Consider the following 70,492-nt stretch of genomic DNA (forward strand, 5'->3'; position numbering starts at 1 on the left):
CTGAGCCCTTGCTCAAATATAAGCAGCTTTGCTGCTTTCTAAACACAACTAATCCAATTAGGGCTTTGGGGTTGGAGGTGGGCAGCTCCAGCCTGTGGATGACCCTCGGAGTATCCATGGCTGGGGTTGTGAGGGTGGGTTCTGGGCCAGGGTCATGATCCCCTCCCTGTGACACCATGTGCCTGGCCTGGCCTCAGAGGAGGGCTGTTATGAGGATGCTGACCAAGCTCCCCACCCTGTGCCTCTGGTCCCTGCTGGGTCCCCACTATTCCTTGTATGCCCAGCCTAGATGATAACCGGCATAGTACACAGCACAGCCCTGCAGACTGACCACTGGGGCACCAGGCCTGATGCACCACATTTCCTGAGGGACTGATGAGAGTCAGCAGTGGGGCGGGACCTGCATCATGAGACCCCAGCCTCACTGGGGGGCCAGGGCAGACTGCCCTCAGCCTGAGACCCCAGCTGATCCACGCCCTGTGCTGGCACTCCCAGGATCCTTTTGTCCCTAACTGTCCATTCCAGCCTTAGCTCCCTGCCCATCCGGTCCAGCCTTCTATGCCCGGAAGACACAGGGCTCCCATGGGCCTCGCGCCCCTGGATTGGGCTTCAACTGGGGCCTTGGAGAGGCCCTTGCACTGGGTTTTGCCTGCCGTGGCAGAAACCACAAAACTAACCAGAACACGCACAGCTCCCAGATGACAGATTCAATTCAATTCCACAAATATTGACCACCGTCTAATCCACTCGTCCTTCAGCACTGGCTTGTTCCTCTGAGGTTCCCAGCACGGCAGCTGCATCAAGCCGTTTAATCCTGGCCCCAACAATGTCACTGGGTCACAGTGAGGGAGCTGAGGCTCTGCCAGGCCCCCAGCAGGTGGGACCAGGGCTGGGGTCTGACCTCTGCACGCAGGAAGACCACCAAAAGCCACAGACTGTGACTGGGGGGATAAAGAGGGGGCTTAGGCCAGAGGAGGGTCTACCAAGACTGGTGGGCCAGGGGTCAAGCTGGTGAGAGGCCAGAGACTCTGCCTGGACCTCTAGGGTGGGAGGCTGGGTGAGCCCAGCATACCCTGAGTCTGGGCCTGTGTGGGGCACCTTAGCGGGGCCTGGTGGCTGGATGGAAAGTAGGATAAAGCCACTCCTTATGAAGGTCCTTTCTCTGGCAGCAAGACGGGCTCGGATGCCCTGGGCACACAGTGTGTGCTCTAAGCTCTTCCTGCCGCTCCTTGGGCCAGCTCCTGTCTGCTTAAGAGCTTCCCCTTGCCTTATCCACTAACTTGACTCTGCCCCTCACACTCTTTGCCCGAGACCCCTGTACCTTCAGTGTGGTTTCAAGCCTGAGGAGGCTGGGAAGGGGTCAGGGAGGGGTCAACAAAGGGAGTGTTGAGGGGCACTGTGCCTCTGTCATGACTCGTTGCTTGTGGGCCACTGCATGGTGGAACCTTGAATTGGGTCTGCAGAGGACCTGGAGTCTGGTTCCTGGTCATCTAGACTCAGGAGGGACAGCCATGTCCTGTCTCAATGGCCCTCTGATGCAGTACACTACAGGCTTCCCTGAGTGGTACCCCTGAAACCCTAAGCAGAAGAAAGCACATCCACTCATTTTTCAGGCTCTTGTCCTCTAGGCCCACCTGTGCAATGCCTCCAACCATCTCAACTGAGACTGAGGCTAGTCACTCACACCTTACAGAGAGTGAGCTGCTGGAGTGGCCCCTGACAGGCATGGTGTGGGCTTTGGGGTGGTCTTGCAGTGAGCCTCAGCTGTCCATATGTGGGGAGGAGCTGAGGCTCCAGGATAGCCCCTGCCACCTCAGCAGTCCTGACCTGGCAGCTAATCTCTGCCAGGCACTGCAGCTCCATGGTGACCCTGGGCACCAGGAAATTTATCAGAAATGGAACTGATAGATTAAAGTAGAATCAGGAGAATTGATTTTTCTCCCTGGGCACTTAAATGCTGCTCTCAATCAGGTGATCCACTCCTGGGTAGGGCTGGCCCTGGGGACAGAGGCAGAGGTGAGAGGGAGGCCCTGGGGACAGAGGTGGGTTCAAGCTCCAGCCTAGTCTCTTGGAGAAATCTTATGTGAAGTCCCTTCTCCTCTGTCTGGGCAGGAACCAGAGGCTGAACCCCTGTCCCACGGGCTGTGTGAACTGGCCAATCCTGTCCCCTCTGAGCCTTGGTGGCTTTGGCATAAGCCCAGGGGAGCCAGTGACTCAACTCATTCACTCATTCATTCATGCATTTGACAAGCCCTGTGGCGAAGGGATAGTGATGAGCCTCCACAGGACGCACATTGGCGACTGAGACAGTCCAGACCCATGTGGGGAGCCTCAGCAGGCAAGGGACCCCTCCCCTCCACACTCAGGTGCACCTGCTGGAGTTCACCTGTGTTTTCTGCTCTGCAGTCCCCACCCCGTCCTCCCATCCGTCTTCTGCTGTGGAGCCAGGCATGGGTTGAGTTGGAATGAGCAGGATAGTCACCCTCTTGTTCTGGCTCCTGCGGCTTGAGACTATGGCTAGGGACACTGTGGGCACTTCAGGTGGCCTTGGGCCATGGTGAGGCTCCTGAGCAGCTGGAGTGTGGTCTCCGCTGTGCCCTCCCTTGGACCGTGACAGGTGTTGTTGGCAGGCACTGGTTGAGGAAGGGGAGGTAAGCCAGTGCCAGGACTGGCCCCAGTGCCACAGGCCCACCCCAGTCTGACCTTGGGAGACTGTGATGGGCCCAGGAGGCCCAAGGCAGTGGGTCAGCGCATTTTGGAGGCCTAGAAGGCCTCTTGGAGCCTGGAAGAGAGGCACTCCAAGCCCTGTGTTTGGGAATTGTGGGGTAGTGTCAGCATGATCAGCCTTGTTACATTCATCCCTGGACACCCTGTAACACACTGCCCCTCTCTAAAAAGAAAGCACAAATAAAACCCTGGTAGTAGTGACCAAGCCAGTCCAGATAATGGCTGGGATTTCTAGGCCCAGACTGGTCCCTCTCTAGGAAGTTCTGTATTGTCCCCATCTCTGAGAATCTGGCTGGGGATCCCGGGGTTTGTCAAGTGTGTGTCTGAGCCTCAGTCTCCCCCTGCATTTGGCAACCTGACCTACAGGGTTGGTGTAAGGGTGCGATGAAGCAGCCAATCACCAGTATTAACCCCTGCAGGCTGCAGACCCTAGCCCGGGGTGAGTCAGGACCCCTGTGTACCACCTGTCCAGTTATCTCTGGTAGCCCCTCCCAATCGGACGGTGGCCTCTGACCTTTTCTGGTGGCCCTATGGACCACAGGTGAAACGCTGAGCCGTGAGACCAAAGGGCATGCTGAGGGCCAGCCTCCCTGGGTGACCTCAGGAGCTACAAGGGAACTAGAGCAAAGCAGGCCACTGCCTACTTTGGCCAGTAGCAGGACACATGGGATACTGGGTGCCCATGATGCTAACCATGCTTGAGCTGACGCCCTGCCATGCTGGCCACGTCTTCACTCCCCCACCCCTGGAAGCTCTGGTCTCTGATCTCTGGGTGTCTGAGCCACAGCAGGCAATTGGGAGAGGAGGAGGTTAGACCAGGCCCAGATATGACTGTACCCCCCACCGGTGGGTTGGCCTCTGCCCAGGCCCCCTCCACAGGCCAATTCCTCCTCACAGCCAGAGAGGCCAGGGAGCCACGTGACAATCAGAAAGTGAGAATAAGCGGAGACCCCCAGGCTGTCCCCCACCACTGCAGGGATGACAGCTGGCTGAGTCACACCGTCCAGACTTGCTTCCTTCTGTTCCTGAAGCACCACACATCTCTGTTCACCATGACAAGCACTGCAGGCAACTCACCACCGCAGTCTACTCTCAGAGGGTCTGGGCTCCCCCAGGTGATGAGGACAGCTTGGCACATCAGTCAGAAACTCCACCTGCCCCAGCCAACCCTCAAGAGCTGGGTGGGCTTCTCCTCACCTTTTCCTCTGAGTACAGGCATGGCTGGTCGTGGGGTGCTGTCCTAGAAGCCCAAATCCTCTTTATTGGAAACTGGAACTTCTTGGTGGTGGATGGTCCTGCCCCAAGCCCAGTGGGTGAATGAGCTTGGCGTTCTGCCTGAGGGTGGGGGCAGCTCCCATGGACAACCACTTTGGAACTGGACCCCCAAAGCTGGGAGTATGGAATCTGGGCCATGCTGGGTGGGCCCAGGGCACTGGGAAGGGCCTGAAGTTGTAGGTGGTCCTTGGCGGGAGGCTGAGAACACTGAGCAAACCCAGTGCAAACTTGGTCAACGAGCCTGTTTGCTCTGCATCAAAAGCTCGGGTATGGAAAGGGGCTGGGCAGGCAGGAGGGTGGTCAGTGGGCTCAGGCCTGGGCACAGGGTGCCGTTAGGGCAGCTTGCAGTCAGTGTCTGGCTGGCGTGGGGTACAAGAGCTGGCCAGACAACACTGGATGCTGTTCACTCTCTATGCTGCCATGAAATCAAACCAACCGGTCTTGGCCTCACTGAGTGCTCATCTCTGCTCGGCTTCCGTCCCTTGTGCAGCTTCCCTCACTCTCCCCACAGAGCCTCCTGAGAGTCCCCGTCCATGCATGGATGCACTAAGACAGGCAACTACCAGCAAGTCCCCTAGTCTCCCTTCCCACTTGGTCCGGCCCCACCCTCACCTGCCCTGCCAGTGCGGCTGCCATGAAGCTCCTGCTTGGCACCTGGAGTGGCGGGCTGCCTCTGGCTGAGGAGGAGACCTTCCTGGCTGGGCCTTGACCTGTGGTCAGGATCATGACCCTTGCCTCCAGGGAGCTGGCCTCTATGACAGCATCTGGCCCTGAGGGCCTCACAGCGGCTGTCACTTTCGAAGTCATATCAGGCTGGCAGCCAGAGGCACAGAAGTCCATATGGACGGTGGCTGTAGCTCTCACATTGCCACCACCAGGGTACAGCCTGCAGCCCACTCTTATTCATCCTCCAGCCAGCCTTTCCCCAGACTCAGACCCCAACTCCCCAGAGAAGGAGTTCCTGGTTCCCCCAGAATGGCCAGTGAGGGTAGGAAGGCAGACCATTGCCTCTCTCTGGCTGGGTAGTCCTGGTGCCACAGTGAGACCTGCGGTGCCTCCCCAGGCAGGGGGTCTGCATGCAGCTTTGACCCCCTGCTGTCCACCTGAAGATGCCCCTCTGTCTGACTCCCAGTGCCTGGGCTCCAGGGTTCCCCTTGACCTCTGCCCTGTCTTGGCCCAGTACCCAGACCCAGTGTCGCTGGCCTGTGCTGCCAAAAGCCAGCAAAGCCACTCATCAGGAGGTCACCTCTAGATGATATGTCTTTCAGGCCTTTGGTAACCTCAGGGATGAGTTTTATGTGGAGAGAGAGAGACCTTTGTTCTCATCTTTGCTGCCTTATTTCCGTCTTCCCAGCTCTATGGGACAGAACCCAAGTCCTTGCCTGTCCTGTACCCCATTGTATGCCCACCTGGGGGCCCCATCCAAGGTGGTCCCCAGAGCGCTGCACCCCTTGGTACCCCATCTCCACAGCCACTGAGCATGTGGGTAACTGAGCAGACACACCAACCGCCTGCCAGCCCCCTGAAGTCACCCCCCACCCACCTCCTCACTGCTCAGCCCAAGGCATCTCTGGATGATGAGGGTAGACCTAGAGTTGCTGGGGTGCAGAGGAAGGTCTGGAACCGCTAGTGGGCCCTCGGCTGCTTGCCTGACACATGGGAAAGGGACTTGGCAATAACTGCAGGTGGGACACCCACCTCTGGATGTCACCGATGGGTCTGCACAGAGTCTGAGTGAGAATGAAGAGCCAGAATGTGCTCATGCGTGTGCATGTGAATTGTGAGCCTGAATATGTGTGTGTGCAAAGCTGCATGTTCGAGAGCATGTCAGCACACATGTGTGTATGTGTACGTGTATATGTGTATGTATGTGTATATGAGAACGTGAGTGAGCAGGCATAAAAATGTGCCTGTGTGATGTGTGTGCGGGTGCATGTGAGCATGCAAGTACGTGGCGTGTATGCAGGTTCGTGCAAGTGTGCACCAAATGTGCATCAGTGTGAGTGTGTATGTTTGTGATGAGTGTGTCCGTGTGCACATGTGAGTTGGTATATATTGACAAATGTCTGTGAGTGTGCAGATATGTGTGAGTGTACAGGTAGGTGGTCCAGGTTTTACACTGATTTTGGTTTCCAGGGAATTAATTTTGACAGCTGGGGGGCCCAAAAGGGTGGCTAAGCCCTGGGGCAGTCCTAAGGCGGAAGTGCCTGGTTCCTGGAATTGGGTGCCGCGCCCAGGATACTAGGGGCCCTCAGAGTGGAGCCCTTGGCCAGATGGTATTAACCGGTGGAAGTCATTACTGGCCTGGGAGCTGGGCCTGGGCCCTAGGGCTAGAGGACCGGCCCTGACCCTCTTTTCCTCATAACCAGCAACTCACAAGGAAAGTGCTCACAGGGCAGACCTGCCATGGGCCACCCTGACCACATCCCGCAGAAGTGGCTGCTGTATTTCCTTCTCCCCAGTGGTGAGGCTCCGCCCCACCCCGGGTCACCTGGGGTTCACAGCCCACGGTCTGCACTGGCCAATGTCCACCGTCAGCAGAACACATGGGCACTGTGCAGTATTCTCTGTGAATCTGGGGGCGCGAACAGCCCTGCTGGGTGGGGGTGTGTTACATGCACAACACAGGCTCCTGGCACTAGTGGGTGTTTGCAGGCTCTAGTTTAGTTAGCACGAAGAACATTTCAGACCTGAGCTGCCAAGCCTGCCGCTGAGCAGTGCCCAGGGGTGCTGGGAAGAAGGAGGGTCCTGGCCAGGAAAGTGCTGCCAGAGGGGATCATCAGGGTCCCCAGCCTGATTGAGCCTGGGGAACACGGGTTGAGGTCCTGTGTGTGCTTGGCTTGCATGTTTAGTTCTGAAGCCCCGGCTGGGACAGCTGGGTGCACCTCAGGGACCCTCCCTGTGGCACAGATACACCATCGCTGACCCCATACCCCTACAGGCAGCAGAACTGTAGACTCTGGGCCAGCCTTGCCCCTCCGGACCCCAGGGGGGGCCACTCTACCTTCCATTTGGATGTCCCCTCCGCCACCACACCCACTTGCCCCCTCCTTCACAGCTATTCCAGGAGCACAGGGAGGGTGCTGAAAGCCGGGTGCAACTGGCTTCGTTGGCGTTTCCGGAAAATGGTCTCTCCAGGCAGGGAGGGCCTAGCCCATGTTCCCAGCAGGGTTGTCTGGCTGGGGGGTCTGCGCCTCGCCCCTGTGCCCCCAAGTTCTTGGCTCCCCCCACCACCACAGCCTTTCTTGCCTGGGGGGGCCTCTGGCCGCCGCCCGCCCGCCTCAGGGTGCGAGATTTCACAGTGGCGTTCTCCTTGCCAGCTTGTGTCTCACGTAGGGGATGTTTCCATTTTTACAGCAGCAAGCAGAGATTCCAAGCGCCTCAGCCACAGCCGGAGCACGGCAGCCCCCGGGGAGCTGCTGCCACGTCAGGTGCTTTGTGGGGAGCGGGCTGCTCTGCCAGCCACGGCCCTAATTGCTGTCACTCAGGGAGCCGGCTCTAGCCTGGGGCGGTGTAGCGTGATGGGGACCTCACGGGTGGGCAAGAGCCAGAGGAAGGGTCTCCAGGGCAGTCACAGCTGCTGGGGGACTCGGGTCCTGCGTCCATGCCTGCTGGCAGCACCACGCATAGAGACTCCGTGGTGGTCCTGGGGCAGGAGCTTTGCCTGTGGGACACACATCATGTGGGGTGGGTTGGAATCAGCCCAGGTGGGTTGGAATCCTGGTATTGCTTCCACCGGCCTCGTGGCCCTGGCTCAGATCCCGACCCTGCTAGCCTGTCCTGGGGCTGCTGTGAAGAGTGACCGAGGTGGCTGGCTGTGGGTTGAGGTGTCTCTGCTGTCATTGCCATTACTTGACTCTGTTCTGTTGCTGAATATTACCTGCAGACTCTGGCAGCATCCCCAGGGGTGGGAGGGACACACCGTCCTCCGTCACCTCTCGTCCTTGCTTGGGGTTGTCTCCCAGGAACCGCTGGAGTACAACAAGGACTGTTAGGAAGATTTTCTCAGAAATATTTGCTGCCCAAGTCACAGCAGGTCTGTGAGCTTGACGTCCAAAGATCTTCATGAGCCACTGTGAACTCCACTCTGCCCCTGAGGCTTAGAAGGGAAAAGGACAGAAAAGGGGCAAATGGCATGCTCTGTAGTTTACAAACAGAATGATAAGGATTCTTAGGGAACAGGAGGAGGATTTGGCTTTACTGTTATCTAAGCTGTGCGCTTTGAAAGAATAGGGTGTTGTTTGGCCCATCACATAGGTGGCTGGGGCAGGGGATATCACAATCATGAAGGGGCATTACTGACTCTGAATCCCTGGGAGCATCATCAGCACTGCAGTCCTGCAGGGAATGGGGCAGGAGCTGAGGGCAAGGGCTGAAGTCAGTCCTGGCCCAGGGGGAGGCAGGGAGCTTTGCTGGGCTGTACCTCCACCTGCCCCATGCCTGACCACTGGGATGCCTCCACAGGCTCCAGGCAAGGAGGAAAGGGTAAACTGAGTCACAGAGGGGCCAAGGTGGGCACTGGCTGTGGTTGGCATGAAGAGGAGTGTCCAGCTGGGCCCTGCACCATCTGTATGTAGGGAATGGGGGCGCCTGGGTGGCTCAGTCGGTTGAGCCACCGACTTCGACTCAGGTCATGATTTCACAGCTCGTGAGTTCAAGCCCCGCGTTGGACTCTGTGCTGACAGCTCAGAGCCTGGAGCCTGCTGTGGATTCTGTGTCTCCCTCTCTCTCTGCCCCTAACCCACTCGCATTCTGTCTCTGTCTCTCTCAAAAATAAATGAACGTTAAAAACATTTTTTTATATGCAGGGAATGATGGAGATCAGGATTTCCTGGCTTTGGCAGGTTCTGGGGGCTCAGATCCTTGGTGCCAGGGGCCCTGATGGGACATTACTTGTGCCGTCCATTTGTAAGGCAAGAGGAGTGTCTTGGTGCTCACAGCAGCATCTGTGAGTTTTTATACACGATAAGGTAGGTGCAGAGGGGTCCACACACATGGGACTGGGGCCTGAGGGGATGGTGCCTGCCCCAGGTTGCCCAACAGCCCACAATGGCTATGGAACTGAGTCTGGGGGCAACTGGGTACAAATCCAGCCTCTCGAGTGGAGCAGCCCTGCTGTCTGGGGCCACACTGCCCTCCCAGTCTTGGTACCCTGCCAGGGTCATGTGTGTGCAATTTCTGGATTTCCTGTCCTTAAACCCAGCTCCAGCCACCGTTGTCTTCATGGGGAAGGGATCCTGCCATAGATATTGAACCTCACCACGGTTTCTGGCCCTTGTTGGGGGCTCAAAGAGTTGGGAGTTCCTCTGAGGCCCCATAGAAAATTCTGACTCCTTGGTCAAGGCCTGCAACACCCAAGTCTGTTTCCACTAATAAAATGGCACCTAATCTCCACGTGGGGGAGAAGACGGTGCTTCTCCAGGCTTCTAGCCTCTTCCTGTCTTGTGTCTCTGTCCTTAGCAGGCAAGCGGTTCATCTGGGGATCTGGGACCTGCTTCACTGGTGGGCGGGGCTTCTGTCATCCAAGGTGAGTGCCCTATCTTGCCCTCTTTCAGACACAGGAAGTGCCTGTCTTTTCCTAAGTAATACAATCCATACTTGAGTACTTCCCAGGGCCCACCTACCTCTGCCTGCTCCTGACACCCTGAGCTTGGACTTCAGTGTGGGGTTGAGGGGTGTCCTGCAGCCTGGCCCTGGGCATGAGTGCCTTGCCAGTGTGGTGCTGTTTTGGCCTCAGTCCATTTAGGAATCAGTTCCCACGATGTTCTGAATATATAATGACATGAGGACTTGGGGGCAGAGCTTCTCCAGAGACTAGTCCTTGGGGACAGCCACTGTACTTTGATTGTCTACATACACGTGCACACAGGCTCACATTCATGCACATACATGTATACATATAAGTGTATACAAGCACACACTGGTGCGCAGGAGTGCATGCACAAACACACACACACACAAGTGGGGTTCATGGCAGGGAGGCCAGATGAGAAACAATGGCTAACAAGGGCCCAGGAAAGCAAGGCCTGGTGGCAGGCTGGGGCTAAGGCTTAGACCTTCCCTTGTATCCGATGGGGGGGTCTCTTTGGAGGAAGTGAGCCGGTGGCACCAGGATTTGGCATCTGAGCCGGGGATTTGAATCCCAGCTCAGGGCCACAGGTGTTAGACAAGTCCTTCCAACTGGCACATGGGATCCTACTACCCAGGGTGCAGGAGACACAGAGGAGGTACATCAGGCCTGTGGGATGTTGTGTCCAGTGTAGTGGGCCACCCCCTTGCACCACGGTCATGGGCTGACCAAGGACCCATGAGCCCTGGAGGGACAGTGTATGTAGATGAAACTTGACTGGGCATGGGAGTACACTCATGACCAGCAGTGCCACGGGTCGAGTGCTGCTGACCACAGCAAGCCCTGGGCTGCAGACTCAAGAGCTCCTCCAAGAGTCAGTCCCCAAAGCCCTTAAGATGCTGCACTGTGACTCCGGGCTCCTCTGCTTGTCTACCCAGCAACCCTATGGGTGGCCAGTCACTGGGGCCTCTCCTGTGCCCACCAGGCCCATGGACACCGTCCAGCTCCCAGAGGGCTACCCGACAGCAGGAGGAGCCTGGGCCCCGCTCTCCTGGTTGAAAGAGCCCCAGGCTCCTCCTGCTTGGCCTTCTCCTGCTTGGCCTCCCTGCACTGTGCTGGCTGTGCTGCAGGAGCGTCTTCTGATGTCCCTGAGGCCCCTCACAGGGACTGACCACCGAGAGAAGAGCTCTGAGAGGTTCCCAGGGGGCAGGTGGGGTGTCACGTGCAGGGAATAGCAGCTTGATTCTCACTGTCCCCTGGCCTATACTGCCCGCTCACACCCCAAACCTGTGGCTCACACCAGCTCTAGCCCACATGCTACCATGTCCCTGACCCTGGGCCATTGGAGTCCCCCACATCCTCGATCTCAGCCCATTGGGGTTTTGGGCCCCCCAGCCTAGTCCAGTATCCTTTGCTGTCACACTCAAGCTCCCACCCAACCACCTGGGGTAAGGGCAGAGGTGGGTGGGGGCAGGGAAACACACTATGTCTTCTCCTGCGCTCTCTGCATGAATTCATGGGGTGCACCCCCCCCCAACCCTGCTCTGCATCCACCCTGCACCCTAACCCTCAGCCCCTCCTGGCCCTAGCTCTCCTGAAAACCATGAAACATGGTTTTCATTGATACCTGTCAGCTCTGCCTCAGCCGCTCCAGCGCCATCCTGCCTGTCACCATCGCTGAGACGGATTCTCCTTCCTGTCAGCCCAGGATGAGGAGGCCCCCAGGGAAATGGAGGCTGTGTAGCTTCCCTGGTAACCACTTTACTCAGCCTTCCATGTCCTTGGCCTCAGAGGTGCCCTCCGTGCTAGACAGATGTGCCAGGGTTCAGGGCTGAAGGACTGAACCTGGCAGAGTGGCTGGGTCCCCCCCAGTATGATGGGCAGTCCTGCTCAGGGTGAGGCCACAGTCATGGTGGCTCTGGTCTCAGGGTCCCACCACAGACTGCACCCCCACTGCACAGATGCCTCTGCCCAGCAGAGCTCTCGGCACCCTCCCGGCACCCCTGCACGCCCACTGTGCTCTGTGCCATTCTGGGACACTGGTGGTCCTCAGGAGGCCCTAGAAGCCCAAGAGGGAGGGCTGCTATCCCACCCTCTACACTCAAGCCCCAACCAGGTGAGGGAGGAGCTGGCCCAGAGGGATGGGGCCCACCGTGCCCCTGTGCACCCCCAAGACTTGCCACCCGCCCCTGATGACCCCCCCCTCCACTGTCCCTGTTGTCATGAACTGCCTGTTTGAAATCTAGGTTTTATTATTATTCAGCTATGCCGAAGCCACCAGAGCAGGAGACAACTGTCATTGAGAAGATAGTTGGTTACTCACAGATCCTAAAAGGAGGGGGCATACCGTGCTCCAGGGGGCCACCGGGAAGGGTAGGTCAGCGGCAGAGTGGGAGAGGGATACTGGGGGCAGGAGCCTTTATTGTGGTTTCTGAGGGAAAGCTACAGGGAAGCAGTCTTAGGACTGGTTAGTTTGAATGATTTCAGCACTGGGGGCATAGGGGCTATCCCTGGTTGTCTGGCACACGGGCCTGGGTAATCTGGACAGGTAGGCAGTGGCTCAGAGTGTGGGAGCCATGCAAGAGGTGGTTGGGAGTGGACTCTGAATTGATTAGTTTGTCTATGAAATGTGTGCTCGAGGATGAGTTGTTTGCGCTCTAGGGATTGGCTAACCTTGGGAGGGACAGTCCCTTCAGGGGCGGCCAGAACCTGAGATGTCAAAGCATCAGTATACAGAAAATAAAAGGCCTGGTTAACGCTGTACCTGCTGGGAAGGCCCAGGGCAATGGGGATGGTTCCTCACGGGAGCTGACGCCTGGAGCCCCCTGTCTGATGAGGAATCCAGTCTGCTGAGGGCCCACTCTCCATGCCTGTCCCACTGAGCCATTCAGGACTGTCACCCTCTAGAGTCACTGGGGCCCAGAGACCTGCCTGAGTGGGGGTGGGCAGAGCCCCCTTCCTAGGTCGTGTCTCTCCTGGCTGCCCATCTTCCCATGGTTGTTGTGACCGTTCGTTACAATTTTTATTTGGGAAAAATTTGGGAGTAAGAGAAGAAGGAGCCATCCCCTCTGGAGGGGACATCTCAGACATGGGACATTTTCTGTTTCCTGCTCTGTCTGTGTCCCCCGAGAATGTCCCTCTACCACTGTGACCTGGAACCCAGCTCCTCCGAATGTAGGTCCTCGCTTGTCTTCCTGCTTCCCTCTCGACACGACCTGCATGAACTCCTTCGATGACTCTGCTGAGGCTGCGCAGATGGTGCTCCATTGCTTTGTCCCCATCCGAGGACATCTGCCTTCTAGAAGGACAATGTGAGACACTGACATCATTCATGACTGGTGCCGTGTCTTGCTTCAGTCATCCAGTTTTATGGGCCCTGTTTTATGCTCTTTTCCTCCCCTTCCTTTTTTTTTTTTTAAACTAAAATGATCCATTTATTGAGTTAAAGATTGCATATTCAGGACATTCACTCGGTAGGTGATTCTGCATAGTAAATCTAGAATGAATCAGAGACCTATTTTTATGTATTTAAAAAAATCCAGTGGCATATAGACCTATAATGTTGGGGAGAGGGGGGTTGGAGGGGAAACATTCTTTTTTTTTCTTTAATGTGGTAAAATACATGTAGCATAAAATTTACCGTCTTAATCATTTTTAAGCGTACAGTTCAGTGGCATTAAGCATACTCACATTGTTGTGCATCCGCCCCCACCATCCACCTCCAGTACTTTTCATCTTCTTAAACTGAAGCTCTGTCCCCATTAAACACAACTCCTACCCCCTCCGCCAGCCCCTGGCACCCCCATCTGCTTTCTGTCTCTATGAATCTGATGGCTGCAGGGACCTCACATAAGTGGACTCCTACAGTACTTGTCCTTTTGTGACTGGCCTATTTCACCCCTCTGCTTTATACCTTTTTGCTGCCTGGCATTTTGGCTTTCTGTGTTCTGCAGCAATGGGTGGTCAGGTGGATAGATGTCCTGCTCTTAATTCTCAGGGCTTGAGTCCTGGTTTTCACAAATACACTTTACCCTCTGGTTCTCCAATTATCAAATACCTCTGATGAAACAATTCTTGTCGCTTCCTAACGTGCAGAGCCTGGAAGAGGCATCTCAGACAGCTCTGTACCCCTCCAACCCATTCCCTGAGTTATTAGAACATCAGTATTGGCTCCATGAGTGTGTGCTCCCATGGCCCCAAGAGCACCCAGGCTCTGATGTGACCCCCCCCCACCCCACCGCCCCAGGGCCCAGGGAACTGTTTCAGGACAGTGTGAGTGGAGACTTCGTGGCTCCTAGGATGGCCTCAGGACCACAGGGATGAGCTGGCCCTGGGACACAGGAACTCAGGACCCAGAGTGCCTAGGAGACCCTTCCAAGCCCCTGTTGCCACTTCCCTACATGGTCAACCTTTCTGAGTGGCTGATCCCTAAGCTGGACCTGTGGCCCTCGTAGTGCCAGGCTTGTACCTCCTGACTTCACTCCAGGGAGAAAGGGGGTCCACCTCCTGCTTCCACCTGAAAAATTCCAAGAAGGCATCTTGAATAGCCTGGCTTGAGTCATGCAACTTTCCCTGCACCCAATCACTGTGATGTGGCTAGGAGGGGGAGGTACTGGGACTGGCCTGGCCTGGGCCTAGAGCCAACCCTGATGCCTGGGGTATCAACATCCCAACAACATTGTATCCTGCAGAGCCGCCAGCCTCACTGGGAGTTGGGCTCCGAGATGAGAGTGGACAGCCTGACCTGCAGCCTTGTGGTGGCTTGAACCTGGGCTCTGTGTTTCCAGTTGGAGGAACCAAGGTCCGGGTCGGGGACAGACTCACTGGGGTCACACAGCGAGCTGTGTCAAGTCAGAGTGTGATTGGGTGCCACTCACTATACTGCAACACCTCTTCGGGGAAACATTCCTGGCTTGGCCTAGCTGGGACTGGGGTGGTCAGCACCGGATGTCACACTATGAAGGGGAGACGCTCCCCCTATGCATCTGTCTCCAGTGTCCAGAATAGGACAAGTGCTTGGTGCAGTTACTGGGTTCAGTGGGCGTATCTCGTGACCCGGATGTTTGTGGAGTTAATGATTATAGGTTAATGTTTGTGGCTGGGCTCTCTCCCCTGTCTCTCTTTGGCCTTCACCCAGCCACATGCCAGTTCTCCTGGGTCCCTGCTGATTTCTTCACACATTGGGCCCTTTCTGCCTCCCTCCCCAAGTCTCTGCGCCACACAAACAGGGCCCGGACATGCTTTTTTCAGCTGGGACCCGCTCATGGGATGGGCCTGACCTCCACTTTGCCATCAGCGACCAGACCGGGGACCCTCAACCACATGGACACCCCAGCCCACAGGATGGGGCCAGGCCCCATGCATCTTACTGTTGATGGGCCTGGAGTCTCCTCATTACAGGCAACACAACATCTATTTTGTAAATTATGAACCTTTGTAAGTGTTTGCAGTGGCCTGGCGAGATTTTGGCATGTACAGTTGACTATTTGAGGGTGGAGGGGGCCATGTGGAAACGACAAGTTTTATAAATGGGAACCCGCTGAAAACACCCCATTAGGGAGATTTACTCCGATCCTTAAATATTGGAGATTAATTTTTTTTTCAACGTTTATTTTATTTTTGGGACAGAGAGAGACAGAGCATGAACGGGGGAGGGACAGAGAGAGAGGGAGACACAGAATCGGAAACAGGCTCCAGGCTCCGAGCCATCAGCCCAGAGCCCGACTCGGGGCTCGAACTCACGGACCGTGAGATCGTGACCTGGCTGAAGTCGGACGCTTAACCGACTGCGCCACCCAGGTGCCCCGAGATTAATTTTTTGAAAACATCTATAAAATAAGAGATTTATACCTAAAACAATACCGTACACTGTGACAGGATGGGATTAGAGTCAATTTATTTGTGTATTAGTCAAAAACTCAATTTCATATATTGTGCAGAAAAATTAAAACCCTTTCTGCATTTTATTACAAATTATGCATTCTCCATATATGGAGATAAATAATTGATAGCATTACAAATACTTAATATAGAAAATATTTATTAGGAACAGACAACTCATTTTTCACATGTTTCATGGAGGACAATATTGCACACTTTAAAAAATTAATGATGACTTCTTGCAAGAAAAAAATGTCTACGTCCTAATTCCTTTGTTTAGCATCATGGTTTAGCTAAGGAAACGCGGCTGGGGAGCAAGACAGGGGCATGGGGTCGAGATGTCCACTCCATGATATTGGCCACGGATGGACTGAGGGACTCTGGCATCCTGGCACTCAGAGCCTCAAGCCTGGGAAGTGTTAACATATTGTTTTTCTGCTGCTGCCCACACTGCTTGGTTTGTAATTTAAAAATAAGTGTTTCTGACTTACTCTCTGAGAAAGCAGCAAGCATTTGAGGATGGACTTGCAGAGCCAAGGAATCAACGCTTCGCCGATCTCGGCCCAGAGAATCACAGAGTTTAATTATCCAGGCCCCCAGCTTGGGTCCCAGGCTCAGCAAGAGAAGGAAGAAGGCCTCATGGATGGTGGGAAGCAGGTGCTTCCCTGGGGCCAGTGACCTCACATCCTCGCCTCCCAGAACAGATGACTTGCCTCTCATCACGTGCTGCCCCTGCAATGGGAGCTCCCAGCCTCCACCTGAACTCCACCTGGGGCCCATCTTACCCTGGGCTCCATCCTGCCCCATGTCAGACCTGGTACCACCCACCCATCACCCCATCCCAGGCCTGTGACAGGGGATGAGAGGCAGCAGGAGAGCTGTGTCCCCTTACCCATGACCTCTGTCCTCTGTCACCACTGTGCACTTTGGAGGTTGCACTGGCACAAGGTGGGAGTTGATGGTGGTGCCGGGCAGGTCCTTGATGCCCCTGGGCCAGTCCACCCCAGGGAGCACTAGGGATTGAATAAATATCTGCCGTGTTTATTAAAAAATAAATTTGGTAAGTAACGGAAGTGTTGTTTCTATACATAGAAAAAATGTTTAAAATAAAAACCCAAACAGTTTCAAAGGCGCCATGGCATTAATTATTCATCTCTTGCTAATGAAAACATGCCTTTGCAGGCGACACAGTAACCCCCCCTCCACCCCGCCATGGAGTTCTAGGGGCCCCTTGATAAGCCTTGCCTGAGGGTGGTGGGGGGGTTGGGTGCCTCAGATGATAGACCTCTGTGTGGCAGAGCCTGTGGGGCCAGGGCTCGTGGCTCTGAGCTTTAGTGTCCCCTTGTGTAAAATGGGGTGGCCATGGTACCCCCTCAAGGCTGTTCAGTGTGTGTCAGGCACAGGCTGCACTAGCACTTGGGACCCAACAGGGGACAAAGGAGACAGACCAGCCTGGAAGAGTGAACAGTGAGTGCTGGTTACTATTGGGGGCCAGTGCACATGCTTCTATGCCTGGCTTCTGTGGTCAGGTCAGGGGAGAAGGGTGGGGTCTGACTTGGAGGAGGGAAGTGAGAGCAGGGAGGGGGCATGGCTAGGTGGCAGAGGAGGAGAGAAACAGATGAAGGCTGGTAGGTTCAACCTGATGAGAGGACCCAGTCCAGGGGACAGTTCGGTGGACATGCCAGCGAGCCAGCCCGACTGGGCCAATGGAACACAGCTCCTGAGGGAGAGTCCAACCACACTGGGGCCACAGCCCCAGTCTCTTCCCTGTCTTACGGAGTGCTCACCCACCTCCAGTGGCAGCATATCTGTCCTGCTGGCCTGCCCCAATCAAGTCCTCTCTCTTGGGTTCATCTTCATGGGCCTCAAGCCTGCAGATTGGCTGGCCCATCAACTCAACATCTGCCTGGGAGGGAGGGTTCCACACTTGCCTCCTTGGGGCAGCCTCAGATCCTGCTTGTGGCCCTGTTTGTGTATCTAGTGAGGAACCCACCCTATCAGTCAGGCTGGCCAAGGTATGCTGGCAAAACAAACAGTCCCAAATCTTAAAGCAACAGAGGAGCATTTTCTGTTTATACTGAATGCCACAGCGCTTGGCAGAGGGACCCAGTTCTAAGTCACTTACTGACCCAGACTGATGGACAGCTATGTTGCTGGCTTCTGGGCAGAGGGAGAGAGAGAATCTGTAGGACTTGAACCAGCCCAGGTGTGTCTTACCCCACTCTTGCCCAATAGTCTGTTGTCCAGAACCATGTGGCTTGGGCTGCTTCCTGAAGGTGGGAAGGTGCCAATGGGAAACACTTGGGGAGCAGCGACAGGAGCTTCCACCTCTAGCCTCTATTTCCCCATGGGCTGCACAGAGTAGCCTGCCCACACTGTGCAGTGGGGGATTGGTGCCAAGACACCCAGGCCGTCCTGTGATAGCCAAAGAACACCGACAGGAACCTCAAACAAAGATGGGTCCAGGGTCCTAAATGGAGCACCCCCACCCATGGGACCCTGGAACTTTTGGGTCCTGTCATCACCTGGGGCAATTCCCAGGGAAGCCTGAGGCATGTGTACTTTTCTTCATTCATTCACTCATTGATTCATCCGGTCATTCGCAAACACCCCAGAAGCACCACTCCACCCCCACCTGGGGCCAGACAGCTAGGGCTCACACTTGGTAAGTAGATCTCCTGGGGGACAGAGGACCCTGATCCCATCAGTCACCCTGCCTGGCCAAGGTATTTGGTGGCCCAAAGGAGCATCTTCGAGCTGCCACTGATAGCCACAGGTAGGGTGCAGGTGGTATATCCAGGACTACAGCTTCCTGTGGAAGGCAACAGTGGAGAGGGACCCCAGGAGGGACCTTTGAAGCTCTGCCAGCCCCTGGAGCCCGTGGAGGAGCGGGGAAGGGGATGCTGAGAGAAAGCTGCACTGGCTTCTTGTCCTGATTGCTCCCCTGTGCTGGGGCAGGCAGATGCATGGTGCCTGTGACCCTGCCACCTACAAGAGAGGACCTGGCCCCAGGGTTCATGTGTGGGATGCCTCCCAAGGGTAGATAGAGCCAGGCAGGGCCTACCCCTGGGATGGCCTGACTTGGTTCACAGAGGTGCGTGGGGACCTGGCCTGGATACTTCCGCCTGCTTTCAGCCTGTGAGCTGGTGAGGGTAGCCAGCCTGGCTCAATCCCCCCCAACTAGCTTTCCCCTTGCCAACAGGTCTGACCTCACTGGAAATATTGCTCAGCTTAGTATGGATTTCCTGTCTTCACCGAGGCCGCTGTGCCGACCGGTGTAGTTGCTGAGTGGACTCCAGCCTCGGGATGTTTTCTGCTGTGGTTGGGGAGGGCCAAGCAGGCCTGAGCTGCCCAGAACTCCCGCTTCTCCTCCTGCCTATGGCTTGGAGGCTCCTTACCTGGCATGGGCACTGTACCCTACCCTGTGTTGTGGACAGCTATCCAGCCCAGACCTCTCCCCAACTAGGACCCTCTGTACCACCCCAGGATCCTTTCTAGAGCCGGAGTGACTGGGGCAAAATCCCTGAGCTCTCCACACATTTGACCTCATGTGGAGGGTAGTATGGTGTCAGTGAGCCCAGAGAGGGGTCATCAGCCACCCAGCATCACACAGCCAGGCCATCTGTGATGGGAGAAGTACACATTCTTGGTCCTTGATCCCTCCTCCCATTGCACTGGGTGGGGAGTTGGGGCCAGGGGGCTGACTTAGGGACCCCTGGAAGGGAAGAGGAAGATGCCAGGTGGAGACAAATGCAGGGGTTTGAGCAAGGAGGATGGATGCCATGACCTCACAGGTGGACACACATGCACACACACATGGCCACTCATGTAGACATACAGACATACATGTATCCACATGCACTTGTGGCCCACCTCCCACCCCCCAGCATGTTCACAGATGCACACCTGGTTTGGGCCCTGTGAGGGTCTCAGGGAGACAGCCCACTCCTGCGAAGGACCCATCACTCACCTGACTGGCTTATACAAGGTTCTAAGGCCGAGCAGGGCTGTCCAGGGTGAGGGCCAACTAGCAGGACACAAAACTTCCGAGGCCCGCAGCCCCAAGCTGCACGGTGAGGAATAACTACTCTGCCATTAAAACAATTAAGTTTGCTCTCCAAGAAACTAACAGCTGTTTACAGTCAGCATGTCTGAGCCACTCCCTGGGGTGGTGATTCTACTGGATCCAGCTTCCTGTTGGCTTCCTGTATAAAGAAGGGTGATGCCAGGCCTAGTCTCAGGATGGGCAAAGGATACCATAAAGGGCTGGGCCATGTTCTTCCTGGCCACTTCCTTGACACTGAGATGTTTCTGACCCCCAGGTCCATATCCCCGTGGCAGTTGTCATAGGTAGGCCTTAAGGCTCCTGAACACTGGCCTGGTAGAGTGCAGTGGTAATGGAGATATAGTAGCATTCTCTGGGGCTGATCCTGTGTATACACAGTGAACTCAAGGAGGTCAGGGAGGACCACTGAGGTAGTTGGGTATTCCAGGAAGCCCTGCTGAGAAGGTGGGTTGGAAATATGGGCCCAGAGCAGGAGGGAGGGTGTGACCGGAGAGAGTGCACAGAGAGGGAGTGGGGGTGGGGAACTGGCAAGTGCCAAGGCCCAGGGGTAGGCTTTCTGTGACACCCATAAGCTCCTCCCACTCTGTAGACCTGTGCCTGCCCTGAGGGCCACACCAGTGTCTCCCTCAACTATGTACATGCACAGAAGGTGCTCACAAATACTTGCTGAATTTGAAAAATGACAGTCTGGATCAGGGGACTCTGAGGCACAAGGATGTGCACACTCAGGGTCTCCCACTGCCTGCCTGGAGCCTTGGACTGTTCTCTGGGTGAGCCCAGCATACAATGGCCCAGAGGCCACATCCACCTCTACACTTCCAAGCTTCTTCTGGTTATGCCCATCTCCATCCCGATCCTACCCTGCAGAAGTACCAAGGCTGGGAAGGGGGCTCCTGGGAAGACGGGAGACACACAGAGCAGTTTTGGCAGGGGTTGGGAGACCCACAAGACTTCCGGAGGGGCACTGGGTGGGTGTCAGCAGGCCCCGGCACTGCATGGCCAGAAGGCACGGGCAAGGGGGTGACTTAGGTCTGAGGCTCACCATGGGGACTCCCAGATCCAACCCCACAGTGGCCAAGAAATCATTTGCTCCCTCCAGGTCACTAGGGCTCCTGGGAGTCCAGATCTGAATGTGGGGTCTTGAAAAGAAAGGGCCCAGGAGGGGACCCGAGTGTGAACGCTGGGGCAAGAAGACCAGGGTTCCTTATGGCCCAGCTTTCAGCCAGAGAGAAGCAAGAGGTGTGGGTGGGGTGCCACCTGGAGGGTGTGCTCTCCAGAGACAGGCATAGGGGGCAGATGCAGGGGCCATGTTGACCCCCTGGCAAGGTAAAGAAGAGACCAGGGACAAAGACCTTGACACAACCTCAGACCCTGCCACGGGGCTGTGGGCTGTGGCACCCTGACACAACCAAGTTCTGTCTAGGTCCTGGAGGCCATCCAATGATGTGGTCATGGAATTGGAGGCCCAGCTTCAGTTGTTGAGAATGTGCCTGGTGGGAACAGTCACAGAAGACACTGCTGTGCTCCTTCTGGCCCTTTTTGCAGCAGCTGTTGCCTATGTACCATCACATGGGGAAGACACAAGATCAGGCTAAGTTACTGAGAGCTGACCCCAGATCTGTGGCTGCCCTGTCCAGGCTTGCTTCCGCCTGTCTCTGGAGAGGCCCCCAAGCTCTCGGGAGGCTCCTGGCTAGTGCTCGCCCTAGTGTGGACGCTTGCTGCTTGGTGCCTATCTCAGGCCAATCCAGCCCCTCTCATCACATTCCATGGCTCACTGAAGTGACTGCCCTTTGGGGCCAGAATTTGTTGGAATTTCAGCAGCAGCTTCTGATTTTAATGCTGAGCGAACTGTGAACAATACACCCTGCAAAGGTGAAGAGTGTGTGAGCATGCAGAACAGGGCCGAGACTTTGGGGGCCTTAGCTTCTAGAGCCTTCTGGGAACAGGCCCTTCCAGGCCACCCTCCCTCCCTCGAACTGGGCACAGGGATCCCACAGTCAAGGTGGGCAATGCCCGGGGAGGAGGTCAACATTGTAAGTTGAGTACAGTTTGCTGTGTGGGATCAGCCCACAGAGGGGAGGGTTAAAAGGTGGGGCCCACCTGCTCATCTCTGTGTCTTAGCACTGAACACCAGTGAGTGCCTAGAGGTGACAGCACACCCGATGTGGGCACAAGTGTTGCTTCCCAGGACTGAGGCAGCACATGGCAGGAGCTCAAGTCCCAGGAACTGGAGTCTCTCCATGGGGACCTAGCACCCTGGTGAGGCTCCCTGGGCTGACAATGTGTCTGTTGCTAGCTGCTGCTGTGGACTGTGTGGTGACAGGAGGAGGGGAGGCACAGGCTGGAGGAGGGGAGCCACAGTCATAAGAACCCAGAAGAGAACGAATCCGCTGAAATCTCAGCCTGAGAGTTGATGGGCTAGGTGACGTGTTGGTGTGGCGCTGGGATCTCCCTCTGTACATTGTACACACATTGTGTGTGCATGAGAGTCTGTGTGTGCATGCAGTTTGTGCACCTGAGGTTGGCCCTCCCTGGGTGCAGCCCATGGTGCCCAGTTTTCTCAGTGAGTGTGCTTGGCTGGGCCAGGAAGGGGGACCTGGGCCAGGGCCTTTTGATGATTGTCTGAAGGCATTGCTATGAGTTTAATCATTACTCCATTTCACAGACCAGGAAACCGAGGCCTGGGGAAGCGAAGTTATAGCTGCAACCCCCCTGGTAGCAGGAGGCCAGCAAGAGGCCAGCCCGACAGCCCCGCTCAACTCCTCTCTAGTCCTCCATGCATTTTAGGGTCCATGTCCCAAATGTGCCCAGTCATAGGAGTTACTCAGGGCACTTGCCCAGCTCCGGACCCCCAGACTCGCTGTCCCACCTTCCAGTGAGAGAATGGGACCTGCATTTGTAACAAGAACCAGGGGATTCTGTTTCAGGTAGGTAGGAAGAAGCGGTTGGTGGAGGGAAAAGACTCAAGTACCATGTAGGCCCCACACCAACCCTCGAGGAGGAGGCAGGATGGCAGTTTGTCCTGAGTCTTGTTGTGTCCTGCTGCCCAGGCTGGATGCCCCACCAGGGCTAACCCTGCACATTGTCTTGGCCCAGTGCCCCTGTGGCCTGAGCTGGGTGCAGAACCTCCCTGCGTCTCTTGGAGGTGTCTCGGCCCTGGACCACGCCCTGGCCTGGGGAGGTCTAGGAAGCCTCCATGGACCCAGGATGTCCCTGACACACCTAGGATTTAAGCCTCTCCCTGCTCCTGCTTAGAGGCTCCCAGGGGCCTGGAGCTATTTCTGCTGTACTGGCCTCTCCGTTCCGCCAGGCTTCAGTGAGCAAAGATTGTGCCGACGTTGACAGAACAGGCCTACATGGCACTCTGTCAGGGAGAAGGTCCAATTAAAAGGGGAAGTGTGGGGGTGCGGCAGGCCAGGCCAAGCGCGGGGGTGGTGGTGGGGCCCTTGGGCCCAGCCTGCCCCGGGCAGCCATACACAGCCTCTGGGCACCAGTGGCAGTAGGTGGACTATACAGTGCTGTGGTGACAATGCTGGATACCCAAAAGGGAGTCTTTCTCCTCATATGTCCACTTGGTGCCACACCTGCCGGGCCCCTAAGCCAGTGTGATGGATGGGTCTGCTCTGGGTACAGGACCTGGATGCACAGGCTCCAGCCTGGTGCAGAGGGGAGGTGGAGGGTGGGCACAGCATCCCCGGGCAGGACACAGGAGGACAAGGACCTCCTGTGGGCAGTAGGAGCTGGGGAATAAGGAGCCCTCCAATCCACTCAGCCATTGCTGGGAAAATGCCACATGGTTGCAAACCTTTGCTGGGTGTCCCAAATCAGCTCCGCTTCTAGGCCACGGTCACACGCAGCCAGCATACCTGCTGGCCTCAGCGACAGAGACATAATCGGGGAATTTCCTATTAAACGAACAGCTGGCCACAGTATCCAGCCTAGACTGTGTCCTCATCAGCACCAAGGACTGACCCACAACTTGGCGTGGCCAGTGTTGTGATGGGAACATGTTGAGAAGGGGAAGGAGAATATGTTGCTCTCCCTGGGGCTCAGTGGGGTCCCTGGCCTGCCTCTCACTCCTTTCCCTCTATCCCCCTCCCACAAGTGCCATGCGCTAAAGGGGTCCACAAAAGAGCTTCTTCATGGTCTGTGGCCCCCAACTCAGACCAGACCTGTCTCAGCCTGCACATGGTCCAGGAAGGTGTCCTCAATCCTGACCCCAGCTACATGCCTATGGCCTGTCCCATGGAGACACCCACCTCTGATGCAGCACCTTTCCCCACATGTCACCCTTAGGCGACCCCATCTGTGTGCTGAGCTCAGCCCGTGCTGAGCTCCTTGACCTTGCCAGGCCTACTCTGCCAGCCCCTGAGCCCCCATGGGGAACCAAGAGGAGGGAGTGAGCTGCTGTCATAAGGACTGAGGATGACCCATACTCAGAGCCACAGCAATGGGGGTCCTGGCTGGGGCAGGAGGGGTGTGTGAGGCCCTCAGAAATTAGATGGTGTGAGGGAGAGGTCAGGCAAGACCCCCCACTCCTAGCCCCTTCCCCGCAAGGGTGTAGGGAAGGAAAAGTTGACACACATGGTAGGCTGAGGGTCCCCATCCTGGCCCCAAAGGCTTTGCCTATTTAAGGCTGGGGGACTGGCAGGTGGAGTGAACTGTTCCCCTATTTTGGGCTGCCTGCCTGCTCAAAACACTCTATGCCCTTGGGTCTTGAGCAGACAGGGGCCAGGTTGGCAGGCCCAGGGTCCCCTGAGCCCAGAGGTGTTCTGCCCTTAAAGCCTGGATTTCAGGTCCCTACCCCCACTCTCACATGCACAGGTCCTCTTATTAGCATGGCTTCGCAGATTTTGCAAGTCAAATTCTGCGTTATTGAGTGCTTGCTCCAATCTCCAGCTTGATATGCAGCCAGCCAAATTAGAGGTGAGGTGGGAGCAACAAAGGCTCTGTGTCACGTGTCAGCAGTCACCCATTGAAGGGGCCTGGGGACCCCAGAGACAGGTGGGGCAAACCCTATAGCCTCATCCTTCTACCGGGGCCCAGGGTCACCTCCCTCTACTCTAACCCTCAGCACCCTTCACTGGATTCCCTGGGGAGATCCTGCCCCCACTCCTCATGGGAGGCAGGAAAGGGAGCCAGGTGAGCCCATGCCCACCTGGCTCAGGTCCTTGCTCAGTCCCATCCCCCACTGAGGCTCCCCAAGCTCAGGGTAAGCCATCAGCCTCTGGCTCTCCTGTGTTGGTGCCTGGCACAGGCTGTTCCTTTTGCCACTATGGCCTTCCTGGCATCTGCTTGGCCAGGTGGGGTGGGGAGGAGTGAGTCCCTCATTCCATGGGGCCCTTGGGGACTGAGCAGCTGTGTCACACAGGGGAGGATGACAGCTACCACAGGCTGGCTCTCCATTGGGCTGAAAAAATTACTTTCAGTATCTCCAGCAGGGCTAGGATGCCCCTTGTCTGGAGGGTCCACTGCTTCTTAGCTTCTCACTGGTTTTCAGCAGTGCTTTGGGTGAAAGATGAGGGGCTGCTTGTGCAGGGATCCCAGATGAGAGCTCTCTTATCCAAGTTGCACTGGCCCCCACTGCCCTCACCAACTTTTCCTTCTCTGTCCTTTTCAGTCCCCTCCTCCTATTGGTGATGGTGGGTCCCAGCCGCTAAGGGCCACAGGACAGAGACCCTGCTGGAGACAGACAACTAATAGCATGGTAGGTGGCCATGTCTCAGCCATCAGGAGGAGGAGCAGACTCAAGGCTAGTGGATGCCAAGGTCCCCCTTAACAGGGCCGTATGTCACTCACTGCCTGGCTCTGGCTCAGGCTGGTCCCATGGTCCTAGGAAGGTGGATGCTGTTCTAGGTGTCTCGGTTGTTCTTATGCCCTGCCCAGACTAAGGAAGCCTTTCCAGGAGCACCCAGCACATGCCTGACACTTGCCTGTCATATGTAGGAGACAAGGTCACCCTGGGCCACATTTGGAGGGTTTGAGACAATACCTGATACAATTAGGGCTTCATCAGTGGTGGGAAGAGTGCTGAGTGAGGGCTCAGACTCCATGGTGAGTGGGTGCAGTCAGGACTGGCTTCCGGGAGGAGGTGTCCTCAGAGCCTGGTCTTAAAGCATCTGTAGGACTCACTGGGTGGAGAATGCTGGGTGCCAGACCCTGTGCTTGCTGTCTGTGATGCCCACATCAGCCAGTGAGGACACTGAGGCTCTCCTGAGATGCTACTGTGGAGACGGTGGATGCCGGGCGCCCCCTCACTTTGCCGCACTGCCGTTCTCACCCCAGCACATGTCCTATTTCTAGAATGCGGCATGCCGGGTGCTTCTATTTGGTTGTGTTAATTGGGGTTGGTTTTTACAGAATGAACCTAATGGGGTAGGAAAATCTGCAAGTCTTTGTATTCCAGTAAACCTGCAGGTTTGGGGAGCATTTTGCCCCCTGGGCATGTCAGGGCTGAAGTCATCCACATCCCCAAGGCCTAGGCCCTTGAACAGCTCAGACCCAGCAGTTGGGGTGGGGGGCCACAGGCCTTCCTGGACAAGGCAGGAATGGGGGCAACAGCACCACTGCCTTTGCCTGGGTGGTCATTTGAGTCAGGTTGGCTTGGGACATGGTCTTGTGACCAGTTTGTCCCTCTGTAGGACTGGAGGGGGTTTGTGGTTGGAGTGGGGGGCATGTCCTGGATGATATTGACCCTGGGGACAGAAAAACCACAGTCCCCCCAACCAGGATCTGATGGACAGAGTGGGGCCCATTGAGAAGAGCAGGGAAGGTGTTATGGATGGACCGAGTGGTGGGTACACAGACAGGAGGGTGGGATGCATGAACAGGCAGTTGGAACTCAGGCAGAGTCAGATTCTGATGGCTGGCCACAGGAGACAGGTCCTGGAGCAGAGGGGTTAGTACGGGGATCCAGGGAGTACTGGTGAGAGCCTCCAGGTGGACAGGTGTGGCTGCTGCTCCTGAGTGGCCAAGGGACCCCACTCTCTTGGTTCTCAGAAGCCCTGGTGGTCCTGAAACGGAGACACTCCTCCCCCAACTTGACACAGCAACTGCCCTCCAGAAGCTCCTGGAACCCCGGAGGCTGCAGCAGCACCCTCCCCATCCCCCCAATTCTGCTCTCTCTTTGTTCCATCATTTTTCAAAAATAATTGTGTGCCATCAAGCTGTCTCTGAGCTGCTCCCTGTCAGGTGGTATCCCCCCAACCCCCACCCTGCCGTTACTGGCTCTGCATCCCTGAGACCCTCCCAGGCTGCGATGCGTGTGTCAAGGTGTTTTCCCTGCAAGGTCTTCATCATTCCCTAATTGTTCACATTAATTTTTCTCCCTCCTTGGTGAGAGTCCCTTGAAGCCTTGGCCCCCACCTCTCCTTTGTGAGCATCAAAATGCAGCTGCCGTGCTCCTTGGGAGGGGGCTGCCTCCCCACACCCACCCCTCCTGCCCCAACTGCCGTTCCTCTGACTGCCCCGAGATGGATGTTCCTTTATTGCCTATAAATCTCTGCACAGCCCTTTGTGAAGACAGATCGGAGGCCTCTAGTTCCCCGGTGTTTGTCGGCGGCAGGTTTAATTAGCCCTCCCCTCAGAGGAGCGGGCTGGGCTTGGGCCAGGGAAGGGGCCTTTCACTGTCCCTGTGCTTTGTCTAGGAGGGCCAAAGCTGGGGCGCGTGCAGGGACAACAGAAGGCTCCTCCCTCGTGCATCCATCTGTGTGGATTCAACATGCCAGACCATGTAACCGGTCTCCCCACACCCAGTCCCAGGCTGGCCCTTTGCTGCCCAGGTGGCCCAGAGAGTTGATGGCAGAGGCCCTAGCAGCACCCCTGCTGGTCCTCAGGAAGGAGTCCCATTAGTTCTACCCATCACACAGTAGGTACCTAATAAGTGTGTGGTGAACTGGTAGGTTTCTGGATGAATGGGCTTCACCCTTCCCCAACATGGGCCAGAGCATAAAGACCCCCTCCACTGAGCCAGACCAGCCATGTGCTGGGGGAGAGCTGACCAGTCATCTGCACAGCTGGCTGTGAGTCCTGCTGCCCTCCCATGGTCTTCGCCTAGCCTCCCTACCCCCAGTCGGCTGAAGGAAGGAAGGAAATGCTGTGTGTGCAATGCTCAGGACTGCAGGCAGGCTGAGCACTCAGCTGACATCAGGGCGAGGGGTCCCTGAGGCCAGCTCCAGCAACCCCACAGGGGTGAGGTGTGCTCAGGTGCCCAGCCTGGCCCCACCACCTGCTGCCTGGCCTCAGGGGACTCCCTTGGCTTGCCTGGGCCTGGGAATCCAAGTGTGTGCTCTGCATAGAGGTCTGAGGGACAAGAAGACAAGCCGGCTGTGTGTGGGTTACCTGGAGGGTGGGATAGCCTTGGGATGGTGCAGCAGGAACACCTGATGCAGCTCCTTTGCTGGGGGCTTCAGCTATCCTGTCAGTCTTTAAGACTCTCCAGTGCTGGGTCTGAACTGAGCCCCTCTCACAGCAGGTTTGTGGCAGGGATGCCTACCATGAGGATTTATTCATTCCTCATGACAGGCAGGAAAACCGAGAGCTAGTGAGGTGTGATGACCTGCCCTAGGACAGGACCCAATTCTGCACCTCCCTGAGCCCTGGCTGTGTAAGTTCTGGGTGCTATGGATCCATTCCGTGACCTCCCAGCTGGGTGACTATCAGCCTGGGAGGATCATGGAGGACTTCCTGGGGGAGGGGGTTGTATCAGAGCTAAGGGCTTGAAGCACGGTGGAGGGTACTGGGAAGATGATCCTGAGACATTCTGTCACTGGGAGCTGCAGGGGGCAGTAGTGCCAGGAGAGGAGGCAGGACCCCTGGATTCCCAAAGGATTCCAGTTTGGCCGCATGGGGAGGGCCACATCCAGAATGCTGCTTTCTCCCTGGGTCTGCCCATGCCTTGTATGGGGAGCCTTGCCAAGCCCCTGGGCTGTGCTGCACACAGTGACTGGACCTGTCGTCTGGGGCTCCAGGGCAGCCTCAGCCCAGTGCAGGATGGGAAAAGGGAGATGGGAGGTGGTGAACAAGGCAGGACCTAGAGCAAGCCTGCCAGAGATGCTGTGTGGGAGTGGGACAAGCTGTGTCATTGTGGTCACATGTCCACCACAGATCAGAGTGTATTTGCCTACAGGGCTGAGTGATGCCCTCGGGCTAAGGGACACCACCAGGCTGGGTGACACTGCCAGGCTGACTGGCACAAGGTGGAGAGATTGATGCTCCATTCATGTGCCGTCCTGGCACTTGGGTGAGGAAGCTGAGGTGTGGTGAGGGAGCCATGTGCCGGCCACACAACGCTCTGGGGCAAAGCCACGTGGGCGGTGGGTGTGTCTGAACGAGCATGGTGGCCTCAGGTAGGTCCACTGCTGCCCAGGCATGTCATTTCATGCCTCTGGGCCTCAGTGTCGTCATCTGCACACTGGGGATGTCAGCAGCTTCTTCCTGGGAGGACACGCATGTGAGAGCTGGGGCAGGGCTGGGGCAGCGCTGTAACCAGGGCAGAAGCCCTGGCTGTGAGGAGGGGCCTCCAACCTGCTGCCTGAAGCCCCCAGTTCATCCAATAAATAAACACTTCCCTGTAAACATGTTTCCGGCATGTTCTTGGTCTCACTGGACATCAGTCTACCATCAGCTGCTGAACATTCTGCTGCTTCTATCATTTCAGAACTAATTTAAGCATTAAAAAAAATAATTCTTTCGATTACTGTGCAAAAAGCCCCAGAAGCCAGATAAATGGGGGCAGGTTCTGCTATCCCAGGATCTGAGCCAACCATGTAGCCCCTGGGTGGATGGCAGCATAGAGTGGTCCCAGGGACCTCTTGGCCCTCAAGAAGGCCTGTGGCTGTGCCTCACTGCTGTCCCAGGGCCCCAGAGTCAGTGTTGCCAGAGAAGTGACTCTCTGGAGCAGCCCAGCCCTGACCCCAGCACCTTGAGAGGGCTACTCACCTGCTCAATTCATCCTCAGCGAGCCCCGGCCCCGGGGTAACCCTCCACTGATTGCTCTTGGCGGTGTTGACCTGTGAGCTGTGAAAGATGCTCTGTCCACAGGTTGCCCTGTGGCTGGCCTGGCATCTTTGGATTGGGGCCAGGAGCATCCACTGTAAACCAGCAGCCGGTGTTGGGGGAGGTTAACACACTCAACACCACTTCTCGTGGCTTTAATTAGCTTCCTGTGCAGATCTCAGGGTTTGAGAGACTGAGGCTGGACATCAGCTACCCACCCACCTGGAGCCAGGGGCCCCACCTCAGGGAATCAGCAACTGCCACCCCAGGCTCAGCACTACCACTCCTCCCTGCCCCTCACCAGCACCGGCCGGTGATCTCATCACTTCCTGGGCTGTAAATATCACCCAAACGCTCACGACTCCCAAATTGTCCTCCAGCCTGGGCCCCTCTCCTGAGCTCAGCCCGCACAGCCCACGCGACACCCCCGCCCAGATGTCTCCTGGGCCTCGACAACGGTGGCCGCTCCTCCTGCACCCCCACCTTGGGGATGGGCACCCCATGCCGGCTGCTCAGGGCAGACGCCGGGAGCCCTGCCCACCATCTCTGCCTTCTGCCAGATCCAACTCGAAATGCGGCCATGTCCTTCCTGATCCTCCCACCCTACCCTGCTTGAGCCTTCCTCCTCCTCCCCTCGCCCCGCACTGCACAAGCTTCCACTGCACACACAGCAGCCAGAGGGACTTTCTCTGGAAATCAGATCTGGTCCTAGCCCCTCTCAGGACAGTCTCCAAGATCCGTGGGATGCCACCCTCTATCTCCTCCAGTTCCACCTGGGCTCACCCATCCACCTGCTTCAGCTTCTGAAGACCTGGTTGGTCCCTTGTCCCCATTCCTTGTCAAGGTCTAGGTTTCTCCCTTCTGGAGGAGGTGGGGTGCAGAGTCCCAAGAGATGGGCTGTGGGCTCTGACAGTACCAGGAAGGATGAATGTGTGGCTGTGGAGGCAGGGCCCATCAAGGCATCTGAGGGCGGTCAGCCAAGGCACTGCTCAGCATAGAGCCCTGTAGTCTCCTGAGCTGCCAGAGGGAGGGCCATTGGTGACAGATACAGTTAGCCTTAAAAGTGCCTTGAGGTATCACTCAGTGAAGAGCAGGCTCAACATAGGTAGAGAACGTCCTGTCCTGGGAGGCATGCAAGCTGAGGAGCTCAGGTGGGCCTCAAAGCTCTTTGCAGATGGTCATCTGCCATTTTCTGGTTCCCAGGAAGGTGGTGGGAACCCAGGGGCCACTGTGTTGTGCAAAAACCTGTCAGCCTCAGTTTGGAGCCCTGCCTCTTCCCCAGATCTAGCACTTTGGTTACACCTTCTTAGGTATGGCACGGTCTGCTCAGGTGAACACTGGATTAAACAACAGAAGCTGTCTGACACCTCGACACCAGATTCCACAGAGCTGCCCTCTATCAAGGGCGAGCAATGGGGTCTCCTAGGCCCAGAGGGGCTGGGAGAGGAGCTTTGAGCAAATAGTGTCCCTATTCCTGTAGAGCCTGCTTGAGCCGCCCCCTCTGAGCCAGGGGCAAGGCAGTCAGGTCTTTGAGCTTGGATGTGCTGGTGTCCTTTGTGCAGAGGGGCAAACTGCCAGAACCCACATAGTGGGCAGGCAGTGCCGGTGAGCCCAGGATCAAGAAGAGGCCCTTGACTCTGCCCTGGCCCCCAGGATGGGGAGGGTCTGAGCACACCATGGGCACTGAAGAGCTGGGCAGGGGAGCTGAGAGCCTGGTTTCTGCACACGTTCCCCGCTCCTCCTCCCTCCCTTGGGCTTCTGGAGCCCTGGCCGCCCCCACCGCCATCTGGCTCCACCAGCAACGCTCCCCCTACTCCCTCCCCCAACTCACTGTGCTTCCTCCCTCACCCTGCTCCCAAAGGCCCCTGCCCCAGGGGAATGGGGGAGCCTCAGTCACGGGCCACATGGCCTCTTTTCCTTTTGTTTCTAAGTCCTCACGGGCCCAGGCCTTGAGAAAACGTGCAAGTGCATATTTTTGCCTGTGCTGTGTGTGCTGTGTTTGCAAGCACACGTGTGCGTGCATGTGTGTGCATATGTGTGGTCCTTGCCCTGCTTGTGTACGTGCTATGTGTGCTCATGTGTGTGCAGGGGCATGCAGACCCACGTGTTTGGGATGCAGTGTGGTGGATGTGCACACATGCCTGGGCACATGCCTACATAGGCATAGCTGCAGATGGCATGAGACCACAAGCAGTGGTATGAGGGTACACATGACCCCTGTCAGGTCTTGGAAGACAGGGGCCTGGCCTTGCCCACTCAGCTCTCCTTCAGGGCCACCTTGTCTACCTACACCCAACCCATATGGAGCTGGGGAGCGGCGGCGCTGGCTAGGGTGGAAGGCTAGGAGCTCCAGGGACTCTGTGTGGCACCAGAACAGACATCCCCCACAAAGGCAGCCTCATCCTGCTCCTGTGGGCTCTGTGCAGGACAAACACTTCTCCCTGGGCAGATGCCACTGTCAGCCTAGCTAGAAGGGAAAGTGGCCAAGGCACACTGATGTTAGCCTTCATGGCTAGGGTGGAGGGCAGGGGCATGACACATCCCCGCTGACCATCATTGGGTGCTACTGGAGTGAAATGGCAGCCTGCACTACCTGGCAAATCCCTCCCCTTTCGGGGCCTCCGTGTGCCTGTGACTGACGCAGGGCTGCACCTCTGGGACCCACACGCCTCTCATTGCCCACAGCACCCCAGCCCGAGAGGCCATAGCTTAAGAAAAGATCTCTTTATTCCACGTCTTCCGATATTTTTACACAAGTAAAATAAAATGCATATCTCTATATACCGCGATCCGGGTGGGAGGTGGCGTTCTGGAACAAACGCTGCCGCTGCACCCTGTAAACATGATGGGGTGGAGATGGGGTGGGTGGGCGGGAGGTGTCCATCAGGGAGGGCCTGCCGCCTGGTGCTGGCTGGCGGCATGGAGGGGACCCCATATGTACACACACCTGACTGCTGAGAACGGCCTCGCGATCGGTGGCCGGTCAGCAGGGCCCAAGCACCGTCCACAGCACCAGCGCGAGGCCTAGGGGGGCCAGGCCGCAGGCGAGGCTGGGCAGGGCGCCTGAGCCCTCTGCACCACCAGCCCCACTGCCCCCACTGTTCGCCTGGCCCAGACGGCAGTGGCTGCTGCGGGTGCGGTTCTTGCGGGAACAGCCTGGCCTCCGGCGAGGGCCTGTGGTGGGGGGCCCCGGTGGCTCGGAGCCCTCGGGCCTCATCCCGGTCAGTGGGGGCTCAGCTGAGCCAGGCAGGGTCCCGAAGGGGGAGTCGTTGATGTGCCGTGGGCCAGAGCCATTGCCTGGTGGGCTGTCGCCGGATGGCACACGTCCCTTGAGCGCGTTGCCGGCTGAGCCTGGACTGCCAGCCTCCAACACTGAGGCCTTGTCCGCGGCATCAGGCTGGCAGCATTTGGGCAGACCCAGACGCTCGTCATCAGTAGGCCCGCCGGTCCGGATGGGACGGGAGGGCCTGGCAGCGATAGCGCAGCCCTCCAGGTCGGTGGCAGCCAAGCGCTTGAGGTCACGGCCGGCCAGGTGTGGGGGCAGGCTGCAGGGCAGCTCAGACGAGGAGCCTCGGAACTGCTGCAGCCAGGCCCAGAGCGGGCGTGCCCGGCAGTCACACACCCAGGGGTTATCATTGAGCCGCAGATACTGCAGGGAACGCAGGGGTGCCAGGGCTTCTGCGGGCAGCGCAGAGAGGTTGTTGGCAAACAGGTAGAGCGTCATGAGGCGGCCAAGGTCACGGAAGGCATGCGGGTGCACATGGGCCACACGGTTCTGATGTAGAAGGAGGCGGTCGAGGCTGTGCAGGCCACGGAAGGCGCGCTCAGGCACGCTGGGGATGCGGTTGCCGTGCAGGAAGAGGTGCGTGAGGTTGCCCAGGTCGCGGAAGGCGTCATCTGGCAGCGCCTGCAGACCGTTGTCCTGTAGGTAGAGGTACTGCAGGGCAGCCAGGCCACGGAACAGGCCGGGGCCCAGCTCCTGCAGGCCGCAGCGGTCCAGGTGCAGTGTGTGCAGGCGGCTCAGGCCATGGAACGTGGTGGGGTCCACGGCACGCAGCTGCGCATTGTCGCTGAGGTCCAGCTGCTCGAGAAGGGTTAGGCCGGTGAAGGCAGCAGCATCAATGCGGGTCAGTGCATTCGAATGCAGCCACAGGATGGTGAGGTTACGGCAGGCACGGAAGCCAGCGGCGGGCACGTGCACGATGCGGTTGCCGTGCAAGAAGACGCGCTGGCTGGCGGCCGGGATATCAGTGGGCACGGCCTGGAGGCCCTGCTGCGGGCAGCTCGTCGTCACCTTGGGCTCGTTGTAACACACACAGGCACCTGGGCACGGTGCTGCCACCCGCCACGCCTGCAGCCACAGCACCCAGGCCAGCAGCTGGCTCCCTGTGGGCAGAGGAGAAGGTGGTTAACAGGCAGAGGGCTCTGTGAGGATGGGGGTCATGCTGGAGCCAGGCGGGCCCCTGAGACAGGGCCTCAGGAGGGCCTAGAGCCGGGCCTAGGACATGCTGTCACTCCTGAAAACACAGGTGCTGTGATCCCTGCTCCACCTGCCACACAGAAACCGCTTCACCAAAACCTGCCAGGGGAGTTACATGTTCTGCACCGAGGAACCTCACCTTGGTTCCCATGCCACCCTGCCACCCTGACCAGCGCTCAAACACACAAGCTGCGATGCCTGCACCCCAGCTACTCAGGGTTAGCTGGGTCACCACCGAAGCCCATTTAAAGGCCTCCTGAGATAAACACTCATGCCTGCAAATACCTTTTCGAGACTCCAGTGAATCCCTGGACCTGCCCACCCTCCCCATCAGTCCCAGCACTGTCCCTGGCCTGTCCCTTGCTCCACCAGCCCACAGACTAGGCTGGGAGAGACGCCCTTGGTATAAACACTGAGGATCAGGCTGGCCAAGCTCACACAGAGCAGAGGCTCACTCCCAGGCCTGCCAGGCAGCCAGCTGCCGGACTTCCAGTAGCTTCCGAAGCAGCCCCTCCTGAGGGCCCTCTCAGGCTGCAGGAAGGGAGGGGCTGTGGCTCAGACCCTGTGCCCTGTCCAAGCCCCCTTCCCAGGCTCCAGAGCCCCTGGAGCTCCTGGGCTGCCTGGATTCTGAGGAGGCCTCGCCACTGCAGAGAGCTGTGCTTTAATGAGGAAACCACAAGAGCCTTAGAGCCAGGAGCCACAACCCCCAGTGGCCCTCCTGTAGGGGGTCTGGGTCCCACCAACAGGGCACATGAAACTGCTACAGGCACAGCAGACTCCAGAGTAACTCTACTCTCACAGGATCAGGAGCCTGGATGCCTAAGGGCAGGGGTGCAGCCCTGCCTACCCTGTGAGCCCCCTCCAGACAGGCTGCTCCCTCCTCCACACATCCTGGCTTGGCATGGAACTCCTCCTGCAGCCTCCTCCCCTCGGCCTCATTCTCTGCTTGATCTCCTCCCCGGGTGAGGAGCTTACTCTTTCCCAGCCAATCGATGTCTGCATAATTCCTCATATGCCCTCCCCCCGTATCTGGGGGCCAGACACACACACGGCCTCACCAAAGACCTATACTCCTGGTACGCTGTATCCACCCTGGTCTCATCAGCAGGGACACACACCCCAATACAAAGCTCACTGCCTATCATCCCACCATTAGAGTCCCCTCTTTGAATGCCGAAGAGTCTTTTCTCCTTCAGGAGTGAGTCTATTAAAATGTGAATCCCCCTGGGAGGGTTATGGCTTATCAGCTAACACTTGAGTTATCAGCTAACACCTTCGTTGACAGCTAACACCTGCATTGACAGCTAACACCTTTCTTGGCAGTTAGCTAAGAGCAGGATTCTGCAGACATGAGGCTGGCTAAGTGCTGGGGCCGGAGCCGGATGGGAGGAAGGAGAGGCCTGTGGGCCAGCTTCCCCTACCCAGAACTGTGACCTTGGGGACCCCCACTCATGCTGGGTCCCTCACCACACTGGATTCTCTCTGCCTGGGCTGGTGCAGATGCATGCCCCAACCCCAGAGCCTGAGCAAGGCCAGCTGGGGATAAGGAGTGTGCCCTCTTGGAGTGTGCCCCACATCCTGGGGGATTCCTCTGTCCCTTGTGTTCTGCCGGCCTCCATGCCGAGTCATTTGTTAGCGGCTGGGTACATGGCAGCCCCGGGATGGGGGTCCAGAGAGGCAGTCCTGGCCCAGAACTCCCCAAGCCTAGGGCACCCTTCCCCAGGCTGGCCATGCACGGGAGGCTATGAGGGGGCATCTCAGCCAGCTGTTCTATTTAAACTGCTGACATCCTCTCCAAGCTCTCTCCTTATGGGGCTTCTTGGGCAAGTCGGGCCTGATCATGCCAGCTCTCACGAGCATCTCACCTGCCACTGGATGTAACTATGCTATGAAAACAGCACTTCCTGTCCCTGAGGACTCACAGCAGAGGAAGACGTGGGGCAGGGTGGGATGGGGGCCCCGGGTACTCACCGGGCTGGGCTCTGGACCTCACTACCACGGATGTGCCATGTCACCAACCATGCTACTGTGCCAATGTCATCAACCGGGCCACACCACCAATCAGGCTATGTCAGCAGCCACCCATCGTCACCACGCCTGCTACATCACCGTCTGAGCCGTCCGGTGGCTGTCAGGCCTGGAGCCATGGTCTGTGAGCTCAGCTGGTGTCAGGTTCAGCTGACTTCACCAGAACCAGCCGCTCCTCCAGCCTCCAGCCCTCCCCAGTCTGGGCCCCCACGAGGCTGTAAGCCACGTGCTTGGGGCTACACCCACTCTGAGAATGGCCCAAGGCTCCAGGGCTGAGCCACACCATGGGGGTAAGTGGCAGGGCAGCCGTGTGGCTCAGCCCTGCCGGGAATCCGGCATCAGGAGCAGACATGGCTCCATTCCCGCTGAGCCAACTGCTTTTCGGAAACCAACTTCTGAGGGTTGGTCCCTCTGCACGGACCTGCTGTCAGTGCAGTGGCCAGTGGTGGGCTGCCTCCTCGCTGCAGCCACGGTAATTGGCTCCAGCCTGGACCCCCTTGGGGCCTGTCTGCTGGTCTCCATGGCAACCCCTCCGCTGAGCAAGCAGAGGGGGCATCTTTTTATGAGATAATCAAACCCAACTTTGCGGCCTGTGTTCATATTCATAGCAGGGGCCCTAGGGACGCAGAAGGCCCTGCCAGGCTGCAGGATGGTATTCCCTGACCCCACCCCAGGGGCTGGGCCCAGTCACTCATCTGACCCCTCAGAATCCTAAAAAGGCCTCTCCATCTTGTCCCCCATCTGGTTCCCCCATCTGTCTTCCCAGCCCATCCCCTTGTCCCATCCCCTCAGCCCCATCTCCCACTCATGCCCAGCCTCACTGGGCTCCTGTTCTCAGTAAGCACTCAATACCAGCTCACCTCCAAACAAGTGACAAGAAAACAGCCCTGCCATGACCCTGGCCCCCACACAGAAACCACAGTGAGTCACACGCCCATACCAGGCCGCCAGGCCACCTGAGCTTTGCACAAACCCAGACCAATCACCCTCCTGCCATCCCTGGGGCTGATTCTTGCCTCCTCTTTCCCTAGGCCTCAGTGCAGAATGGCCCTTCCAGGGGTCTTCTACAGTGCCCTCCCCATGAGGTCATGGGAGGGGCTCCCACCTTAGCTCAGGTCTGCCTCAGGAGCAGTGGCAATGGCACAAAGGTCACCATTGGGGAAGGATAAGCCACTCCTGCCTGGGAGGATATGGAGGGAGGCAGTGATTAGATTCTGCTCAGGGCCTCTCCCACCAGGGCAGCCATAGATGGGGCAGGAAGGACAGCTGATGAGGCCATGCAGCCAAAATCCCAACAGGCCTGGGTGTGGCCCAGGTGCCTAAAGAGCACCTGCACTGTTCACCCTGCCCCAGCTCCTGGGCAGCAAAGGGCCCAGGTTCTCCTTCATGGTCACTGAATGGGGTTGGGGGGTGGAGGGGAGGAAGGAAGAGGAAGAAGAAAGGTGGGGAGAAGGGAGGGGAGCCAGGAGGGGCAGGAGGCTTCTGGGGACTCACCAGCAGCTGCAGGAGCCAGTGGGCAGCGGGCAGGCGGCTGCTGAAGTCAGCAGCTCAGAAGCAGGGATTGCCAGAGGCTGCAGGCTCAGGAGATGTCTTTGGTGTGTTCCCTGGCCTCTACTGCTCTCAGAGCCCTCTACCCTGGGCTGAGGTATGCAGGTGCAGCACCCCTGAGGTCCTATGGGACACTTCTTCCCCTCCCCTGGTGAGGTCATAGAGATAGCACAGGGCTGGCAGCCTTGTTGCCCAGAGCACCGGCTCAATGTCCTTGGGCCTCCCCGCTGCAATGGGGTGGCAGAAACACCCTATTCAAGGGGGCATTACGAGGGTCTACCAGCTAGCATAAAAGCCATGTGTCAGAGCTGCATAAGAATTCTTTTAATACTATCACAAACCCATTTTACAGATTAGGAAACTGAGGCAGAGTGATTAAGCCCTGGACTTCTCCCACCTAGAGATGGTCCAGGGGAAAAGGTGGGAAAGAGAAGCGGCCACGGTGCCATCCAGAGGGGCCGGAAGGCGTGTCCAGCCCAAGCCTGAAAAGCAGCCGCTATGTGGCCTCCACAGGAATGGAGCCCAGTCTGCGAGGGTGTGGGCAGGCACCAGGGGGTATACAGCTCCCTCCTGTGTCATCTGCGGCAGGTAGGGGACATCTCCATGGAGGATCTGAGTTGCTACCTGCCCCCCAATCCCCCCCAGGAGGCTGGGGTCAGTAGGGTGTGGAAGGTCTGGGCAGCTGTAGCACAGCCAGGACATTGGTCAGCTCAGGACCCTCTCAATCACCAAGAACGTCCTGAGAAGGGTCACGTCACAGACCGCAGTTACACGGCAGAACAGGAGGCCACAGCTCAGCACACCGAGGCCAGAAATAGCTCCGGGCGGGGGTGGGGGGCTGGTGGCGTCCACACACCGCAGAGGGTCAAGGCACCCCAGCAGTGCTACACTCACTCTTTCTTGTCCCGTGACTGCTCCCCATCCCTTCCAGCCCTCTATCAGTGCTTGGCTCACCACCCACCCACCTTCCCCCTCCGTCGTCCATCTGTCCCCCTCGGTCTTTACTCCTTGCTCACAATCACCTCCCACCTTCTGTCTGTCCTCCAGCCCATAGACACGTGCAGGGGGCAGTGTGCATGCCCATGGCATTTCCTAGGCCTCCCCCTAGACCTCTGGCTCTAGGGGGAGGAGGGTGGCAGCCCACCCCTGAGGGGGCCTGCATCTCCTGGGGGTGGGGTGGCTGCCAGCCCCTGCTGCCGGTCATGCCCCTCAAGGCCCCACTCCTTATTGATCTTCTCGGGGAGGCAGTTGCAGGGGCAGGCCAGGTCGATACACGCAAGGTCACCTGCCAGGGAAGGAGGACACTGGACCCAGGGCTGAACAGTTCCAATAGGCAAAGCTGTGTGCAGTGGGGGAAACTGAGGCCCAGCATGGGCAGAGCCAGCAGGACCAGCCTCCTGAATGCACTCAGTGCACAGGTGGACTTAGGACCAACAGAGGTCTAGTGAACCCTCCTAGGGACCTACTTTATTTTCTTATTTTACAGGGGAGGAAAATGAGGTTTGGTAGGGGAAGCCACTTGCTCATAGCCCCAGGACTAGAAGGCCTTTCAGCCACTGAAAGGCCTCGCTTGGCAGTGGAGAGTTAACACTCCCCCATCCCCAGCTTATTATCACCCCCACCCCAAACCCATATTCCCTCTTAAAATTTACAGCCAACACAGTACATGGGAGGGCCCTGGGTTCCTTTCAAATCAAAGAAACAAAGGCTGCCAGGGGAGGGGTTTGGCCCACTTGTGAGGTGGAGGCTCTGGATGTACAGCTCACCCTAAGGGTGTGTTCCTAAGGGGACACCCCATGATAGGGGCAGCACTGAACACTGTAAGCACAAGACCAGTCCCTGGTTTATAGCACTTATGGTCAAAGAGCAGGCTGACCATCGTTGGTCACTCTGCTGCATGGCATGTGCTACATGGGGGATTTAAGGGGCCAGGGAGCCCTGACCCGGCCCCAGACATCAGGGGTCACCAGGGGAGGAGCCCCAGAGCCCACTGCTAGGGTGAGCATCCAGGCAGACCCTCTGATGAGTAGGATTCTTGGCCTGGTGACCATGCCTTGGGAATCCATCCTTGGTCAAGGCTGGGCTGCTGGACCAGAGGGCTCTGGAAACTCACCCTGTCCAGCCATGTTTCTACCTGATGCCCATCTCCCTTGGCCCCCACCCCAGGGAGCTCCACACTGGGGACTGATGATGCCAGCATCTGGAGGCTCTGTTCAGCTGAAAACCTGCCCAGGGCACAAGGCACACCCCCCTCACTCTAGGGATTCAGCCAGCATCCCCTCCCTCATAGGAGGTGGGCATCCCCTACCTCCCTCCATCAGGCCACCAACAAACACCCGCTGCCTAATTATCTGCAGAATCTGTCTCCACAACTGCTCATTGGTTGGTCCCTCAACTAATTCAATCTGGAGGCCAGTGTGGGCTTGAGTCCCCAGAGGATGTAAATGAGGAATTAGTGAGTGGCCAATATGCCCCTGCCTCCCCCCACAGTGGGGCTCAGGAACAGGGCACTCCCAGTGTTGGGGCCTGGGACCTGCACTTCCACATACCTGTCACCATGCCCATCTGCCCTCCCTGACCCCTTTCCACTGCCAGCTCTTGTCCAGGACTGGGTGCCTAGCCTGGCAGGGCCAACAGTGCTGGGTCCTGTCCCCACCCCAATACATCCCATCTCCTCCCAGGACACTGCATCTGTTACCTGCCAGAAGCTGACCATTCCTGCGAGGCCCAGAGCATCAGCCTCCAATAGGGCAGACACTGTGCAGGAGTGCACTCTTGGGGGCACTTACAGGAATACACACCTGGGGTACACACCTGGGGCACCTACTCAGGGTGCATGCTATAGAAACACACATGTGGGTACACACTGTAGTAGCACAGGGGGTGCATGCTACAGGCGCGCACACTTGGGGTGCACGCTACAGGAATGTACGTTTGTGGTGCATGCTATAGGAACACACACTCGGGTGTACACTATAGGAGTACACAATAAAGAGGACACTTTTGGGCCTTCGACTGCCAGGGCCGAGGTGAGTGAGTCGGCCAAATAGCAGAAGGTTGCTGTGATGAGACCAGACAGACATGGGGACCTCTTCCCAGGACGCAGGGCTACAGAGGGTCTGCTCTCTTCTGGAGTGGGAGAAGACAGGAGGGCATATCCCCGCATGCTCTGGAGCCCTGGGCACTTGTCAAACATCACCGGCAAGGCAGGCAGGTGGCCTCTGCCTGAGTGGGATTTATTCTAGTATTGAAAAGACAAGTGCAGGTCTCGGGAGGCCTGCACCCCCTCACCCTCTGGGATCAGCCAGTCTTGCCTCTCGGCCATCTGCCTTGGATCAGCCCTAGTCCTGAGGGAGCAGCTGGACTGCAGCCAACCCAAGCTGGCCCAGGACAGCTGAGATATTGCAAACACCCCTGACCAGGGCAGTCAGGCCTCAGGAAGGTGTGTAAAGTATGAAGGCTGCTCGGGGGTTTTGTAACTAAGCCAGGGTGGTGACAGGGGGCAGCACAGAGAGACCACAGAGAAGCCCAGTGGGGGCTGGTGAGCACCCCTGGAGAGAGACAGGTAGGAAGGACCATGGGGTCTGGCCCTTTCAAGGGGACGAGGGTTTCCAGAGGCAGTGAATGAGATGCTCCCATTTGGGTCACCACCAGCCAGGGCACCACATTCAGGTGATCAGTGAAACCCTCATCAGAGCTGATGGGTCCTGGTGCCTCCTGTTCTATCGGCATCTGGCAAACCAGTCCACCAGCCACTGCCTGTCTAGGTATGTAAATAATAGGTTATCAACATATGGGCACACCTGGGTGTTTATTGTGCCACTTTAGCACTACCATGGCTGAGTGGAGTAGTCACGATGCATTTTGTGGCCTACAGAGTTGACATTGTTCAGGATCCGACCCTTCTGAGAAACAGTTTGCTGACCTGGCTTGTGACTGGAGCACACAGAGCACCTGCTGCATGTGGGTGTTGCCGCCTTCACCCTCACAGTGGCCTCACGGAGGTCACTTGAACCCCCACCTAATGAAAAGGAAACCAATGATCAGAGAAGGCCACTGTCCTGCTGAGACCACACTGTTGGGACGGACAGAGGCTGGTGGCCTCTTGCGGGGCTGGAGAGGGGGAAGGAGGGAGAGTGACCCCCAAATGGTGTGCAGGTCAAAAGAGAAACAATGATTTTATTAAAGAGGCTGTTGAGGGGCTAGTGGTCAAACACACATCAAAGAGGGCACTTACAACACTGACAAACAAAACTGGCTGTAAGAAGCACAGGAAGGATGTCCCAGGCAATGGGGTGGTGGTGGGAGGCACCGATCCCTGTGGCACCTGCTTGTGCTTCAGGGAGACACATCTAAGGAGGATGGTTTCAGGCGGGGGGGGGGGGGTGGTCTCTGGGCCACAACTCTCTCCATGCCATTCCAACAACATTGGGACCCTGTGCCCTCCTCTAGGGGCTCTGTGGCCAGGTCACCCTGAGGGCAGCCTGCTGACCCTCTACCATTAGCCTGTCCACTTGGGCTGGGAGGAGGGGACATGGCAGGTCAGGTATGATGCACTTCCCAGGTGGGTAAGGTCGAGGCCTGGGCTGACAGAATCTTCAGGACAAAGAAAAAGTAAAGGTGAGATGACTCTGTCCAGAAAAGGAGAGAGGCAGTGGAGTGAGGGGGCTTCCTTGTAAGCAGACTTCCTTGGATCATCCTGTGGACCCCTGGCCAGAATCTTGAATGGAAAGTGGACTGTGGAGGCCCATGATCCTTGTCACCAATGCCATCATCATCACACTGGCCATGCGCAAGGATCTCAGATCACAGACAGCCAAGACAAATCTGGGACCAACCTGAGGCTGATCTGGAGTGCACTAAGCCTCACACAAGAGTGAGGAGCCCCAGAAGTGACTGAACAGCAGGCCAGCACAGGGTGGACACCAGACACCCCTGAGTAGGGCCACAGGATGCCCATTCCAGCATCGGTGCCTTGAGGCTGCGTAGGGCTTCTTGGCCAAGAATGTCTCCCATTGAGGCCCTGTCAGTCCACCCAGGGCCCAGTACCAGGGAAGAGGAAGGAAGAGGGGAGAGATGAGCCCTTGGCCTCCCTGGGACTGCCCAAGGCACAGACTTCCTGAGGTCTCACAACATCCCACAGCATAGCAAGGGGATGACCATCAACCCTACTCCTTAGACAAGGGTACTGAAGCTTACTGAAGTGAGGTGACCATACACACTAGCTGAGGACAGGGGACAGGGTCTAAGAACTCCTGCCATTTCCCCAGGTGACCAAAACAGACCCTGAGCCCTAGAGATCCATAAGGTAGAGAGACAGCTATTCCCCCCATAGAGGGCCAGCTGTTGAGCACACCCCCTATGCTCTGGGCTCCCTGACCCCTACTGCACCTCGTCCTCAGCCCAAGCTTATTGTTCCCTGGGTTGGTGGGCCCGGAGTCTGGCAGCCCCAGGCTCAGATGCGAGCTGCTCTGTACTCCTTCGTGGAGTGGCTGGAGAAGCTGCTGGCTGGCTGTGAGACTGTCTCCACACCCGTGACATGAGGATGACAGCAGGATAGCACCTGCCTTCTTGGGACCCTGAGATGCTTCCAGCTTTGTGGCTGGGGTCCCACCTTCCCAGAAGACCTTTAGTCAGCCCCATCTCAGGTAAGGGACCAGGGGAGTCAAGGCCCACAGCTCAGAGGTGGCATCCCAGAGCCATACTGATCGCTCTGCTTCCAGCAGTCATGAGGCCACTCCAGCCTGGCCTGATGGCCCTGCTTTCTCCAGGAGAGGCTGAGTCCAGGCAGGAGAATGGGTGTGGGATGAGGGCCCAGCAGCCAGGCTGTACTGTAAGGATGCCTAGAGCTGCTTCCCCCACCCTCTCTGCCAGGTTCAGCCTCAGTGGAGTGAGGAGGCTCACAGACAGGCCTGGAGCCCAGCACAGCATGACTCGCCTCATGAGAGATCCTGTTTGTGCTCAGCATGACCTCAAGTTGCTGCTGCTTCTCATGCAATACTGGCATACTCAGTGGTTCTCCTCCTTACCCACCTACCACCCATGTTAGAAACAGGTGTTCATTCCCCCTTCTTGAGAGCCAAGATGATGGTGATGGAGTATATGGTAAGAGGGACAAGGACTAGGAAGATGGGGGCTGCTCCTCTGAAAAAACACCCAGAGAAAGGGTCTCCACCATGGGCTTCTGGGGGCTACTGCCTGATCACCCCAAACCTGCCAGTTGATAAGCTCCATTCTCAATAGTGCTTCCCTAGAACACGTGCCCAGAAAACCAGGCATCTGAAAGAGGCTCCAATGCAGACTGTAGGGAAAACATCTCTAGAGAAAGCAGAGACAGTGCAGGGAATAGATAAAAATTAGGTAAAATCTAATCAGTTTCCTCTCAGGGATAGGAGAAGATTTAAAACAAGAACAGTGTGCTATGAACAAGGAGCTATCAGAAAATAAGAAGAGTACCTGGAAGTTAAAAATAGAATTGCTAAAATTACCAAAAAAATCAATAGAAGGGTTGGAAAACAAGGTCAAGGAAGTCTTCTAGAAAGAAAAACAAAAAGAGAAAGAAGGAAAAAAAATTGATGAGATTCAGAAGACAAATATAGGTCAAATATCTATTTGAAACAGAGATAATAGAAGAGAAAAAAAGTTATCAAAGAAATAATACCAGAAAATCTCCTAGACCTGAAGACCTGGCCCTCCATTGGGCAAGTGCCTAGCATAATAGATGACATTCACAATGTGATTTCAGGCCTCTGGGCGGGGGGGTCAAAAGAACTCCCAAGGGAAAAGCAATGTGGCATCAGACCTCTCTACAGCACACTGGATGTCAAGAAGATAACAAAATTGCAATGGCTTCAAAATTCTAAGGGACATTATTTTCAATATGGAATTCTGGAGCAGGCCAATCCAGCCTGAATAGGTTTGTTAACACATGAGGACTCACAGAATGATTCTTCACTGTGTCTTCCTTAGAGAGTTACTTGGGGATGTGCTTCAGCCAAAACTAGGATATAAACCCTGAAAGAGGAAAATATGGGGCCCAGGAAACACTGGGTGATGCTGGGAAGTTTGCTGGGCAGTTGTGAGGGGGCCAAAGCATGCTTGGTCCATGTGGGGGCAGCAAGACAGAAGCCTGGGGTCACACCTCCAGGTTTAAATGAGAGACCCAGTAGAAGAGTAAGCACATGAGGGTAGTAGATGGGACAAGAGAGAAAAGATAGAGTCAATTGTAAATCCAGGAAAACCAAAGGCCATACAAGAGTAGAAAGGCCACCAAGGTACCCACCCCCAATCGTGGTGGGGTGGTGAAGGGCATTTATGTGACCTGGGTTGGGAAACACTGTTTATGAATTTAACTAATGGTAGTGAGACAACCATACTAGGAAGTATACTAGAGAAGAGGGGGCATGGAAATGTGAAACACAAGGAACAGGAACAGTGGCTGCCTTCAAGGAGGAACAGGGGCTGGGACAGAGCAAGCCGATTCTCCAGACTAGCCCTGGAGGTCTGGGTGCAGGTTTTAACTTTGACCAAGATATGGTCGACCGTTTTATCTTTTCAAAATGGCTGCATATTTGGCACTGAAATGTCAGAAATAGAGATAAATAAAAAAAGAGAAAGTGTATCTGCCAGAAGGTGGAGATGAATGTGGTCTAGAAGCAGGCATGTCTGAGGTGTAGGAGGACAAAGTGGGACTGTGATTGCTCAAGCTGCATCTCCATGGCCCTGAACAAAGCTCTTCGGCATCATGCTCTGCCAAGGGTCATCAAGGTTGCGTCCCAACTCTAGGGACACTCCGGGCTCTTGGCTTCAGAGGCCTCTGCTATTTAGACACTTGACAGGACAGCTTTGGCCTGAAAATTCAGCTGTGTGCTCAGACCTTCCACAGTCAGACAAAGCCTTACCCTAGCTCCTCCTCACCTCTACCCTGCTGCCAGTTCACAGACACAAGACCCCCATTAGCAGGAAGCCCAGCAGGTAAACCCGGCAGGGGCTGTGTGCACATGGTGCCTCCGGAGTGGGGGTCTGTGGCTCTTGGGGAGGACTTGCCCTGACCTTGGCTGAGTGCAAACAGGCTTTCCTCGGCTTCAGTGAGAGCCCCAATTACGTTTCTGCCAAGGAACCCGTGGCACACAGGCAGGGGCAACGTGAATAAGTAATTGCTCTTTTATTAACGAGTGATAAATTATTCCTATATGATTGTGTGTGATAACTCTTCCTTATTTGAAATCAATTTGGGATGGAAATTGTTGGCGGCTTCTCACCAGTGAGGGTGGGAGGACCAGGCGCCACTGCCTCCTGGAAAAGCAGGTCAGTGTATTTTGGCTACTTCCTGAGGCTGATGCGCCAGGAGCTGGCATGCAGGAGGGGGTTGGCTGCCCTGGGGGCAGGGGCTAGGGAAGGTGGCCTTATTCCTCAGCACCTGCCCCTGGGATCTGGGAGGGTCAAGGCAGGTGTTCCGGCACAGCCTTTCCCTACCTCCAACACCTGCTGGAAGTGCTGAAAGAGGCCCAGCCCACCCCACTAGACGCAGGGCACATACACCTTGAGCCAAAGAAGTATCAGGCCAGGAAAGGAGCCCCTGAAAGCCCAGGCCCTTACTGGAGACCACCACAGGCATGGGTGGGCATGGCTGGATGATCAGGGTCAGGGGGCCATCTGCAGGCCACATTCCACTCACTGCCCACCGCCCCCCCACCACCACCATGTAACCCTGAGGCCAGGGCTAGCCTGATCTTTCATCCCCACAGAGGACATACCCAGTGCCCAGCTGGACTCCAACCCAGGCCAATGATGGTTCAACTTTATCAAACCCGAAAAGGCATTTTCCTTTTTCTTACATATTTTCCTAATGATTTCCCCATCCTCATTCCCTCCTCCCCCAGTTCAACACATGAGGGTCTCCAGCATGAGATGAGGCCCAGGTCAGTCAGACCTGGTCTGGGCCCCCCACCGGCCCCGCAGTGCCCCTGGCAGGTCCCCAACTCCCAGGGGCTCAGCATGATTGTCTGTTGATCTGTGTGAGGGGCTGCACTCAGCAGGTGCTCGGTAACTGCCAAGCAAAGGTAAGAAAGACTGCACTTCCGAAGGCCCCCTTCAAATAGGCCCTGCAGCCTTGGTGGTCTCACATGGGGCCAGGAGAGCCCCGTGCAGAGGAGGAAGCAGATGATCAGGGAACAGGGCGCCTTTGGCGCATGTGCCAGTGCAGACCTCTTCCCGGAAATGCATACTTAAAACCCTGCAGTCAGTCAGCTGCCTCCCTCCCAGCCCAGGCTGCAGGAAACCAGGCTGTGCCCACCTATCCCCACTCCTACTCCTCCCCAGCTGCCTCCCTGTCCCATCATGGCTGCTACAGGCCTGAGAGGCCAGGGCACCTCCCAGCTCAGCCACTTTGTCCAGCTCAGCTTAGGCACCGCTAGTGACCTTGCCTCTCGGGTCTGGGTTGGTCATCTGTGAAATGGGGAAGTTGGGTCTGAGAACCTGACAAATCCCCAGGGGTTTGGGGGCACTTGGGTGGACCTGGGTCCCTGATACCCCACACCTTCCTCCACTGCCAGGGTGCCCACTTAACCACATACCTCGCTGGTCAACTGAGCAGGTCTCCATGTTGCTTGCTTCTGCCAGTTGCCCCCATGGACTGTGGGCTCCACAGGGACAGGGCCACACCTGGTGACTAGCACACACCATAGATGTTTGTCACATGAATGTAAGAAATGTCCACCACTACAGGCAAGTGGCAGACTTTGCCAGGCTGTGGGAACAGCATTCCCTGAGGATGTGCAGGCCCAGACAGCCTATGGGGTACTGATATCCCCGTGGGGAGTATGTGGCAACAGCACCTGGAAGTCAAAGGCAATTTCATTTCTGCTACAGAAATGTTTGTGTCGCCCTCAAATTCCTATGTTGAAGTCCTAACCCCCAGTGTGATGGTATTTGGAGGAAGGGCCTTGAGAGATGGGCACCTAGATGATGTCATGTGGGTGGGGCCCACACGATGGAATTAGGGCCCTTATAAGAAGAGACAGTGGGGGGTTTGTTTTCACTGTCACCACATGGGAACATGGTGAGAAGGTGGCCATCTGTAAGCCAGGAAGAAAGCTCTCACCAGAACCGTACCGCACCGGCACCCTGATCTCAGACCTACAGCCTCCAGAACTGTGAAAAAATAAATTTCTGTTGTTTAAGCCACCCAGTCTGTGGCATTTTGTTATGACAGGCTGAGCTGACTAATACAACTTCTTTCTTACATCTGATATATTTTCCCAGATCTTTTTTACAATGCACACAAACCAGTAAAATCAGAAATGCTTTTAGTTTGGTTTATTTGGTTTCATGTACCAACACTGGATGGGGAAGCCCTGCCCCAAGAAGGGTGAATGAGGCAGTGCCCTGGCAGCAGGACCCCCTTCCAAGACTCCCATGCCATGGGATCCCCGCCCACCACAGCCAGCCCTGCAGGATGGCCGGAGAAAAAGTCCAGGGCTTTGGTGCAGCCTCTGCCTCTCTGGGGCCTCAGGCAGGTCTTCCAACCTCTTGGGACCTGCTTCCTCACCTGGAAAATGGAGATACCAAGACCCACCTCACAGGGTATGGAGAGACCCCACAGCCCACTCAGGGGTGGTGCAGAGTGGGTACAGAAAATTCATAGCCCACCTGTGGGGTCATCTCAGGAGGGATGGGTCATATCACCCCCCGGCAGGGACCCACTGCCCCCACCTGACAGAAGGGAGGTCAAGTCACAGCTATAAAGGGCATGCTGGTGCCTGACCTGGCCTAACTCCAGGCTCTGATTCTGTCATGTGCACCGGATCCTGTGGCTTCCATGAGCCTTTGTGTAGGCAGTTCCCCTTTCCAGAATGCCTGCCCTATCCCAACACATCCTCTTGGAAGGGCTCTTCTCCTCACAGTCCCACCATGCCAGCCCTTGGAAGAGGACCCTTCCCAATCTGTTCCCCTCCCACACTGCAGTCTTGCCTGAGGCGTCCGTCCATTCTTACACCCACCCTCAATGCTGGACTCAGCTCCAATGGGGCCATTTAAGGAGCAGGTGAATAAGTAGAGACCTAGAGCTTGGTCAGGGTCTCAGCCATGGGCTCCCACCATGGGGTACTTGGCAGGGAAGAAGCACAGCTAGGCCTGAGGGGTCCTGCGTTGAGTTACACGCCAAGCAGGTCTTGACTCCACCTGGGCCTTGGGGTAGTGTAGGGGTAGTGAGCTTACCAGTGCTGGTGCTGGCCACGTGGCAGGAAATGAGTGGCAAGGGCCTGAGGATGAAGGTCTGTAGGCCCTCCCTCCCTAATTCTTACAGGCTGCTCTATCTAGGAACGTGTCGCCCCCACCCTCCAGGCCTCCTTAATCACTGGTGGGGAAGGTCATATCTATGTCAGGCTTCCTGTAATCTGGAGTGGGGGGGGGAGCAGTCAGCCACAGCATCAAGGAGGGCTCCATAGGGGCACTGAAGTGCATGTGCACGCGCGCACGCGTGCACACACACACACACACACACACACACACTGCCACAACCTGCCTCGGGCCATCCCCGGGGGATGGGCTGTGACTCCGGCAGCAGGTAAAGAATGGAGTCCATTAGGGCCACCATCTGTCTCGGCAGTGACGGGTCCTCTCAGTGACATCCGGGAGGTATGTAGATGGAATATCTTTATGGGGAGAGTTTTTCTTTTGCCAATTTTCGAACAGGAAGCCAGACACTTGTCACACCTGTCCCCGTGTCAGCCTCTGCCTGACATAAATTGGGGCTGAGGCAGGGAGATGAAAGACAGCCTGGACATGACAGGTGTGCAGGGGCCACATGTCATACGGCCGGGAGCACACAGAGCAGTGGGCTGGCCTCCCGCTGGGGCTGGGCCCAACACAGGGCTGGCCTCAAACTAAAGGCTAGAAAACACTTAACCAAAGAGAATGAAAGGAGAAACAAGTGACCCTCAGGGACCTGCCCAGGTCCCCTCCACCCAGCCCCTACCCCTGGTGTACATCTTGTTGCCTAGCTAACCCCATCAAAGGTGGGGAGGATCCTGCCCAGAGGATGGGCTGGGGGGTCACCTGCAAGGCCATATGTAGGAACCACAGCCCCAGGGCACCCTTTAGCTCCTTCATCAGTTCCTGCCATGTGGGGAAAGCCACCCATGCCCTGGGGTGAGAAGTGCTCACTGCCAGTGGGGCAGTGACAGTCCTGTACCTTCCTCAGATGGCCCTGGGGTCTCGGTCTCAGCTCCCAAGGAGACCTAAGAGCTGAGTTCTCACCAGGCTCATTGGCCATTGCCTCACACAGCTTCATCCCTTGGAAAGCCCCATGGAGCCTCGGGGTGGGGGCTGGGCAGGGGCGTGACTAGCCAGCTCTGTGCTCTCTGAGGACAAGAGGGGTGCTGAGTGTGTCTTGGGAGAGCAGGGAGACCTTGAGCAGGATGGCGGAGGGAAGTGGACAGTGGAGAGCTGTAGGAGGAACTTGGCAGGGCTCTGGGAAGGGTGGGGGGGCAGGACAGAGCACTAGGGCCCACTCCCAGTTCCTGGCTGTGGTGTGCTGTGGAGGCAGGTGAGAGAGCTAGGTGCAAGCATCCTGTGTGACCTTGGGGCCCACAGCCCTCCCAAGACTGCTGTGATGTGGTGTCCAGCCCATTCTGGTGACTGGCCAGGACTGGCCTTTCTCTGTAATTCTGCTTCTACCCATGTGTTTGGGGATGGGAGGTGCTTTTGGGCTGGAGGCTACACCCTGGGGGCAGGTGGCCCACCCTTCTTCTGCCTGCACCCCACCCTGCCCAATGACCATGGGGTGCGCCTTCCACCAGACCACAAAGCTGCTGCAAAATGAACTGTGGGGCAGAAGTCTCCACATTGTGAAGGCAGAGAAACCTTGAATTTCCTTCTAAGTCAGGATGGAGTGACCAGGCCCAGTGGCCATCTGACCCAGGCCCCTGCTGGGACGTGGGCCCCTCGCTGAGAAGTGGAGATGCCTTACATGGGTCCCAGCATCCCCTCCAGACTCCCCTGCCACTGGCCTTGCCTGGATTTTTGCACGTCCCACCTTGACCTCTGACTTGGCTCCCCTTGGTATGAACTGATGTCACAGACTCCCCTTGGGACAGGCGGCAAGGACCCTCATGGCTACAGGACTGCTGGGGAGTGGCAGGCCCCGGCGGGGCTCCTCCTCTGTGCTCCCATGGCTCAACAGAGGCTTCTGCTTCCAGTGGCTGTACACCCTGCTTCCTGAGTTACACCACAGACCCCCCCACCCCTGCCCAGGACAGGGCCGCTTCAAAGGACTTGGGAACCTGAGGGGTCCCCTGAGAGATGGGGGCTCCCTGACCCACTGAGGGCCCCAGAAGCCCCATCACCAGCTTCTATTTCCACAGGAAGTTCCATCTGAATGGGACAATCAAGCTTCCATGAAGGGCTGGGCCCTGGGGGCAGCACTCAACATTGACTCCCCCTTCAGAGTCTCCCCCCTTTGACAGAAAGACTCAGAAGGTGAGTGACACACCCAGGTGTTCAGCTGGCTCTGGGCTAAAGCCAGGAGGGTCCCAATGCCAGACACTGCCTGCCCGGCTTTTGCCTGGAGGGGATCCCCTATAGGTTGGCATCTCTGTCTCTCTCTAGACCCATGACTTTGCTCATCTGAGTCCTGGAGGGGGGCCGCCCTCTTGCAGCCACCTCAGACAACTGGTCTGTACCTGACACCCAGCAGCCATCCCCAAGGGCCATGACTGCCAGCTCCTGTGTCTCCTGGGAACTGACTCAAGTCACTGCCCATGAGGCTGCTCCACCATTCGTGGCTCCCTGTATCCCAGTGCCAGGTCTGGGCTGGACTTGGGCACGTGGAGATGGGGAGGCAGGCACAGGTATGCATGTCAGGTGCTGAGACCAGAAACTGGGGGCCTCTCCCACTGAGGGTAGAAGAAAAGGTTCCCAAATGAGACTCCCTGGCCCAGGCCCTGAAAACAAGGGGGGCTCATCTAGACATGGCAGAGTTTAAGCAGGAGGAGCTTGGCTGTCAGGTAACATGTTATAGAAAGCATCTCAGAGCCTGAATGGAGGACAAGATGGCAGGCAGGCAGCTGTGGGCATCTGTGGCCATAAGTCTGGGAGGGGGCTGGCTTGCAGCAGGCCCTCAGTGAGGGATAAAAGGGGATGGACCTCCCTGGGGCCCAACTGGACACTGGACTTGTTTTGGAGGATGGGAGGCAGCAAAGACCCTGGGCCTGGGGTGTGGATGATGGGGGTGGAAGGCAGGTGGTACAGGGGTAATGACCACCAGACCGACTGGGTCTGAGGGACCTGTAACTCCAGTGGAACTCCACATGCAGGGGAAAGAGATGTGGAGTTGCTGGGTGAGGGCAGCATAGGGGCCTGAGATCCCTGCTCAATTGCATAGGCCTGGCATACAGCAAGGAGGCAATAAACACTTACTAAGCAATCATGGGGACCAGAGGGCCAGAGCAGAACTCTATGACAGGTCAAACCAGGCCCCAGAGCTGGCCATGCTGGAGTGGGTAGGGAGGTAAGTAAGTTTGGGGGCTCTGGATTCCCAAGCTGGTCTTGAGACCCCCCCCCCTCCTTTCATGTCTGCTCACTGTCCCTGCTTTTTATGGAGCACATACTGTGTGCTTGGAGCAGCCACATGACACCATGAGCCAGCCACCCAGCCCCCACCCGTTTCCCCCAGAGCCCAGCACCCTACTTGCCTCAGACTTGGAGCATTTTCCTACCCACAAAGGCACTGAACTGGAAGCACCATGTTTGGTCAACAGGCGCTGATTATGGATGAGGCCTCTGGTGACCAGGAAAGGGCGGGTGCTGCCCAAGGTCACAGAGTGAGCCGGCACTGCACAGGTTGATCCAACGCCTGCCCAGACTTCAGGATGGGGAGACTTCTGGCAGGTCCCTGAGCCCGCCCCATCTGGGCCCCAGCAGGAGGTGAATAAAGGCAACATCTCAACAAGGTCACAATAGCTGGGACAGATGGAGGACACAGAGCTGAGCCCAGGCAAGTGAAAGGGCAATCTGAGAAGGCTCCCTGGAGGAGGTGAGGGACCCAGAGCTCTGCCTTGGCCTGAGCCCCTATGCACGCCATCCCCTTCCTCAATGGGCCCCTCACCAGTTTCAGCCTCAGCCTGACATTTCCCCTGACATTTGCTGCAAAGAAATAGAGTCATAAACCCAAAGGTTAAATTTGCACATTGCCTCACACTGCCAGGAGAAGCGTGGTCCCTCCACCCACCAGTGCCATGGCTGCAGGGTTTGTGTGGGATGGCCCACCCATCCCTGGGGCCTTTACTAGGGGCCCAAAGGTCCCCCTCCCAGGCCCTCCGAGGAATCTGAGCCACTGATGCCCAAAACAGTTTCTGGGTACAGCAGTCCCTGAATCATGTCACATGGGGTGCCTATCAGAGGCCCTGCCCAATCCACCTGCAAACCTGAGGCTCCGAGACACCCCGCAGTAAAGGAGCTCTGTCAGTGCCACTTAACCCAGCCAGTCCCAAATTTGCTTGACCACAAAACCCTTGTTCAATCCGCACCAACATTCTGTGGAACTTCAATTACACGGAGTGTGATCTGTGATGGCCAGTTAGGAACGCCTCAGTGCTGACCAGCGAGCACAGGAGCACCCCCAGGGTGCCGGGCGAGCTGCCTGAACAAAGCTGGGTCAGCTCCTGACACCCCAGCCCCTCCAATTGGGCTCCCCATATCACCATTGGCCCAGCTCCACATGCCAGGCCCAGATGGGGCTCACAGCCTGTCAGACCCACCTGAGCCAACCCAAGCTCCTGGCCTCTGCCCACATAGCACCTTCCACAGCCCCTCCAGGAGGTCTGCCCTAAGTCCTGCCTTTCAGCTCCACCTCCCGGCCTGGCTGCCCTGTCCTGGAGCGAGTGGGGTGATCAAGGGTGTAGGATGGTGCCGCAGGGCCCATCCCCCATCCTCGCTCAGCAGGGCAAGGCAGAGGGCCCAAGGCAGAGGGCCCTCTCTGACAGGGAGACAGGACTGTCAGGATGCTGCCGGCTGAGGGCAGAGGCTGTGAGAAGGGGGTAGGAGAGAGGTAGCCCAAAGCCCAGCTGCATAAGGGCCATCCTTGGAGTCAGAGTCCTGATCAAAGCCTAGAAGCAGATTCCACCACTACCAGTGAGAAACCCTACCCCAGGGAAGGGAGAGGCCCAGGGAGCCCATCCATAAAATGTTGGGAGGGGGTGAGGATCAGGGCTTGCTACCATCAGGGGAGGGGGCCTGTGGCCACACCCTGGGGGAGACCCGTGGAGTCCTGCACTGAGGACACTGGGGGCATACACTAAATGCATCTCCTTGAGGGCCAGCTCCAGGACCATGGACACTGTGAGAGACTGAGGCAAGTTCAGATAAATAAGTGATGGCGAATCTTCAGGAAGGGATTCCACACACACCAGTAAACCCATGATGCACAAGAATAGTTCCCGACGTGCAATATGTTTAAAATACAGCGACAAAAGAAGAAACTGCAGCACACAACACCCGGCTGGGCCCACACATGCCAGTGACGGCCTGGGGAGATAGAGCGGGTGTGGACAGCATGCCCACCCTCTGGCTGGGCTTCCAGTTTTGGCTCTGTGACCAGCTGTCCTTTAAAGCATTGAGTCCTATAAATTCAGGAGAGCAAGGATCACATCCCCTTATTTGCCTGGTTCCAAACAGGGACAAATGAGTGAGTAAATGAACGGGTGTCTGAGTAAACAGATCAGGAGCAATCGCAGTGTCTGGGATGAGGCAGCTGGGACACAGGGTGGGGGACACAGAGAGGTGTCGAGGTTGTTGAGGGGTTACCTTGAGAGAGAAGGGGGGGCTGGGGGCCAGTGCTGTGGCACAGCTGGAGGGAGAGCGGGGGACAGCCAGCCTGGCTCATTATGGACCTTGAGGCCCAGGCCCTAGGTGGCCACCGAGGGAGGCAGCCCTGCCTGGGAGTCAGGGCCCATCAGGCTAGGGCCGGGGTGACACGAACTTCATTAACCAGGCACAGTCAAGAGCCCTCAGGAGCCCCACAACAGGGCTCAGGGGCAGGGGTGTCGCACACTCATGCACACTAACTCACACCCATTCACTCATTCAACGCAATTCACTCGTTCACCATGGAACTGCTTCCTCGTGCTCCTGTTCTCCTGACCCCTTTCTGGATGCACAGACTGAGGCTCTGTGGAGACACTGGCCACAGGTCCGGGAGAGCAGGAAATGCAGTCCTGGGAGATGGGTTCCCTCTGCCTCCACCAGCGGGGACCCTCCTGGTGCTGCACCAGCTGCCACAGGCATCCATGCCACAAAGCCATGAATTTGGGCCTGGGGCAGGGAGCAAGGTGGGGAACGGAGCCAGGAGGCAGCACTGCTCATGGGTGAGCACAAGTCCTCTGGCCTGGGGGCAGCAGAGGGAGGGGAGCTGGAGTGCAGTGAGCATGGGGGAGCCAGGGCCACACATGGCCAGGCCCTCATAGTCTGTTGCTCACAGCGAGTAACAACAAACAAACTCTTGGCCCTGTGATGGGTCTCAGGCCAGCCCTCAGGTTCCTTGGACTGCGGGACTTCCTCTTCTGCCTTCCAGAGCCCCAGCACAGCCTGTGGTGGGGGGGAGGTCTTCTACAGACACCCCCACAAGCCCTCTTGCTTCTTGAGACCCACTGGGCCCTCTCCCTTACCTTTCATCCATGACCACAGAGAGAGGGTCAGTCCCAACTGCAGGACACCCAGCTGGCTGTTAATGTTCACATAGAGAAACTGAGGCCCAGGTATTCTGTGAGTTCTCTGCTGGTGAGGGGCAGAGCAGAGATGCTGCCCAGCTTGGGAAGCACATTGCTGGCCACCTCCCACCTTCTGTAGTGCTTTCACTCGCTCCCTGCCCCCCAACTGCACATCACCCCTTTCCAACTCCCCTGTGACCTCTATGGGCCTTTATTTCCCCATCTGCAAATAGGCACAAGGGAGGTCCAGTTGGCAGTGCAAGGTTTCTGGGAGGACTTCCATTTGTGGGAACCACTGACTGGGGTGGCGTGGGGGGTGATGTTTTGGGTATTTTGAAGGCAAAAGTACTGGCATCAGAAGCCCATGGGGACTTGGCCTGGAAGTATCCCCAACAACCCGTGAGGGATAACTGGGCCATGTCACTGGCCCAGGAGAGAAGGCCGAGGTACAGAGAGGTGAACTGTCACACCCAAGGTCATACCACTGACAGGTAGCGTAGCCAGGACCCAAATCCAGGCTGTCGTTCTGCCATCCCACACCCAGCAGCCAGGGTTTATGAGTGGCCCTCTGCCAGGTGGTAGGGTGTGACCACCACCTGGCTCAGTCCCTCCCATAGAACTTGCTTCTTCCTCACCTTGACTGGCTTACAAAAGAGGAATGGCCAGCTCCTCAGCCTGCCCACCTATGGGGCCCAACCTCCAGCCTGCCCCTCTGTTTTACTCCCACACACTCTGTAAGGATGACCCACTTGTCCCCATTCTATAGACAAGGACACTGATGGTGGCTGGGGGACAAGGCAGTATGGCCCTGCCTCTCCGAGCCCGGGCCCAAGGCCCTCCTCACCACAGTGAGAGCGGATCATCAACACCCTTACCTCAGTGCCGCACATAGCATCTGAAGCCGGTGACACCACAGAGCATCTCGCCAATAAGGCTCCTACCATGGAGATACTAAGGCACAGGGACAGGGTCTTCCTGAGGTCACCCTGGGTCAGCCTCGGTGTGGGCACATACTTGTCCCCCATTGGGCTTAGTGGCAGTGACTGCACAGCATGGGGGAAGGGTCTGGTCTATGTGTCACTGTGTTGACCTCGAGGTTTGAAATAAGCCTTCCCTGCCCGGGTGGTCCCAGCCCCCATTGGCCACCATTGCCCCGTTAAGGGGGGGAGGGGAGGAGTGTCTGGGAGCCCTTTTGCCTCATGCCCTAGTCTGGGCGCACTGAATTAGCTCCCCAGCACACATCCTTAGTGCCTCTGCTGAAGATTTGGGTAAAACCTGGTCGCAGCCTGTCTGGGCATACAGGGGCACCAACAATGGAGGCAAAGAAACACATGCCGATGTGGTCACAGGCACATATGGTCATGTGTGCAGACACACACGTGCAGAAGCATACTGAGTCACACACATGAACACACCACACACACACACACACACACACACACACACCCAGATCCAAAGGGGGGCTGTGGAGGGGTGACTCCCAGGACTTGGGGAGAGGCAGACAGAGGTGGGGCCATGCTCCTGCAGCCTGTTTCTCGCCCCTCCATCTGTGAGCTCTGGCTGCCCAGAGCCTCCCCCTCAACACATGTGCATGTAGGCAAGGGAGTGGGTCCCACTGAGGGGCCCCAGCATGTGCCAAGTGGGGAGACCACAGCAGGCACGCTATGTGCACGCATGTGTGGCTGTGGGCGTGCGGGCGGGGGTGAGGACATGGATGTGCATCCACAGCATGTGTGCGCGGGCACACTGGGGCAGTCTGGCATGCATGTGCACACGCGATGTACAAGTGTGCAGCCCTTGTAGACACGTGCACGTGCAAGGAAACGTGTGTGCAGCCTGCGGCACTGTGGACATCAGCAGGGCAGCCCGGGTGGGCACCAGGGGAGCACCCTCCAGGCGGGGCATGCCCAATTTCCCCCATAGGAAGTCACCCTCCAGACCCCACCTCTCAGGACCTCACACCAGGGATCCCATGAGGGCTGTCAGGGAGGGGGTGCTGCCAGCCCCACCACTTCTGGAACCACTCAGTTGAGCCCCCAAGGGGCCCTCAGGTTGCGGGTGTGGAGGTGCTAAGGCTGCCTACTTTCACCGCCAACCCCCTGGGGTAGAGCGCTGGGCCAGCCCCGCCCCCCCCCACGCCCTCTACTGTCGCCAACGCCCCCATTTCATCCCGCTGCGGCCTGACCCCAGAGAAACCAGAGGTCCTGAGCGGACTACTAGGGGCAAAGGTGAAAGCAACCTAGTACCCCCACCCCTGCTCCGTACCCACGTTTCTGCAACCCTGCTCATTAACCCCTTAGAGGCCAGGGCGCTCCGAGGCTGGACCCCGCCCTTCCAGCCTGCAGACCCACCCGGCCCGGGCTCGGAGTTCGGGGCCACAGGGCCCCGCCGCCCCTGGCCCCGCCGCCGCGGCCAACTTTCCCGGGAAGCGGCAACTTTTCCTCCTGCCGCGGGCTCCGCCCTCCCGGGGCCGGGGTGCCCGCGGCCCCAGTCCGGCGCGGCACTGCGGTGGCCCTCACGGCCGCCCGGTGACCCTTCCGCCTGCCTCGGCAGCCCCGGCCTGGCCCTGCGGCTCCAGGAGGGGCCGCCCCCACCGTCCCCACCCCGCCTGCCCGGATCGGGCGCGGCACAGCACTCACCTCCGGCGGACGCCCTCTTCATCTTAAGGGTCGGGCGGGGCGCGTCGGGGACCGAAAGTCGCTTCGGGGCCGGCGCCCGTCTCCCCGCGGCCGGGTCCGCATCCAGGCGCCGCCGCTCCGGCCCGGCCCCGGCCCGGCCGCGGGACGAGGCTGGGCGCGCTCCGCTCCGCCCGGTCGGCTGGGCTGGCGGGGCCGCGGGCGCGGAGGGCGAGGGCGGCGGCGGCGGCGCGGAATGGAGGGGCGCTCGCGGCGCGGGCCGGGAGCGGATGAATGTTTTATGGGATCATGTGGTTTGACGCGCGAGGAATCCGCCCGGTCCCCCCGCCGGCCGGGGCGGGGCGGGGCGGGGGCGGGGCGGGGCGGGGCCTCGCGGCGGGCGGGGCACTCACCTGGACTTCGGCCCTGAAGGGTGCGTGGGGCGGCGGGGGGAGGGTAGGGGAGCGGGGGAAAGGGAAGGGAGCGTGGGCGGCTCAGGGTCCCGGGGCGCGCAGGCCGGGCCGCAGGAGGTATTCAGCCCGCCCGGTGCACCGGTGCCACGCGCGGCCCCAGACAAAGGCAGCGCATTTCTGAAGAGGCGGCGGCCCCTGCAGGCGGCCGCGGGGATGGCGGCGAGGGCCGGAGCGGGCTGGGGGCGCGGGCCGGAGGGCGTGGGCTCCAGGGCGTGTCGGCCCGGACTGGCCGGGGTGTGAGGGTCACCGAAGCGTCCAGCCACCGGTAAGGACTTTGTCCGGAGGCCTGGAATGGCCCCCTCGCTTTCTCTGGAGCCGCCAGGGCCGAACAACCCTTTACTGGAGTAGGATTGCTCCATTTTTTCAGTTAGAAAACTGAGGCTCAAAGCTCAAGAGACTTCTGAAGCCCCGACCCGTTTTTGCACCAACTCTCTCTGGACTAACCCAGGGAGGTGACACAGTCACAGTCCTGCCCTGAACCACAGGTGCACCTCACCTTTTCCCTCCTTCGGAAAGGGGAAACCCAGGTGATTCCTAGCTGCCCACCTGCTGAGTATCCCCATGCTCCACAAAGCCAGCCGAGGCTTAAGGACCAAAGAACCCATTGACCCTGTCCTTTTCCCCTGGGCACCTACACAGACCTCCCTCCGTCCCTCTCCTCAGGGAATCTACCAGGGAATAAGCTCCTGGGTGCATCCTGGCATCTTCAGCCAGCTGTCAGGCCAGCATCCATGCAGCTGCCCTGCACATGGAGGAGTGATGGGAGCTGATTAGCCTTGCCTGAGCCTCTCTGAGCCTACCCTGTGGGTAAAAGGACCATGTGGATGAGAGACTGGCTGGCAAAATTGGTTCCGGTCTGCAGAACCCTGTGCCCAGGGCAGGCTCTGGACCCTTCCCTGTGACTACAGCATCTTGGCCAAGGGCTTGGTCGTCCCCCTGGGATTTCAGCCAGTGTCACTGGTTATATGAGTCTGAGAGACCTGGTCACTGGAAAGCCCAGTGCACTCTGCCTCTCCATAAGACCAAGCCTCTTGACCATAGAGGTGACATTGGGAGAAGTCAGTAGAGTACAGGGTTTTTGGCCTGCCGGCCTCACCAAAGGAAAGCAGGGAACTCTCTGAGCCCAATGCTCCCATCTGAGCACAGAGTTGCAGGCAACCTCATGGGATGGAGACCACTGGTGGTGCCCATGCTGGGCTGACCCTCTGACCTAGTGTAGAGGCCACACTGCCAAGATCCCTCAGGCGGCACTGTGGCTCTGATCACATCTTTGCCTGCTCTGTCCCTTTTGTCCTCATCCTAGCCTTGGTTTACCAGGTCATGGTGGAGTACATTCAATTCCCAGACACAAGGGAGGTGAGGTGGAGCCCAGACCACTCTAGTGCCTGTGCACTTGCTCCTATCCCCAGCCATGCACCCATAGTCACCTCTCCAGTGGGTGCTGGTTGCTAGTGCCATGAGTGAATCCTTGGCACAGCCACACAGGAGGTGTGTCCCCCCATTGTACAGATGAGAAACCTGAGGCCAAACTCACAGAGACAGCAAGAGACTGAGGCTTATCCCCATGCTAGCACCCTTCCTGCAGGGTCCCTGCATACAGCAGCTCCCAAATCAGGAAAAGTTCTGTCTGCATGGCCTTAGACCAAATAATAAGTCATGTGACACTGGCTATCATTCTGAGGTCTGAGCTGGTGTGGACCAGGATCTCATGCTCCTCGGTGGCTACAATGATCCAGGACGCCAGGCTGGCTCACCACTGCTGAACACTGTGACCCTATCTTCCTGTAGATTCAAAATACTGCCCTGTGGCAGTTGGGGATAGCCATTCTGGGGCCCAAGTGCACATAAGAGGGAATGGGGGACCAGTGTTGCAGTATGGTTTCTGGCACCGGGATCCTCTCCAGCTGCCAAGCTCAGATGTTTCTGGCTGCTCTGGGCTGGTGCCTGGGCCTCCCACCTGCCCATAGGTCTGTGTGGTGAGAGCCCACCACCTTGAGCCACAGGACAGGTTTCCTGTGCTCCCAGTCAGCACCTTGGCCACCATCCTCCTTGTGTGACACCCAGCCTGTGGGATGCCAGGGTGTTGGCTGCAGGTGTTGGCTGGGTTGGGTAGGTGTGAGCCAGTGCTGAGGGGTCTCAGGGCAGACAGAGGGGTTGCCGAGCAGGGCTGGGTGGCAGGTCAGTTGGCCTCCAGCAGGATACGGCTCACTCCTTAGGCCGGAGACATGGGAAGGGTTTGGTGAGGCACATTTATCAGGATGTGGGCAGGTGCAGGACAGCAGGAGGGACGGTATACTTCCCAGCAGGGCAGGTGTGGAGCCATTACTATTCAGGGTCCAAAGAGTGACAGAGAGAGGGCCCCAGTTGGTGAAGGGTCGGGGGTGGGCAGAGGGCTTGACAGGGGCTGCAGCCAACCCTAGGGGATCAACCTGTGTGTGGGAAGCCAGAGACCTTATGGGAAGAGCTTGGTCATACACTGCCCCTTTAATGCAGTCTGTACTGATAAGTTTCTGGGAGGCCCAGAAGGGTGCAGAGATGATAGGCCATTTGGGCCCCACTGATCTGAGTTCACTAGTCTTTCTGGACACATGGCCCAGGGGACCAAGAGTAGGCATGGTCTGAAGCCTATAGACAGCTCTACTCTCTAGGCTAAACAGACCTGTCTTGCCTGCCTGGGCTGGCCTTCTGCCTGAATTGCCCCCCCTCAGACACACCACACATAGGGTATGGCCTTCTGCTAGCTCATCCAGCCCACCACACCCCTCCAGTGAGGCCTGGTACTGTGCCTCAGCATCACCCCCATCCTGGGGACCAGTCTTCACAATCAGCATGTCAGGTGTGAGACAGCTCTCCCGACTGTGTGACCTCAGCCCAGCCCCTTGGCCTCTCTGGGCTCAGTGAAGCCTGTAGACAAGGTAGATGCTAATGCTTCCTGGGCTGGGTCAGCTGGTCAATGTCTCTCCTTTGTCCACTTCTCCTATCCCTTGGGAGGGCCGATTGGGGCCCTAACAAGAAGGGTGGGATTTTTCACTCAAACATCCACATTTACTCATAGAATCCAGCTTGGACAAGGGGACCCTTTTGCTGTGGCTGGTCCTGGGCTAACAGGAACACAGTTCAACCTCCTTAGAAGGCTGCTGCTTCCACAGGCTCCCAGAGGATTGTTTCTATCCTGGAGAGACAGGCCTGTGGTGGCTTTGCTTGGGCTGCCCAGAGGTGTACCCACAGGCATTTAGTACCTCAATCCCTTTCCAGGGAGGGGTGGGGAAGCAAGAAACATGGTCTCTGTTGCACACATTCTGGGCCACCCCAGGGCAGTGCAGGGAGAGACCTGGAAGGAAGCTCAAAGTTCTTGCAAACCTGTGCTTACCACCCAGGCACTGCTCCAATGTGACCCTTGCTGGCATTCTGAGTGGGTGGCTAGGAATATGGTCCTGGTGCCAGGGAACTAGGGGGCGCCGGCCTGCCATCTGCTGGTACCACAGAGGGTGGCTGCCTGCCTGAGGCCTGAGACGACTCTGCACCAGGCCTGTTAAGTGCACAGTTCCATTCTGTCCTGTGGTGTAGACACCACCAGCATTCCCCATTTTACAGGCAGGAAAATGGAGGTCAGGGGAGTTTAGGTAGACCCACCTCCTGGAAACCTCTCCCAGGGCCACCTTTGCCCATAGCCACTGCTTCCCCCACAGCCCCTCACTGTCCGCAACCTCATGGCTTCAGGGGGTGTCTTGGTCTTCTGTCATCAGCCCTGCACCCCTGAGGAGTCCCTCTGCCCAATTTTGGTGCATATTAAGCCATAATTAATCTGTTTCTTCATCTCTTATTCATCAAAGCCACACACAGCAGCAATCGGAACCATTATAGGGAAGGGGCCAACAGCCTGACCCCTGGCAGAATTCCCAGGAATCCCACTGGTCTGCTCATCTCCAAGTGCTTCCAACCTCTGCACTGAACAGGGGCCTCCTCCCATAGGTGTGCTCCTCAGGCCTTCCACCTCCAAGAGGTTGCTGAGGACTGTGGATAAGGTGTATGCATTGCACAGTGGTAGCCCTCACCACACCACCTTTCCCTCCCCCACTACCCCCACCCCCCTGCCACTGACCTGGAGCCCCTGTGGCCAGACTCCAGGAGGGGAGCCTGACCCTGGAGAGGGAGGAGACTCAAGCTGCTGTCACCTAGACCTCAAGGCTAGATCTGCCCCTTCTGGCTTCCAAAGGGTGGAGTGAGACCCCAGGGCTCCCTGGCGGTCACTGAAGGGTGAGCTCAGGGTCTTCTCCCAGCAGGTGCAGTAGTTGGTGGTCTCTCAGCTAGGGATAAGTAAGATACTTCTGTCTCTGAGGGCCCAAAGTCTGATGCAGGGGCAGAACTCCGGAAGGTGGGGTCCCATGGCTGTGCCCAAGGCATCAGTGCTTGATTCATGCCCCTCCTCCACCCCTGCAGGGAATGTGGATCCTTCCAGAGCCACCCACCCAGCAGTGACAGCTAAATTGGGATGCGCTGTTCACACTAGGAGCCCAGCGGGCGGTCAAAACCGGGTGGGGGGGGGGCACCTGGTGAGAGGATCTGGGAGAGCACCCAGTGGGCTGAGGAAGGCAGACCTTGGTATGGCCACAGCTGCCAGCTAGAGTGGACAGGAGTGGAGGGCAGGGCAGGCATCACAAACCCATTCTGGGGCCACAGTGAGGGGGTTTTTGCTGTCCAGCTCAGGTGCATGTGACAGAATGACCCACATTTAGGCCTAAAGAATCCCACGATTAACTCTCCTTCCATAGGCAAGTGAGGACACCCAGAGAGAAGGTCCTCTGCCTCAACCACTCCTTTGAGACACTCCCACGGCCAGGAACAGAGCCACAGCCCAGCACCCTGGACAGCACTGCGCCTGCGCGCTCCACCGCGGGAGAGGTGGGCGTGGTCGGCCTGGAGAGTAGGGGGGTGGGGGCGAGGGGTGGGGGCGAGGGGTGGGGGCGAGGGGTGGGGGCGAGGGATGGGGGCGAGGGGTGGGACGAGGGGCGGGCGGCACGCAGGTCGTCTAGAAGAGCCCAAAACTGGGCCCTGGGTGTTGCGTATTCTCGGGCCTTGCTAAAGTTCTAACTGCTTGTTCTCTGATTAAATCAAGAGGCCCTGCCAAAGCAATTCTGAAGTTCACATGAAAGAATATGTGAGCAAAGAAATCCAGGAAAATTTTTAAAAATAAGCCAACCGAGGTAGACCAGCCATGTGGGATCCTAAAATATGTTCTAGAACCACAATAATTAACACAGCCCATGGACAGTCAGATGACAGGGGAAAAAATCCAGAAAGAGACTCCAGTGCAAATATGAGAAAGGAGCAGGTGAAATCCAGGAGGAAAAATGGGTTATTCATGAAATAATTCAAAATATATAACAAATATACCATCTTAGGACAGCTAACCAGACATTTGGGGGAAATGTTTGGATCTTTACCTCACTCTTTGACACTAAAATAAGTATCGAATGGATCAAAGCTTTAAAAAGTAAAAATGAAACTGTGAAACTACTAGAAGGATAAAAAAAAATCTGTAATTTTGAATCATTCTAAGAATTATACAAAACCTAGAAGCCATAAAACAAAAGATGGGTATATTCATCCTCAGAAAAATAAAAGGCATGGAGGGAGGGGCAAAATAAAAAGATAAACAAGAAACTGGGAATATAGGCAACTATCTCACAAATGGTCACTGTTACATGTAACAAATTCTCACAAATCAGTAAGAAAAGGACCAATAACCCAAGAGAAAAATGGACCAAGACCTGAAATGAACCCATATAAACAGGCTCAACTTCACTTGAAATGAGAAAGATGCGAATTTAAATTACAGTAAGATGCAGTTACCCTGCCCTCTGACAGCGCAGCGGAGTTCATCAAGATGGGGGACTCACTCTGGTGAGAGAGGGGGCACCTGCAGGTACTGTTGGGAGATGAGGGAGGGGACACATGGATGTATGGCTGGAAGTGGGGAAGGAGAGGACACCTGTATAAATGGTTGGGGGAATGATGAGGGGGACACCCACATGTATTGCTTGGGGTGGGGAGGGAGAGGACACCTGAAGGTAGGGCTGGGGGTGTCAGGTGGCTGGAAATGGGGAGGGAGGGAGATGTTTCTTTGTGTTCCTTTTATTCCATGTCACAGGCCCAGGGATCCAAAATAGGAAATAAAGCATTATTTTAAAATAAAACTAATGACACCATCTCCTCCTGCCTGCCCCCAACACCAAGGCAGCAGGCAGGGGCTCTCCTGGCCGTCCCACCTGTGGGGAGCTGCTGACAAGCACCCGTAAGCACCTGCTCCCCCTTTGTCCTCATTTGGCACTGTGCTGGCAGTGGCCTGCTTTAGTTAGTCTCTTGTCTTGCTTCTGGGGAGCAGTGCCAGTTTCAACTGGGTGTGCTCTAGTTGGCCTCCGGCCCTCACTGCCCCTCCTCATTGGGTCCAGTCAGCTTTGCCTATATTGTATTATCAGCCTCAGCTGTCTGGACCCATGTGTCACAGGTGGGCAGCAAATCCCAGGCCTCCCACAGACTGGGCATGGTCTCTGGGCAGTCCCTGTCCCTCTCAGCCTCAGTTTCTCTGATGGCAAAATGGGGTGAGACCTACTTCATAGGAGGGAGAATTAACAGGAACAGGGAGGGAAAGAGGAGTGGAACGTGGGGGAAACAGCTTCTCTCAGGGGGTCCCAGAACAGGTCAAGGGTCCCTGAGTTTTCAGGGCCTACCTAGTGATGTCCATCTGGGAGGTGCAGAGATGCCAATCATCTGGGACAAGGGGATGGTGATCCAGGAGGGCTGCCTGGAGGAGCCAGATTTCTGGTCCCTAAGTGCCAGGCCAGGGTAGCCAAGGTTGAGTGTCCACTCTGCAGGGACCCACCCGGCTACTTCTGCCTGTCCACCTTTCATCTACTCATATCCAAGCAGGGGGTGCCTGACAAGCTGGAGCTCTGGGCCGCCCTAGGGCTGAACTTCAGGGACCAGAGTGATGTGGGAGTAGCTCTCACCAAAGCAGAGCATGTGGCTCTCCCCTGCCCCATAACTCACCAGCCTGTCTTGTCCTGTCAGAGCTTTCTGGGGAAAAGGTCACCTTTTCAGCTGAGTCTGAGCTGGAGCTGGGAGGATGGCAGCACCAGTTGGGGGAGTATGAACTGGGAGAGACGCCTCCAGGATCCATTCCACCTGCCAGGTCAGGAAATGTCTCCTATGTGCCCCTTGTGGAGCAGGCTGTGTGCTCCCTCCTCCCCTAGACCCTAAGACAGGGACACCCTGTCTAGGGGACCCAGGCTCCTGGAAGGGGGTAGTCCAGCCCCAAAAGCATCTGGCCACAGCCAAAATCAGGAGGAAGGCTCTGCTGTATGCCCAAGTGGGTTGTGGATGTGGCAGCAGCCTGGGCCTTTGTCACAGATGAGGAAACTGAGGCCCAGGAAGGTCTCCCTAGGAGTAAGGAGTGGGAAAGGCAACAAACCAGATGTGTGGTGAGTCCCTTTCTCCACTTTGTCCAGGTCTGACTTCTGGGGAAGTCCCTGAGTGCCTGGGGAACTGGGGGTGGGCGGTGCTGCTGGGGGAGGTAGCCGCTGGAGGCCTACCCAGCCAACCACACTTCTTTGTTTCTTGGGGAGTCTCAGTGACTAAAAATCAGGCACATCCTTGACCATATAAAGGATATCAGGTAGAAGCTAAGGAAATAGAAATAAAGTATGGGCTTTGGTTGATAATAACGTATCAACATTGGTTCATCAATTATAGATACTAACGTAAGATGTTAACAATAGAAGAAACTGGGTGTGTGATATATGGGAACTCCCTGTACGATCTTCTCAATTTTTTTCTATAAATATAAAGCTGTTCTAAAATAAAAATATTATAAAAAAATAAAAAGGTCTGTTAGCAAAAATCTGGGATATACAGAATTAAGCAGTGGGATCACACTCCCTCCAGTGGTGACCCAGACCATGGCTCAAGCGGTTTATAGTGCCCATTTTTAACCCTGTCAGGCCTAGTTCCATAGCACCCTCCTCTGCTCTCCTCTCACCCACACCTTCCCTGCCTGGAACATCCTCAGGACTGTTCTACCTGGCAGTGGGAGGCCCCAAGAGTGTAATCCATCCTTCTATCCCACATTGTTGGACATAGTGATGAGCTCTGAGTTGGTCTGGCTCTTACTCTGCAGAGGGTACCTCTGCACCTAGGAATCTGCCTGGACCCCTTTCCTGGTGGACTGAGGTCAGCCCTTCCCCTATGGGTGATCCCGTATATAGATGGCAGATGGAGGGAGTAGCCCCATCTGAACTCCCAGGAGGTGGGGGCAGTGGGCTCAGTCCCAGCTGACTCTCTCCTGCAAGGCTGTGGCTGTGTCTCCCAGCCTCTCTGGCCTCCTGTTTCTTCTACAGAAAGTAGAGTGTGGTGGGGGACCGACAGGCACCCCCAGACAGACTGGGTTCAAACCCCCTTAACCCTTCTTGGCTGAGTGACCTTGGTAGAACAGGCGACCTTTAGCACCCTTGCAGCAACAGGGGAGGTAGCTAGGGACAGCGGTGCTCAGCCAACTGTGCCCACCCAAGGAGGGGCCAAGCCGGGCTCTGCTCACTGGGCCGGGGAGCCTAAATTAGCCCTGGTGATGTCCTCGAGCTCATGTCTGGAAGTGAGTGAGTGATAGGGGGTGGAGGTGGGGAAGGGCCTAGCTCTTTTAATGACCTGCTATGTGCCAGGCCCTAGGATGCACCATGCTGGAGGCCCCTACAGTCAGTCCCAGACACAACCTGGGGCCCAGGTCAGGCCTGCTGGAGGCTCATGCGGTAGAGAAGAGGCACTGAGCCTGTCTCAGTTTGTTTGGGCTCCTATAACAAAATACCACAGGCTGGGTGGTTTATAAACAGCAAAAATTTATTGCTCACTGTTCTGGAGGCTAAAGTCTGAAATCAGGTGCCAGCATGGTAGGGCTCTCTGCTGCGTCACACGCTTCTTATTTCCTCACATGGCAGAAGACGCAAAGGACCTCTCTGGACCTTCTTTTATAAGGTCACTAATCCTATCTGTGAGGGCTCCACCCTTTTTGCTTAAGCACCTCCTGAAGGCCCCACCTTTGGGGTTGGGATTTCAACATATGAATTTGGGGGGCATACCTTCAGACTGCATCAGAGCCTGATGGGCAGGCCTCCAAGCAACAAAGGCCAGGACTCAGCCTCAGGTTGAGAAGGGGGGCAGCTAACACATACTGTTTCTCTTTATGAAGACTGGAGGCCTCACCTGGGGCCCACCTGGGAGCCTGGAGCCCTGACCCAGCCGTGGGGCACACTCGTCCACTTAAACTGCCCATTCGTGGACCCGAGACACTAGTAGGCAGTGCCTAGGGGTGGCTGTGGTCCTCTGTCTGCTAGGATTGGGCCCAGTAGAGTCATAGGACACCTTCCTGCTCCCAGGAGGTTAAGGTAAAACATGGAGGGTCGCCTAGTTGCTGTGCTGGGACAACATCTAGCAAAGCTGCCTGGCTTTTGCTGTGCCCTGTCACATGGACCTGACCTGCACAACCAAATTTGTTTGTGTCCACACCACTTGCCTGCTCCTGGGGTCAGGACCATGACACCATCTGTGCAGCCTGTGAGAATGAGAGCTACCCTGGGCCACGCTGTTCAGGTTGGATGGGGGACCAGGCCACGGAAGGTGGGTGCAAAGCTCAGGCCCAAGGGAGTCAGCCCAGGGTGCAGCCAGCTCTCCTGCCTTCCTCTGGCTTCTTTCCTTCCATTTGTAAACTCCTGGGGAAGTGCCTGACTGGTCCAGCTGGCCTGGAGGTGGGGACAAGAGGGAACCCTATGACTGGCCACCCTCACCAGAGTTCCAGGATTGAAGCAAAGGGGTGTCCTGTCCTGGGCCCACACATCTGTGGACTTTTGTTAAAGAGTGGATTGACACTTCCATTACGCAGGAGAGGAAACTGAGGCTTGAAGTAGTCCCAGGTATGCCTGAATGCTACACTGAGAAGGCAATGAATCCCAAATGGCCACCTCTCCCCCTGCCATGCCAGAGTGGGTGGGAGGGAGTGGCTGCAGCCCGAAAATTCTGCTGTACATTTTTCTAGTTGCAGGAGTCAGAGATGATTAAAGGTGGATTATGGTGAGATAAAAAGTGTGAGTGATGCACAGGACATAGAGAAAGTGCAAGAGCCTCAAAGACCCTGCTATGCTCTCGATGGGGTGACTCAGAAACAGGCTTCACACAGGAAACATGGAAGAGCAGAGGGATGGGCTTGGTCCTGGATCAGGAGCCCCATGGAGCCCACCCACGGCCAGTCCCAGGCCGTCCTGTGCTAGGGGCAGGGAGGAAGGGGCAGCATCTCCCCAGGCCTGTGTCCCAGAGCTTCAGGAACCCTTTGGGAGCCCAAGCAAACAATACTCCACTGTATAGATGGCAAATTGGGGGGGGGGGCAGAGCACGTCCAGAGTCACACAGCCATCGTGTGACATGCTGTACCCTCCATGTGCCAAGCAGAGAGAGCTGCAGAGAGACCAAAGGGAGCAAGGTCTCACCAGGGCTCAGCATGCCTCAGTTTCCCCATTACAGCCAACTTTGAATAAGGTCCTTGTAAAAGCGTACCTGTTCCCGGGTGGGCCCAGTCAGCCACCCACAGGGGAGTGAGAGGTAGTTGGTGCACTAACCCTGTCAGGGTCAGGCCTCTAGCTGGATGGAAAGAGGGGACAGAACCTACAATCATACCAGCTACCCCTGCCCCAGCCCCAGACTGCAGGAGAGGAAAGAAGCCTTGAAGTACCAGGCCTTTGAATTGCTGTCTCCATGGCAACGCGTGGGCACAAAGGGCCGGGCCAACAAGCAGGCAGCGGCTGCGCAAAGCTGGAAGGAGGAAGGGAATCTTTTATTTATGGGGAGGGAGCTTCGGGGAGCCGGGCTGTGCCCACACCCACAGCCAGGCCAAGATCTTGAGGCTGTGCTTTCTGTCCCATAGGCAGGCCCCTGACCTAGCACCCTCCCAGGACCACTGAGACATCCTGCCTGGCTAAGAGGACAGAGCATGGACAAATGGAGGGCAGAGCTGGGGCAAGAGTCCAGCATACATCTAGCCTGCAAAATGACCTCAGAGATCCCCCAGGGGCAAGGGAGTCTTCTCCACTGCGCCCCAGTCTCTATATGGCACATGTGCTAGGGCAGGTGCATGCCAGGTGTTAGGGCAGGTGCAGGCAGTGAGGAAATGCAACTGAACGGGTTGCTGCAGAAATAGAACTCGGGCCGGGGCTGCTTCCCTAGTACTAATGAAGGGCCTCTCAGAAGAGGAGACCAGGAGCCAGACATGAGCAAAAGCACCAGCAATGCAAAGGCCCTGAGGCAGGACAGAACTGCCAGTATGTGAGGATAGGCAGGAAAGTCAGGGCAGATCCACCCACTGCAGCCTCTCTTTCCCACACATCTGGCCACAGGTTCCATTCCTTGGGCATCAGAGGACCTGGGCACTAGGTGCCTTGGGTCCCGCCTGCTTCAGGCTTGGGTCCTGCCATCTACTCCTGGTGTCCAGGTGCCAACCCCACCTTCTCCTCAGTTCTGATCCCCTAAAGTGCAGGAAACTGCACACAGGGTGCCACAAGGGGGAATTCTGACCCTAGAGACCCAGGCTGCAGTGCAGAAACGACCACTGTGGAGCAGAGATTTTCATTTAAAAAAATATCTGAGCCAGATTGAAGAGAGAGAGAGAGAGAGAGAGAGAGGGAGAAAGTGAGCAAGCAAGAGTAGAGATAGACATAGAGATAGAGGGGGTGTGGGAAGAGAGATGAGTGTCATAGCTCCACGGTTGCTCCCCCTCCACCCCTATCCACAACAGTCCCTCCCCATCATCCCGGCCATCACATCCCATCTCCTTTCCTTGTAAAGGTCTAGATTGAGGCACTATTTTGTGAAATTGGAGAAACCTCACTGGAAATTCAAAACCAGCCATACAGTGAGCCACACATATGTTTTCTGGTTTGAGCCAAGGTTGGGGGGGATGTGGGAGGATGCCCACCCCTAGGGTGTTCAGAGTTTATTGAGAAGCCAAATCATGGGGCTTAAGAGGGGCTTGTAGAAAATGCTGTGTCCTCTCCAATCCCGAGATCTGGTCTCAAGGTTCCTGGGAAACTGCAAG

The 70,492-nt window shown here is 57.0% G+C and overlaps 1 protein-coding gene across 1 annotated transcript; it reads right to left on the reverse strand.

Moving 5' to 3' along the window:
- Positions 1–32,225: 32,225 nt before the first annotated feature.
- On the reverse strand, positions 32,226–58,188 carry RTN4R (reticulon 4 receptor). The gene is made up of 2 exons (XM_049620623.1): positions 57,914–58,188; positions 32,226–33,899 (listed from the first exon to the last, which is right to left on the reverse strand). Exons 1-2 carry the CDS (start codon positions 57,933–57,935, stop codon positions 32,497–32,499), a joined length of 1,425 nt encoding a protein of 474 aa, XP_049476580.1. The 5' UTR covers positions 57,936–58,188; the 3' UTR covers positions 32,226–32,496.
- Positions 58,189–70,492: the final 12,304 nt, after the last annotated feature.

The sequence above is a fragment of the Panthera uncia genome (assembly GCF_023721935.1).
Source record: "Panthera uncia isolate 11264 chromosome D3 unlocalized genomic scaffold, Puncia_PCG_1.0 HiC_scaffold_8, whole genome shotgun sequence".
NCBI classification, from domain to species: domain Eukaryota; kingdom Metazoa; phylum Chordata; class Mammalia; order Carnivora; family Felidae; genus Panthera; species Panthera uncia.

What these genes read in the sequence shown, in the direction of transcription:
- RTN4R (XM_049620623.1), bottom strand. Translation starts at nt 57,935, where the DNA reads ATGAAGAGGGCGTCCGCCGGAG. An exon ending in GAAGAGGGCGTCCGCCGGAG is followed by an intron (nt 33,900 to 57,913) that starts GTGAGTGCTGTG and finishes CTCTGCCCACAG; the next exon opens with GGAGCCAGCTGCTGGCCTGG.